Below are 72,089 nucleotides of genomic sequence, written 5' to 3' on the forward strand. Positions count from 1 at the left end.
AAGGCAAACTTGAATCACGTACCAAAGTATGCATGTTTGTTGGAAATTCTAAAGAGACTAGGGGTGGACTATTTTATAGTCACAAGGATAATAAAGTGTTTGTTTCTACAAATGCTACTTTCCTTGAAGAGAACTATATTAAAGACTACAAACCGAAAAGTAAAGTTGTTCTAGAGGAATTGCTATCAGATATAAGTCCTTCCAATGTTCCGTCCTCTTCCACTCGTGAAGAAGACGATCCCACTCCCTCAGTTGAACAAACTGAGAAATCTACTACTAAAGTTTACGTTCGTAAGACAACCATACCTCGTCGTAGTGGGAGAGTTTCAACAAAACCTGCTCGTTATGGCTTGGATGGTGAAATCAATATGGTCGTAGGTGACGGTATTGATGACGATCCATTAACCTATAAACAGGCAATGGCTAGTCCGCAACGGAAACGATGGTCGGCGGAATGGATTCGTAAATGGATTCCATGAAAAAGAACAAAGTCTGGGAATATGTGGACGCACCTGACGACTATCATCCGATAGGATGCAAGTGGGTTTACAAGAAGAAAAGAGGAGCTGGAGGCGAAGTCGAAACTTTCAAAGCTAGACTTGTAGCCAAGGGTTATACCCAAAGAGAAGGCGTGGACTATGAGGAAACTTTTAGTCCTGTTGCCATGCTCAAATCCATCCGAATTCTTCTCTCCATAGCTGCTGCTTTCGATTATGAAATCTGGCAAATGGATGTCAAGATCGCCTTCCTTAATGGGGTACTTGAAGAAACCATCTATATGGAGCAACCGAAGGTTATGTTCTTCCACGGGCAAGAAAAGAAAGTTTGCAAGTTAAACAGTCTATCTATGGACTTAAGCAAGCTTCTCGCTCATGGAACAAGAGGTTTGATGAAATCATCAAAACCTACGGCTTTCTTCAGAATGAAGATGAACCTTGTGTTTACCAACTCAAGGAAGACCAAATAGTAGTATTCCTGGTCCTTTATGTTGATGACATTTTGATCATTGGAAACAATGTCAAGAAAATGACTCACATTAAGGAATGACTCAACACTTAATTCGATATGAAAGATTTGGGTGAAGCAGCCTATGTTCTTGGTATTCAGATTATAAGAAACCGGAAGAACAGATCTCTTGCTCTCTCTCAAACGACCTACATAGACAAAGTCTTAGAGAGATTCTCCATGAGCAACACCAATGGGGCAAACATGCCTTCTAGATATGGTATTCGTCTATCTAAGGAACAAGCCACCGATCGATCCTCAAGAGATAGAGGACATGGCGAAAATTCCCTATGCCTCTGCAGTTGGAAGTCTAATGTATGCAATGTTATGCACTAGACCTGACATCTGTTATGCAGTTGGAATCGTGAGCAGTATCGATCTAATCCGGGACAAGAACATTGGAATGCGATTAAGTATATTCTGAAATACTTAAAGAGTACAAGGAATCTTGTGTTAGTCTACAAGGGTGGTGCTTTAAATCCCATAGGCTACACCGATTCGCATTTCCAGCAAGTCTTGAAGACAGAAATCAACATCCTGGATGGTGTTTACTCTTGGGGGTGGAGCGAGTGGTTTGGAGAAGTGCTAAACAAACCGCAATATCGGACTCAACTATGGAAGCCGAATACATAGCGAAGAAATAAGCCGCAAAAGAACTTGTCTGGCTAAGAAAGTTCTTCACCAGCATAGGAGTTGTTCCTGGAATGGAAAAGCCTCTGGTACTACTCTGTGATAACAATGGAGCAATAGCAAACAGCAAAGAACCTCGAAGCCACAAGAGAAGCAAACACATTGAAAGGAAGTATCACATTATCAGAGAATACGTGGCAAGAGGGGACGTACTAGTTGAGAAAGTTGACACAGAGGACAACCTAGCTGATCCATTTACCAAAGTCTTGGCCGTGACAGCCTTTGAAAAGCACCGTCAGAATTTAGGATTAATTGATATGTACTAATTAGTTTTATATTAGTGCAAGTGGGAGTTTGTTAGGTTTTATGCCCTAAATAAAACTCCATTTCAATGTAATCTATTTTATTCAACATCAATAAAGAAACAGAAGTATTTTTTCATTCATTTGTGTATGTTTTGGCTCACTTTATCAATTGCTTGTCTAATTGATTTATAAATTCATCTTAAACCCTTTTCACATACTTGATCATGTTTATTGTGTTGTCATCACATTGGAAAGTAAACATGACTATGTGAATAAAGTTTCCTAGATTTATCAGACACAGGGTTTTACTGATATGATAATCTACAACAAGAGTTTACTTGTATTTGGAGAAATACTATGTTCTTTCCAACATTGGTTAAAGTAAAGCTCAGGTTGGATGCATGGAGTATGCATCGGAAGGGACCGATATTGAACTTTGAATTAGATTTAATTAAAGTTACCGTAAAATCTATTCAAGTCAATATCGCCAAGTTGATCCTAGATCAAATGACCTTAATCCTGTTATGATTAGGCTCAATCTTGAAAGGCTATTCGTGTTCTTTGATTTGTTAGTTAAGCCTACTTTTAGGTCAGGGTGATACGTACATTTTGGGAACACGGTAGTGCAATTGAGTGGGAGCGCTAGCATAAACATGGAATCTATAGCTTCTATCTGGCAAATAGTAAGCAAAGGATGATTTCCTTCGAGCTTGGCCAAACGAAAATAAATGGTGGAGATCTCATTTCACATAAGCTGAAATATCATTTATACGGGGTCAAGTGTTTTAAGGATAAAATACATGGTAGGGTGTTACGGTAATTTAATCCCTTTACTATGTAGATCATTCATATAGAGGATCATTGATCAAATTAGGATTATAACAATGGATAACTAATGATGTGTCTATATGGTGGAACATATAGAGCATTCTATATACTGAGAGTGCAATTCTAAGTTCTATGCGTGGATTCAACGAAGAATTAATAAGTTAGTGAATTTTAATGCTAAATTCTTGATCTACTTATTGGAAGCTCAGTTATATAGACCCATGGTCCCCCCACTAGTTGAGATAATATTGTTTGTAAGACTCATGTAATTGGTTTTGATTAATCAATTATAATTCACAAATTAGACTATGTCTATTTGTGAAATTTTCACTAAGTAAGGGCAAAATTGTAAAGAAAGAGTTAACAGGGGCATATTTGTTAATTATGATACTTTGTATGGTGCAATTAATAAATATGATAAATGACAATATTATTTAATAATTATTTATAGTTATTAAATAGTTAGAATTGGCATTTAAATGATTGAATTAAGAAATTGGCATTTTTGAGAAAATCAGATACAAAAGTGGTAAAATTGCAAAATTGCAAAAATTAAGGCCCAGTCCACCTAGCCTAGGGCCGGCCACTTATGTTATCTTTTTTAAATGATTTTTTCATTATTTTAATGCCATATAATTCAAATCAAACCCTAGAGGAATGCTATAAATAGATAGTGAAGGCTTCAGGAAAATTACACTTTCTGAATCAGAAAAACCTGAGCCTCCACTCTCTTCTCTAGCCGCCACTCTCTCTCTCTTTTCTTCCTCAATATTTCGAACCTCTCTTAGTGATTAGAGTAGTGCCCACACACATCAAGCAATACCTCAATCATAGTGAGGAAGATTGTGAAGAAAGATCAACAGCAAAGGAGATTCAGCATCAAGGATTCAGAGAAGAAGATCCAGGTTCAGATCTTGATAATACTCTGCTACAGAAAGGAATCAAGGGTTAGAGATCTGAACGGAAGGAGTCATTATAATTCCGCTGCACCCAATGTAAGGTTTCTTAAACTTTATATGTGTTTAATTTATCGTTTTAGAAAGTTCATATTTAGGATGTTAATAAACATACTTGTGAGTAGATCTAAGATCCTGGTAAAATAATATCCAACAAACTTAAGGACGGATTTCACGGTTTCTGGGCCCACCCTTTGAATGAGGGCCCGGTCCCCTTCAACCCGCAAAAACACGTCAAGGAGTATCGCCACCGCTTCTTCTTCTCCTCCAGGTTCCAGGCTGTGGAACATCCGAAGCTTCTCACGGAGTGGGTCAGGATCCCTCCTTACGCGTGGACTGAACCTACTCAGCTCTTCCTTCAACGGGCCAAGACCTTCGCCACATATGACAAGAAGGCCCTTGACGTTGGGGGGTTGGTCACGACGGAGAATTGTCGGAAGGCCAAGCTGATCCTGGGGCATCAGTCGGTGGATGACTCCAACCTTTCCAAGGTCATCTACCCGAATGTAAGGGTTCCGGCTGCGGAGAAGGTACTCCGGGAGGACATCATCGCTACGGCGGAAGATAAGTACCAAAAGTACCTCTTCCAAAAGGCCCAGGAGTAGGCTTACGCTAAGGCCCAGGCGGCTGCCGGGAAGCCCCTTTGTATTGGGAGCCCGGTGGAGAGGAGGGCCCCCAGACCAAGGCCTACGGTCCAGGTGCCGAATACTGAGGCTCCCGATGCCAGCACTTCTGGTTCTGGTAAGTCCCTTTTAACGATATATTACGTCCCTCCTGTTCGTGAATATGCTAGCCTTAGGCCCATAGGGTTCAACGAACGTCTCCTTAGGTTTAGGATGCCCTCTACTCGGTGGGGGGATCATGCAAAGGAGTATTACTTCTCTAACTTAGGTGTTTACTTAGGCCGGTCTCGGATGGGTTCTGGACCTCCGGTGCCCGTTCCCTTGGATCCTTCGACCTATCTGTCTTCTAGCTGGTTCCATCCCTCAAACAGCTATCTCAGGGATGATGCAGCCAGTGTTACGATTCGGGACTTTGCTAGGGCCGAATTAGAGAGTCGGGGTAGGGCTAGCTTGATTGCTTTTTAAGTGTTCACTGTTTTCACAGACATTCTAACACTTTACTCTTTTATCTTGTTGTAGCAACTGACCCCATGGAGGCGATCTTGGCCACCCTTGCTGGAGCCCACAGTCCTGATGCTTCCCCTCCTCCTACTTCTTCCCAGATGGTCACCCCCGGGAAAGCTTCTTCAAGCGCCCCTCCGAACACTATTGACTTAGTGGACGAGGAGGAGGTACTTCTTGAGGAAGCTGAAGAAGGTAAAGAAGAGCAAGGGGCTCTTCCTGAGGAAGTTGAAGAAAGTGAAGAAGAGCAAGAGGTTGCTCTTGTGCGCAAGCGCAAAGGCAAGATGGTAGCTGAGGAGTCTTCTAAACGCCCGCGGAGGGTGGACACTCCGGCCCCGAGCCATGACTCCGGGATCCCCCCCGAGGCAGAGGAGTATACAGTGCCTCATGGCATTGTGCTGACTCCGGTCCCTGGAGATGAGGAGAGGCAAGAGCTTCGGAGAGCCAAGTATAATTATGCCCTTGACAAGTACACCCGGGGGCACGCTGAGGTGGAGGCCTTGAGGAGGGTTTTGCGAGAGGAGGTGCAAAACTCTCTTAACGAGGAGAACTTCCGGAATCCGTGGGATCTGAACATGGACCCCCTGACGGACTGGTTCAACCGTTTCCTCGGGCCCACCTTAGCCCCTTTTTCCTCCGAGATGACCAGTGAGTACGTCTCCCATCTGACTCGGTGCGCGCCTAAACGGTACGCTTCTTGTGCATCCTTGAACTCCGTCTACCAGGTTCAGGACATCAGCCATGCCTTGGCTGCGGTAAGTACTTTGTGATTTATTTCTTTCCTCATTATTTTACTTAAGGCCTTCACTCACTCTTACTTCCTTTTCCAGATTACTGCAGAGGCCACCAGCCTTTCCAAAACACTAATTAATCATAGACGAGGTGGTGAAGATCCTGTAGGACTTGTCTGCTGAAAGGCGGATGTTCCAGGAGGAGGCTGAGCGAAAGAAGGCTCTCTCTAAGGCAAAGTTCGAGGAGGAGGCTAAACAAAGGGAAGCCCAGGCGGAGGCGATGCTTCGAGAGGAGGTCCTTCAGAGGGATAGGCTGGAGGCGAGGCACCGGGAGGCGCTGAGGGCGGAGGGCGAGGCTACTGCCAAGGCGAAGCGCGAGCTTCGGGAGGCCAGGGAGGCCTTAGACGAGATGGCTGCCAAGGTGAGGTCCTTAGAGGAATTGCACCAGGCAGACTTGGAGTCCAGGGCTAACTTAGCCGTGGAGATGAAGGAGCTCAAGGACTTTAAAGACCAAGCCTTAAAGAAGGCTAAGAGAGACGAGCTCCTCTCCCCTGTTTCCTGCAGCCGTTGCATTAAGTGCTTTGATGACGGCGTCTACATGGCCTGGTTGACAAATGGCCAGAGTATCAAGCTTGACTTCTACCCAAAACCTGCGGAGATGATTGCCAAATTTCGAGAGAATAAGAAGAAGCTTGACGCCATGCTTGAGGCGCGCATTAGTCCTCGCCTTCCTCCTCGCATTGATTAGGCCGTTCGAATCCAGCTCACTTCACCAAGCTTTTTCTTATCTTTTTTTTTTATTTACAGCTATTTTTCTTTTATTTAAGACAATCTTTATCTTAATAGCTGCCTTATTTTCTAAGGGGAGATAATGATTAAGGCCTGTCCCCGTGCTCTTTGTATGTATATATTTTTTTGGACCTGCCCTTTGGGTCAGGATGTTTATATACATGATCTTTTTTTTTTTATCGATGCATATTCTTTCTTTCGGACCTACCCTTTGGGTCAGAATATTTATACATATGATCTTTTTTGATACATAGTTTTTTCTTTTTGGACCTGCCCTTTGGGTCAGGATATTTTACTTTCGGCTTGTTTTTCATCTATCCGTGTGGTATGCTTTAGTACCCCCCTGAGTGGCATGAAAACTTAGTTTTTAAGGCACTCGGTTTTATTTAAAGTACAGAGGTTGCATACACTTAGACGGTACAAATCCTTTAAACAAAGCCTAAGCTACATATTTGGACTATTGGTAATATTTTTGGAGGTGATCGGCGTTTTAGGCCCTTAGCACGATGGTTCCATCCATCCTTTTTAGCTTATAAGTTTCGGAGCCGATTTCGCCCTCAATTTCATATGGCCCTTCCCAATTTGGCCCAAGTACCCCCACTCCGGGTTCTTGGGTGGCTGGGAAGACTCTTCTTAAGACCATATCCCCAATAGTGAATTTTCTGTTTTTAACTTTGGAGTTAAAATATTTGGTCACCTTCTTTTGATAAGCTGTCATTCGTATTTGTGACTCGTCCCGGAGTTCTTCAACTTGATCCAACGCTTCCTGTAATAAAGCTTAGTTTGTAGCTGGATCGTAAGTCGTTCTCTTGTGGGACGGGAATAACGTTTCTACCGGGACCATTGCTTCACAACCGTATGCCATTGAGAAAGGCGAGTGGCCGGTCGTGGTTCTGGGGGTCGTCTAGTAGGCCCATAACACTCTTGGCAACTCTTCGGGCCAATTGTTTTTGCAGGCCAGCAGCTTTTTCTTTAGGGTACGTGACCTTTAGGATCTTGTTGACTGCTTCTGCTTGTCCATTTGTTTGCGGCCTTGCCACCGCGGAGAAGCTTTTTACGACTCCGTGGTGGTTGCAGAAGTTAGTGAACTCTTCGCAATCAAATTGCTTTCCATTGTCAGAGACTATTTTGTGAGGCAGGCCATATCAACACACTATGTTTTTAATAACAAAGTCTAGTGCTTTTTTAGCAGTTATAGTCTTCATGGGCTCAGCCTCCGTCCATTTGGTGAAGTAGTCTACTGCTACTATTGCATACTTTACTCCTCCCTTTCCTGTTGGCAGGGACCCAATAAGATCTATCCCCCAGACCGCGAAGGGCCAGGGGCTAGTCATCAGGGTAATCTCATTGGGAGGAGCTCTCGGTATGTTCGCGAACCTTTGGCACGAATCACATTTTTGGACGTAGTCTATGCAATCTTTTTTCATTGTTGGCCAGAAGTATCCTTGTCTCAATATTTTCTTTGAGAGACTTGGTCCTCCTGTATGATCTCCACAGAACCCTTCATGGACCTCTAGCATAATTTGCCTAGCTTCAGGGTCCGATACACACCTTAAATAAGGCAAGCTGAGTCCTCTTCGGTAGAGAATTTTATCCATCATTACATAACGATGAGCCTGATACTGAATCCTTCTGGAGCAACTCACCTTTTGTTATGTATTCTATGATGGGGACCATCCAGTTGGGTTCTTGCCCAACCGTTGCTATGGCCTCTTTTATTTTGATGCTTGGCTCTGCCAAGCGTTCCACGGGTACTACCCCCAGTCCTTCAATTTCACTCTCCGAAGCTAACTTAGCCAGGCAGTCCGCGTGAGCGTTCTTTTCCCTGGGGATTCTTTCTACTTTATAGTCCGTGAACTCGTGGAGCAGTTCCCGGACTATCGTTACATATGCGGCCATTCTTTCGCTGCGCGTTTGGTACTCTCCCGATATTTGGTTCACGACCAGTTGGGAGTCGCTGTAGACTTCTACTCTTTTGGCCCCCACAGCCTTTGCTAATCTCAGCCCTGCTATCAGGGCTTCATACTCGGCTTCGTTGTTTGAAGCTGAAAAGTCGAACCGTAAGGCTGCCTGGATTTGAAGTCCGCTTGGGGATATCATTGCAACCCCCGCTCCGGATCCATTTTTCGTTGGAGGCTCCGTCCACAAATACTTTCCATGTGGGGAACGATGGTACCGGCGCGTTCGCGGTTGCCTCGGCTTCATTACTTTCGGTGATGAGGTCCGCCAACGCTTGTCCGTTTATGGAGATACGGGGTATGTAGTGCAAGTTGAATTGACTTAACTCCATTGCCCATTTGAGGAGCCTTCCAGACGCCTCTGGTTTTTGCAAGACTTGCTGGAGTGGGTGATTGGTCAATACCTTGATCGGGTGCGCTTGGAAATAAGGCCTCAATTTTCTTGAGGCCATTAGGAGGCAGAAAACTACTTTTTCGATGACGGGGTACCGCGTCTTCGCCCCTATTATGCGCTTACTGACGTAGTACACGGGATGTTGAGTTTTCTCTTCTTCCCGGGCTAAGGTCGCGCTGACCGCGTGCTCGGAGACGGCCAAGTACAGAAACAGCTCCTCTCCGAGAACGGGTTTTGACAAGATTGGAGGCTTGGCCATGTGCTCTTTCAATTTTTTGAATGCCTCCTCGCACTCGTCAGACCATTCAAACTTTTGGCACTTCTTCAAAATGTTGAAGAAGGGAATGCACTTGTCTGTAGACCGTGAGATAAAATGGCTCAAGGTAGCAACCTTTCCGGTTAGGCTCTGCACGTCTTTGTGCTTCTTGGGGGATGACATGCTCAGGAGAGCTTGAATTTTCTCTGGGTTTGCCTCAATCCCTCTCTGGCTGACGATGAAGCCTAGGAACTTTCCTGATTTAACCCCAAAGGTGCACTTCTTTGGGTTGAGCTTCATTCCGTATCTCTGGACTACCTCGAAACATTCTTCTAAGTCGTCCGCATGGCTATTGCACGCTTTAGACTTGACTAACATGTCATCTACGTACACCTCCATGTTTCGTCCTAGGAGGCCTTTGAACATTCGGTTGACCATTCTTTGATAGGTTGCACCAGCGTTCTTCAACCCGAAAGGCATGACTAGGTAACAGTATACCCCCTTATCGGTCCTGAAGCTAGTGCACTCTTGATTTGCCCTGCGCATCTTTATTTGGTTGTAACCGGCGTACGCGTCCATGAAGGACAGTAGCTTGAATCCGGAAGTGGCGTCTACCATCTGGTCGATCCTGGGCAGAGGGAAACAGTCCTTTGGACAAGCCTTGTTTAGATCAGTGAAGTCTATACAAACTCTCCAAGTTCCGTTAGGCTTCGACACCAAGACCGGATTGGCTAGCCATTCTGGGTAGTAAACGTCGCGGATGATGCAGTTTGCTAAAAGCTTATCCACCTCTTTCTCTAAGGCCTCGACCTTCACTGAATCGAGGGGTCGTCACTTTTGTTGGACCGGCGGCATGTCCGGGTTGACGTTGAGGACATGGGTGATGACGTGGGGACTTATGCCAGTCATGTTCTCTTGGCACCATGCAAAAACGTCAATGTCGCCCTTCAGTGTCTTTATTATTTTTTTCCTTTTCCTCTGGGTCTAGGCTTTTTCCTAGCCGGAGTACCTTGGTGGAGTCAAGGTCACACACTGATACCTCCTCGACGTCCTCCATTGGTTCTACGATTTTTTCGGACCCCACGCGGTGATCCTACTCATCTTCTTCAGTCATTTCTGGCTCAATAGTTTCCCGGACCATCAACACCGGTAGGTGGGTGGCAACGTTGTAGCATTGCCTCGCCTCCCCTTGATTTCCTCTCACCGTCCCTATTCCAGCTTCCTGGGTTGGGAACTTCAAGCACAAGTGTCGTATTGACGTGACTGCGTCGAAGTCTACCAAGGCCGGTCGGCCGAGGATTGCATTGTACGCTGTCGGGCAGTCCACCACCACGAAAGTACAGTACTTGAACGTGCTCTGGGGGGTGTCCAGGCACAAGGTGACTGGAAGTCTCACCTTCCCCATTGGGATAAGTGTTGTTCCATTAAACTCTGTGAGTTGGGAACCACTTGGCGAGAGGTCTCGGTCCGTCAGGCCTATTGCAGTAAAGGCCTCTTTGAAAAGTAAATTCACGGAACTCTCGTTGTCGATCAGGACTCTGGCCACCGCTTTATTGGCGATGGGGGTCTCTATCACCAACGGGTCATGGTGGGGAAAACGCACCGTCTTAGCGTCTTCTTCCATGAATGTGATGGGTTGATCCATCAGCCGGGGCCTTTAAGCTGGGAGTTGAGTAACTTCCCAAACCTCATTATGTTTCACGGCCCCTGCATACCGCTTCAGCTCTTTGCGGGTAGTTCCTCCGATATGGGGTCCTCCCGAGATCATGGCCACTCTCCCGTTAGGTCTAGGTGGCAGACTAGGGATATGTTGGGCATCTCCGGGGGGAACAACTGGAGCCAATACTCCTGTCGCACCCCCTGGTGTTCCCTGTGGCAAAGCTCCAGTCGCCTGACCCGGGTTGAGATGAGGCAACCGATTCTTGATCCACTCGTAGAGGTGTCCCAGTCGGATTAAGTTTTCGATCTCGTCTTTGAGATTTTTGCATTCATTGGTGTTGTGCCCAATGTCGTTATGGTACTCGCATCTCTTGCTGGGGTCCCTCCGGGAACTATCCTTGTACAGAGGAGGTGGTCTCCGGTAGTGTGTATTTTGCCTAGTAGCAAAGTACACACGTTCTTGGGAGTCCGTCAACTCCGTGTACTAGGTATATTTGGGAGTGTACCCCCTCTTTTGTCGCTTTTCCTCCGTCTGGGTGCTGCCTTTGGAGGACCTCTTACTCCTTGAGCCCTGGGAAGGACCGGCCAGGCTAGCAGTTGGAGCGGAGTGCGAGGGGGTTTTGTCCATTTATCCCCGAGGAATTTCCAAAATGGGACGATGCGGGGGCCAAGGCCTGGCCCTGACTATATCCGGGAGTAGCAAAGAATTGTATGCCGCTCATCGACGGGGCTGCTGACGGGACAGTACCCGATGGCTGGGCTCCGGGCACATACCCTGATATCCCGGTGGGATAATATCCTCCATAGGCCACTATTTGGGCCTCTTCAAGATTGATGTATTTTTGGACTCTCTTCTGGAAATCCTGAAGGTTTGCAGCTCCTTCCTGTTGTAGCTCATTCCAGAATGGAGTCCCTGTACGGATGCCTGCCTGGAGAAGGGCAAGCTGTTGTCCGTCATCAACTTTCTTGGTCTTCGAGGCTTCCTCCCGGAACCTCTTTATATAGTTCTTTAAGGTCTCCGTAGGCAGCTGCTTGATGTTAGTGAAGGCGCTAACCTCAAGATTAACCTTTCTTGCAGCGACAAACTGTCTCCGGAAGTTGGTGTGTAACTTATTCCAGCAGCCCACGGATCCTGGCTCCAGTTTCTTGAACCACTCCTCCGCGGACCCGCTTAGAGTAAGCGAGAAGCACAGACATTTAGCGTCATTGCTGACTCTCATGACCGTCATGACCCGGTTGAACCGTGACAGATGGTCGCTTGGATCGGAGTTCCCGGTATAAGCTGCCATTTCGGGCATCTTAAAATTCTTGGGGAGCTCTGCTTCCAGGATGTGCTTGGCACACGGCTCCCGGTCCTCACAGTCTGAGTCGGAGTCGTCGCCTTTCTGTCTCCGAGAGACTCGGGCGATATCTTTTCGAAGTATGGCGAGTTCCGCCATGATTCCTTCGTTTAACGTTCCCGTGGAAACCGCGGGCCCGTATTTCTCTTGGTCAAGGTGATCCCGAAGGTCACCCTGATTCCCATTGATTTGATTCGTCAAATCAACGGGAGGACATTATTGTCCTCTTCTTCCTCTTCCTCCGAGCTCCTGGTGCACGGAAACGCTTTTTCGGTCCTCTCGATCCTGAGGGCCTAGACTCCCTTTTTGGAGTTTGCCCCTCTGCGGACCTTTCCCTTTCGAGAAATCTAAGCGGACCTTTCGCGGATCCTGCACCTTTTTTATTTTTCCTGGGGGTAGAAGTAGGGTTTTTCTTTTCGTTCCCTTCAGCGGGACACCTTATAGGGCTTGGTTCCCTAGATTTTTGCCTTTGGGTACTTGGCGATGATTCCTCTGGTTCCTTTCCAAGTCCAGCAGACATGGCTTTGGGATGCACGTGGATTCCAACTGCCTCCATGGCTTTTTGCATGGCCAGCATTACCTCTTGCATCTTTTGGTTTTGTGCTTTTTGGGCTGCGATCTCAACTTCATGATCAACAGCTTTTTGTCTTAAGAGCACCAATTCCGAGTAGCTACCGTCATCGTAGGCGTACTCATCGAGGTTTCCCTCGTAATCATCATCAGGAATTCCTTCTTCTTCCTCGGAACCCTCAGCTGCTCTTGGGGCTACGTCTTCCTCATTCGGGTCTTGAGCATCTTCAAGAGGGCGAGGTTGACGAGTGCTTCGAGTCTCCACCATTGTTGTAACGTATTGCGTGTTTACAAAAGCTTTCTTCAACTCTCAATGAAAGCACCAAAATGTTGACCGAGGTTTTCGGCAACCAATAAAATAATAAGAGTTTAAAGAGCTGTACGAAATTGAGAGAGGGATTTTTTTACGTGGTTCGGGCGTTAATGAGCCTTAGTCCACGAGTCTATATATTTATGAGTGTATTTAATACAGAGAATGTTCTTGGTGAGTATTTACTCTTCTTGCACTTATGCAACCCAAAAATCTCGACCCCCATTAATGAGCTTTGAGGGGGTATTTATAGTGTTTTTGTGGGGTGATCCCCAGAATGATAGTACATGTATTTCTGTAACTACCAGTAAAGTCATGTATTCCCAATGAATATACCATGGGTAATGCATGGTCAAATCCCTAGGTGCTGTAGGGATTTTACGTGGGTTGTCCTTATTGTCTTTTGACTGATGTGATTCTTCACAGAGTAGCCGTCATTAGACTTAAGTGGTCATAGCCTTGTAGGTGCAGATCAGGGGTTGTGTCGTCAGACTTTATTGCGTGTGGCAGTTCCAACACGCCTCCTCCTATGCGGCATTAAATGCGAGATGACTGCTCAGAGGAAGCCTGACATCTCCCGTAGATGCTTTGATGCCACCTTGGTCTCCGGGAGCATAGAAAACCTGATATGCCTTCTCTGGGTGGCATATCCAGGATAATGCCTTTCTTTACAAAGACTTAGCTATTAATTTGAGTTCTAAAACCTTTGTGTCCACGTGTCCTTCTCTGGTTGGTCCACGTACATTGGGCAAATTCAGGGGCAACATCTACAAAACAAACAAAAAAGCAATTAGTAAAGTATAAAAGCATGCAAATTAATGAAGCAATGTTATAAGAAAGGCGAATAGCAATTATCACCAAGTTAGTCGCACTCCCTAACTGGCCTTTTCTTTGAAGGCCCAGGAATAGTGCCCTTCGCTATGGCACTCATGGCTGGCCTCCGGGGTCCTAAAGCTCGCGAGTTTTCTCTTACTCCGATAGAGTGGATAATGACAAAGTTAAATCCAAAATCGTCTAACGCACGAGGAGAGGTCAAGATGATGATATCTTTTTTGGAGCTAGGCAGTTGAGCTAATGCAAGAGCCCTCTCGTACATGGTTGCGGTGAGTAAAGGCCTCACAAATCGGTCCACCTGTTGGAAACTTGTGTTTAGACCCAATGTTTTTCACCAAGAAGTAGAGAGTTTTGAAATCACCCTCCTTCGATACCCTATCTACGCCATGAAGGAATTTAACATCCATAATAGCCCAATCGCTGCTGTAATATCCTAGAAACTTAATTATGAATAATTAGGATTTATTATATATTGTAGATTAATTAGGTGGTAATGAACTAACCTAATTTAGCATAAATTATAAATTTTTCTATAAGTGGATAAATAAGCGTAAATTATTAATTACGGAGATTTATTTTGAATATGTGGGTAGAATGTGGGTTATTGATGAAATAACAATATTTTTAGACTTGGCAACCTTAGAGACCCAATCGGAGGTCAAAAATATTACAATGAGTTTAGTTAGAAATTTCAATGGGATTGAGATAAGTTGATTATAAAATTATTATAGTATTGAGATAAATTAATTATGTGGTGCTCGGACATTACATTATTATTATGTGGTATATTTATCAATTACAAGCGAGTACAAATTCGTTCGAGCAACATAGTGAAAACTCATAGTGGGAAAAATACCAGAGTGCGGTATTTAGACTTATTTGGTAAAAATTATTAGTACCCGAGTAGCTATTTGTGTGAATAAACTATGGTACACTTTAGTTGGGTTTCGCTTAATTAACCTAGTAGAATATGATAGAATTTGTCATTATATATTAGTCGAGATTTATTTACAATCCTTTATAGTAATTATTTTGAGAATTTCTTAATTAGTAGAAGTTGGTGATTATTTAATTGGCTTATTTATTTAAGTGATAATTTAATACCCGTTAGTTAAAAAGGATTTAAATATACATATATTCTTTAAATATACTGTTAGTTAGTTAGATTTGATTAATTGACTTTTTTTTATCTTAATATTAATTTCCTAACTCTAGGAGATGACACCTAGCTACGCCACTCATCTTAGTGATTCTTATCAATTATCCATCATCTTAATTTTACCCATTACCATAACAAAAGAAGTCCATATCTCTCATTTCTCTTTGCTCATATACGACCAAGTATGCCCATAACCACCATCAAGCTTATTTCCTTTACTATTATTAAATTAATAAATATTGGCCTCTGAAGATGAGTTCTATCTAGAGAAATTTCTTAAGAGAAGCTAGAGCAAAGTTCTCAAGGTAAGATCTCATCCTTTGGTGTTATGTTTAGTTTTGATTGATGGGAAAATCTAAGTTCGAAACTTTGGCCTTGAATAAGTTAGGTATATATATTGATAGTATTAATGATTCATGTTAAAATACAATAGATAAAGTGTAGAATTTTATTTTAGTTGGGTATTTTTTTGATAGTTATGGAATTCATATTTTCTAATATTCATATGTAAGCTTGTGGAGTTGATTTTATTATGGGATTTAGCTCACTAGCTACTGTTTTGGTTCAATACATATATAAATTGAAATTTTGTGTAGTTAGATAATATTATTGCAGGTTTTGGGGTATGAAAATACAAAGAAAATTGAGTTTTAAAACTTTGTACACGAACATGTAACTAATTGTGTAATTCTAGGTACCCATTTGCCAAGTGAAACTGGTACACCAGTTATGGATTTGTTTACCTGGTTGGGTCGGTTCCGTGTCACCTTAATTTTCATGACATAAGGGATATCGGACGCCAAATTTTATGTTTTTCAGGTCAGAAAGTACATACACATCTAGATGTAAAGGTAAGAAAAGTATACTGTACTGCATAGTACGTTTTATGTAATATAATTAGTATTGTTATGAATTGATTAATATTGAGATATAGTTAATATTGTTATATAATGAAAAGATTGATTGGTTGAGCATTAATAATGTGATGATATTATGCCTATGATATATGGGCTCACCTGATTAGGTGATGCAATTTTTCCTAGCGACGTACTGGGCGTAAGTACGGGAGTCAGTGATATATGATGAGTACCGAGTGTAGGTACGGGCTCACCTGATTAGGTGATGCGATTTTCGTGGCGACGTACTGGGCGTAAGTACGGGCGTCAGTTACATGATAAGTAACGGGCGCATGTACGAGCTCGTCTAATTAAACGATGCGATATATTGGTGCAAAATTGTGCCACGGGCTCACCTGATTAGGTGATGCAATTATATGATATATGGGTGCAGGTTTTTGGCATAGGCTCACCTGATTAGGCGATGCAGTTATGCGACATATGGGTGCCAGGCTATGGCACAAGCTTGCCTGATTAGGCGATACAATACAAGATCATCAGATTAAAACATCAACTTGCCTGATTAGGCAACATGATGTCATGAAGATGGTTGCTTTATGAGGTAACATATATATTATTTATATGATTAAATGAATATGAATTCTATTATTGGTATAATGGTTTTGTATTACCAAATATCTGTATACTAATGTTTATTCGTGGCAAATGCCAGTAGTGATTTAGATTTCATCTCATGAACAAAGTGTGATGATTTGATTCTTATTGTGTATAAATGGCAATATTCGAATAACAAACTATATGATTATTATTATTACTTTTCTTGTTGAGTCCTTGTGACTCATGGGTGCTATGTGGTGCAGGTAAAGACAAAGAAAAGCTAGACCAACCTTGGGGTGACAATCTTCTCCAGCAATGTACATATTGACCTCGTCGGCCTGCGACCGGGTTTCCAGGAGTTGTTTTGGGTTGTATTTATTGTGTATTTCGGTTTTATGTTTTTGAGGCATCATCGTATATAGTTCTTTTGTAAAACTTTTTATAACAGGGATCCGCGGAACATGCTTTTTAAGACGTTATAATGTCCGTTTTTAGTGTTTTATTTTAGTCAAGTTTTTAATATTATCACAGTTTTTAATAATTAATTAATCTATTAGTATTAAACTAGTTTATAAAAATCACACACGTGGCGTCTCTATAGATTAGGGCGTTACAGCTGCTTGATGTGGTTCGGCCTCAAATTAAAAAGATAATGTATCTCATGGCCCGTAGGCCATTTCCATCTTATCAACTTGTATAAAACAAAGATGGCTGTAAGAATCCGCATGCCCATAGGGGTGAACTGCCCTGGACTAATGCCAAAGTAATCAGCCACATCTTTGAAAAAATTGTGGAAGGGGAACGCCCCCCACAAGCGATATGGCGACAGGACCATGCACACAACCCCTCTCCAAGATTATGTGCTAGCTGGTCTTGCGAGGGGAGTCTGTTGGAAATATTTTAACAGGATCTAGATTTACTACCATGTATATTTCATTAACATCCTAATATGAATTCTAAAACAATGAAATAAACATATATAAAGTTTAGGAAACCTTACATTGGGTGCAGCGGAATATAATGACTCCTTCCGTTCAGATCTCTAGCCCTTGATTCCTTTCTGTAGCAGAGCATCACCAAGATTTGAACCTGGATCTCTTTCTCTCCTTCTTTGATGGTTGGATTCTACACAATCTTCCACACTATGATTGAGATACCACTTGATGTGTGTGGGCACTACTCTATCACTAGCATAATTCGAAATTGAAGAGAAGAAAAGAGAAGAAGAGTGGTGGCTATGGTTTTTCTCTGAAAGGAATAAGATGCATTGCATAGTTTCCTGAAGCCATCACTTTCTATTTATAAAATGCCATCTAGGTTTAGGTTAGATTTGTATGGCATTAAAATAATGACAAATATAAATGGTAAACCCTATACAAAGTGGCTGGCCATATTAGTGGATAATGGGCCTCACTTTGCAATTTTGCCATTTTGTCATTTCTCAATCCCATTTTCTCAAAAATACCAATTTTCCAATTCAACCATTTAAATGCCAATTCTAATTATTTAATAACTAAAAATTAATTATTAAATAATATTGTCATTTAATATATTTATTAATTTAGACATATAAAGTATCTTAATTAATAAATAATCCTAGAATCTCTTTTCTTTACAATTTTGCCCTTGCTTAGTGAAAATTCATAAAGTAGACATAGTCTAACTTTTAGAATTATAATTGATTAATTAAAATCAATTAACTGAGTCTTACAAGCAGTATGGTCTCAACTAGTATGGGGACCATGGGTCTATATCACTGAGCTTCCAATAAGTCGAACCGAATTCACCAAGTAAATTCCCTAACTTATTAATTCCTTATTGAATCCACACTTAGAACTTGGAATTGCACTCTTAGTCATATAGAACGCTCTATATGCTCCACGATATAGATACGCTATTAGTTATCCATTGTTATAATCCTAATTTGATCAATGACCCTCTAATAGATGATCTACATTGAATAGGAACTAAATTACCGTTACACCTTCAATGTATTTTATCCTTAAAACACTTAGCTCCGTATAAATGATATTTCAGGGAAGTGAAATCAGATCTCAACCATTTATCTCTGTTTAGCCAAGCTCGAAGGATATCATCGTTTCACTTTTAAATTCCTATAGAAGTTATAGACTCCATATTTATGTTAGCGCTCCCACTCAATTATACTATCATGTTCCCAAAATGTACGTATCACCCTGACCCAAAAGTAGGCTTAACTAACAAATCAAAGAACATGTATAATACTCTTGAGATCGAACCTAACCATATCAGGATTAAGATCATTTGATCTAGGATCAACATGTGATATTGAATTGAATAGATATTACGGTAAATTTTAACAAATCTAATCAAAGTTCAATATCAGTCCCTTTCGATGTATACTCCATACATCCGATACTGGTAAAATTTGCCAATGCCCTGGAAAGGACATAACACTTATCCAAGGTGTAAGAATACCTATCGCTGATTATCATGTCAGTCTAAATCCAGTGAACTGACAAATCAGGGAATAAACTTTCGAACATATGATTAAGACTATATTCTACTGTGTTGACAACACTATAATCATTAACAAATTCATATGTTATGGACTTAAATAGAATGCATACATTATATATATAATCATGAAATAAATCATGCGAACCATGCAACATAAAATGTTATTTCTGATCTTTATTAATAAGTAAATCTGTTTATATTGAAATGGGTTTATTTAGGGCACAAAACTCAACAGAGTATCAGTTGGTAGTCCTTGCCATTCACGGTTATTTTCTCCACATGCTTGAACTGTGCCTCACTAAGACTACTAGGGGAGGCAACAAAAGGAGACTAAGCAGTTTGGCAAGGGCGAGTACGGACTTCTTTAAGCACTTTTGGGGTAAATTACCTTACTTTGAGGGTGACTTGCTTAGATCCCTCAGTTGGTTCCTCCTTGGTGGCGACCTCGTGAAAAGTATTTTTAGCTTCATTCTCTACCCACTTCTCAAATGCCTCAATTATTTCTTCCATGGCCTCATCGTCGGATGACCCATTTTCAGGTCATTTGATACCCTCCTCTTGGTAATAACCTCCTTCGCATGAGGAACGCTGGAAGACCTACCTGATTGCTCTTTTTGGTGCGGGCCATGGCAGGTAACATGCTAAGCAACTGTGCGGTGGTTATAGCAATCTCAACAAAGGTAAGCTCCTGGAATGGGTATATAGGCACCCCTACTAGAATAGTGATCTCACCCGAAGGGAGTATATACATCCACTTGCGGGGCAAGTAAGATTGTATCCCTTTTCTTAGCTCCGAGATGTGCCTATTGTACGCTTCACCACCTATCGTCTCTCGATAAAGGTGTTGGGTTTTATGCCCTAAATAAAACTCATTTCAATATAATCAGATTTACTTATTAATATAGATCAGAAATAACATTTAATGTTGCATGGTTCACATGATTTATTTCATGATTATATGTACATAATGTATGAATTCTATTTAAGTCCAGAACATATCAATTTGTTAATGATTATAGTGTTGTCAACACAGTGGAATATAATCTTAATTATATGTTCGAAAGTTTATTCCCTGATTTGTCAGAACACTGGATTTAGACTGACATGGTATAATCAGCGATAGGTATTCTTACACCTTGGATAAGTGTTATGTCCTTTCCAGGATATTGGCAAAGTTTACCAGCATCGGATGTATGGAGTATACATCGGAAGGGACCGATATTGAACTTTGATTAGATATATTAGAATTTACCGTAATATCTATTCAATTCAATATCACCTGTTGATCCTAGATCAAATGATCTTAATCCTGATATGATTAGGTTCAATCTCAAGAGTGTTATTCGTGTTCTTTGATTTGTTAGTTAAGCCTACTTTTGGGTCAAGGTGATACGTACATTTTGGGAACACGGTAGTGCAATTGAGTGGGAGCGCTAACATAAATATGGAATCTATAGCTTCTATCTGGCGAATGGAAAGTAAAGGATGATTTCCTTCGAGCTTAACCAAACGAAAATAAATGGTGGAGATCTCATTTCACTTAGCTGAAATATCATTTATACAGGGTTAAGTATTTTAAGGATAAAATACATTGTAGGGTATTACGGTAATTTAATCCCTTTACAGTGTAAATCATCTATATAGAGGATCATTGATCACATTAGGGTTATAACAATGGATAACTAATGACGTGTCTATATCGTGGAACATATAGAGCGTTCTATATACTGAGCGTGCAATTCTAAGTTTATGCGTGGATTCAATGAAGAATTAATAAGTCAGTGAATTTAAGATATAAATTCTTGATCTACTTATTGGAAGCTCGGATATATAGACCCATGGTCCCCATACTAGTTGAGACCATACTGCTTGTAAGACTCACTTAATTGATTTTGATTAATCAATTATAATTCTAAAGTTAGACTATGTCTACTTTGTGAATTTTCACTAAGCAAGGGCGAAATTGTAAAGAAAAGAGATTCTAGGTTTATTTATTAATTAAGAGACTTTATATGTCTAATTAATAAATATATTAAATGACAATATTATTTAATAATTAATTTTTAGTTATTAAATAATTAGAATTGGCATTTAAATGGTTGAATTTGAAAATTGGCGTTTTTGAGAAAATGAGATGCAGAAATGATAATACAGCAAAATTGCATAAGTGAGGCCCATTATCCAAGCCCATGGCCGACCACACTTATAGGGTTTTATCATTTATTTTTTCATTATTTTAATGCCAAATAATTCTAACCTAAACCTAGGTGATTACCTATAAATAGATAGTGATGGCTCTCATTCACACTTAACTTTGTGAACTTTGTCAGATGAAAAACTGAGCCTCTATCTATTCTCTATAGCCGAAACCTTCCCTCTTCTTTTCTTCTTTTACTTTTCGAAATCCTTGAGTGAATGAGTGAGTACCCACACACATCAAGTGGTATCTCAATCATAGTGTGTAAGACTGTGGAAAACCATCCAACAAGAAGGAGAATCAGCATCAAAGGAAGGAGAGAAAGAGATCCAGGTTCAGATTGATAATGCTCTGCTACAGAAAGGAATCAAGGGCTAGATATCTGAATGGAAGGAGTCATTATATTCCGCTGCACCCAATGTAAGGTTTCCTAAACTTTATATGTGTTTATTTCATTGTTTTAGAATTCATATTAGGATGTTAATGAAACATACTTGTTAGTAAATCTAGATCGTGGTAAAATATATCCAACAAAAGGTAGTTAGGCGTCTCCGACCCACTACTAAATCTCTCGTCCCTATGCGAGTTATGCGGGGATGACTTGGGATAATCTTCTAATAATAGTTGAAGAAGATCATCATCTACTCGGTGTTCACCTCCCCAATAATCGCCATAATGCATCTGCAAAAAAAGAAAGAGCGGGGAGATGAGTACACCGAGTAATGCTAGTAGGCTATCCAACATGGACTCACTTACTAGTTTGCGAATAAAAAAAAGAGGAAGGGAAATATGCATAACATTCATAGTGCTTAACCAAAAAAAATTTTACAACGATGGAACAACCATTCATGTATCCAAATGGAAGAAACAACAATGACAATTACACACTTAAAATTTTTACTAAGTGTGGAAGAAAAAACAACACATGGAAACATCTATAGAAGATCCAAAAACTATGCAACAAACAATCATCTCCACCCCACGAAGTTGCTCTATGGTTGTCACGGAGCACAACACCCCAACCCCCCATGGGGTGATCTTGGGGTGATACACCCCGACCCCCATATGATGGACACGGGGGTGGTGATGTTGGAAATATTTTACCAGGATCTAGATTTACTACCAAGTATGTTTGATTAACATCCTAATATGAATTCTAAAACAATGAAATAAACACATAAGAGTTTAAGAAAACCTTACATTGAGTGCAGCGGAATATTATGACTCCTTCCATTCAAATCTCTAGCCCTTGATTCCTTTCTGTAGCAGAGCATTATCAAGATCTGAATCTGGATCTCTTTCTCTCCTTCCTTGATGCTGATTTCTCCTTCTTGTTGGTTGATTTTCCACAGTCTTACATACTATGATTGAGGTACCACTTGATGTGTGTGGGCACTACTCTATCACTCAAGGATTTCGAAAATTCAAAGAGAAGAAAAGAGAGAGGAAAGTGGCGCATGGCTTTTTCTCTGAAGGAAACAATGTGCAAAGTTATGAGTTTCCTGAAGCCAACACTTTCTATTTATAGAATGCCTTCTAGGTTTAGGTTATAATTGTATGGCATTAAAATAATGAAAAAATAAATGGTAAAAACCTATGCATAGTGGGCGGCCGAATAGGAAATTGGGCCTCACTTTGAACCTTTCCCATTTTGTTATTTTTCATTCCCATTTTCTCAAAAATGCCAATTTTCCAATTTAACCTTTTAAATGCCAATTCTAATTATTTAATAACTTAAAAATAATTATTAAATAATACTACCATTTAATATATTTATTAATTTAGACTTATAAAGTATCTTAATTAATAAATAATCCTAGAATCTCTTTTCTTTACAATTTCGCCCTTGCTTAGTGAAAATTCATAAAGTAAACATAGTCTAACTTGTAGAATTACAATTGATTAATTAAAATCAATTAACTGAGTCTTACAAGCAGTATGGTCTCAACTAGTATGGGGACCATGGGTCTATATAACCGAGCTTCCAATAAGTCGAACCGAATTCACCAAGTAAATTCCCTAACTTATTAATTCCTTATTGAATCCACTCTTAGAACTTGGAATTGCACTCTCAGTCATATAGAACGCTCTATATGTTCCACGATATAGATACGTCATTAGTTATCCATTGTTATAATCCTAATTTGATCAATGATCCTCTATATAGATGATTTACAATGTAAAGGGATTAAATTAACGTAACACCCTACAATGTATTTTATCCTTAAAACACTTAACCCTGTATAAATGATATTTCAGCTAAGTGAAATGAGTACTCCACTATTTATTTTCGTTTGGTTAAGCTCGAAGGAAATCATCCTTCACTTTCTATTCGCCAGATAGAACCTGTAGATTCTATATTTATGTTAGCGGTCCCACTCAATTGCACTACCGTGTTCCCAAAATGTACGTATCACCCTGACCCAAAAGTAGGCTTAACTAACAAATCAAAGAACACAAATAACACTCTTGAGATTGAACCTAATCATATTAGGATTAAGATCATTTGATCTAGGATCAACAGGTGATATTGAATTGAATAGATATTACGGTAAATTCTAATATATCTAATCAAAGGTCAATATCGGTCCCTTCCGATGTATACTCCATACATCCGATACTGGTAAACTTTGCCAATGTCCTGGAAAGGACATAACACTTTTCCAAGGTGTAAGACTACCTATTGCTGATCATACCATGTCAGTCTAAATCCAGTGTTCTGACAAATCAGAGAATAAACTTTCGAACATATTATTAAGATTATATTCCACTGTGCTGACAACACTATAATCATTAATAAATTCATATGTTCTGGACTTAAATAGAATTCATACATTATATATATAATTATGAAATAAATCATGTGAACCATGCAACATAAAATGTTATTTCTGATCTTTATTAATAAGTAAATCTGATTATATTGAAATGGGTTTTATTTAGAGCACAAAACCCAATAGGTCAAACCTCCAATCTCAGCCAATCCCATATCTTAAATAAATATATATCAAATCAAATCAACCTTGGGGTACCCCCACATTCCCCCATCTCAGGGTATTGTAGCCTCGAGGTGATTGTAAAAAAAGGGGAGTGGGTAGCTCGGGGTGTATGGTCTCGGGGTGTATGGTGTTAGTGTACACCTTACCATTAAGTAACCCCATCTGGGAGTGGGTTCCCAATCTCGGGGTAGCGAAGCTCAAAGCCCCATCTTGGGGTTCCAACCGCGATTCCCCTCTCGAGAGTAACACCCCGAGCTCGGGGGACATAGCCTCGGGGTGAGTTTGAGGGCATGTGACATCGGAGGCCTTCAAGCCTTGGGGAGGTATACCCCGACCACCAAGTGGTGGTCTCGGGGTGACCACCCCCAACTCTTGTCTATTCGCGGTTAAAATAATAAAAAAAAACTTTCTTCGGGGTATACCCTGACCCCTATGCTCGGGGTAATAGCCCCATACTCAGGGCATGGAGTAACACCCATACACGGGGTACGTACCCCGACCCCCAATGGGGGTATCTCAGGGTGTGGGGATGCATGGTAACCCAAAATCCACAACCCACACACAAAGCATAATCATCAAGTATTTTTTCCAAAACATGCAACATCCCCACAAACACATTTTTTCAATTCAATGAGAATGAAAATTTAAAAAATAGAGAAAACATTGGATTATTTAATGTTTTTGGTGTTCTTCAATATTCAAGAACACAAACAACCAAAATTTTCAAAATTGATCATTTTTTCACCAAATTACACCAAATCAAAGCCAAAAGCACATTACCCACCATCTATACTACAAAACCCAAGCATCGAACACTCATATTTCATAAAAAAAATCCCAATCACCCATATCATTTTCGGCCATAGCAAGAAAAGTCAAGAAAACGTTTCAAAAATATCACAAAAATATGATTTTCATGCAAAAAATTGCCATAGGAGTGTTGAAAACTTACCCACAATGAAGAGATGATACACCAAGCTTCAAAGAATCAATCAAGAGCTTCAAAATCTCCTCCAATGGTGAAGGATATGCCCAACCCGAAATGGTAGTCAAGAGCGAAAAAATTTGCAATTTTTCTAATGTTATGATTTTCAAAGGTTTTTACTCTTCATCTATATAAGGCTTTTTTTGCAAAAAAAAGGGACCAATTACCTCAAAATTGCTATTATAAACCCCCACTACCATTTGGGGCTAAAAGGCAATTTATTTATTTTTTTATGTAAGTTATTCCCTTGTAAATAATTTCTTTCTTCCTTGTAATTTATTTTTCTTGGAAAAATTATAATTGCGATATATTGTAAAATGTGAAAAGTGTAATGGTTGGGAAAAGTATTTTTTTGGGTTTTTGGAAGGTAATTTTAGTATAAGTAAAGTATTTTTGGCGCTGGAGCGCCAAGTCGTCAACAACTAAAGCGAGACCCAGATTGCATAGAAAAGTTCCTACCATATGGTCATACCACTAGAAACTTGGAGGCAAGTGTTTACCTAAATTTTAGCGACGATGACGTGTCAAGAGTAAAAACACGTGACACGAAACTACTGGGGCTAAATTAATGAAGAACATATAAAGTCATGACCCTTGGGGTAATTGTTAATCATGAAGAGTGTTCATAACCATTAGAATGGAAGTCAGTCGGTCACCCTTACCCCTAGCTTGAGTAAGGTGGGTGTTTCTAAGAAGGAAAAATGATGAACTAACACCTTCATAAAGTGGGGTGAACAATCACCACGGACCTATAGGCCAAGTTAGTCTAAGGGGTAGATGACACTACTCCCACCATAGACATAATGGCATTCTTAAAGGTATATATGGGGACATATCCACACGATAGTATGACTACTAACAACGTACAAGGGGTCTCAGGGGGTCACCCCGAGATGAAAATTATCACCCTCTTCAGGTTGGGTCTCGGGGGTGTCACCCCCAAGTATTGGCTTCTATCCCCAAAGGTGGTCAACGACCGTGTCACACCCTTAAGAGACCCTCATCGTTAGTGACTATTTCATACGTTCAAATCCCACGAAAAGCTCAAAGACAGTTTTCAACCCACACAAAAATAGCAGGATATTATCATAAAAATTAAACTTCAACTACCTCCAAAAATCAACGAGACGGTTGAGATAGCTCCGCGTTGGTTGCGTCTCTTGAAGCGAGAAGCACCGACTTTTTTCCCTATATAAGGGGTCACCCATGACTTGGAAAGGAGATCCGTGATTTTGAGCACTTAGAGAAAAAATACTTTTTATTCTTTGCATTTAAGAGTCTGTTCTTGACTTTTGCAACTCTGATTAAAAAACATAAGGGGAGTAGGTTATTACCGAAATCTGGGGTCGAACCTCTTTAGATTCTGGTGTCTTTCTTTACATTTATTGCGCATTCCGGTATCGTTAGTTACATTTATTTTTACGATTTTGGTAAATCTCATTTATTACAACTCCACGTCGGTTGGCTAAAAATCCAGTAAACAATTATTGATTTTTTTCATTCCTAATTTTAGGATTACTATTAACATTTTTTTTATGTGGTATTTTTTTTGGCTTGCTTAGTCAACTTTAAATTTTAATTTTTCTCTCTTCAATTAAATTCATTTTGTATATTAAAATAAATGGAGTGTTCCTTTTGTTTGTGATTATTTTATGTTGTATATTTGATTTTATTTTACTACTTTGTTGACAAGTTGGTGCCGTATTTTTTTGGCTAGTTTGTGCCGCATTGGCTAATTTGCGATATTTTGTTGACTTAACTGCTTACTCATGGATCCAATCTTAAAAAGTGTTGTTACAGATTTTTAGAGATAAGTTTGAATCTTAATTGTTTTTTTACTTTAATAAATTTTAAGGATTTTCTTTCTAATATTTTATATTACTGTTATCTTATCATTTATTTGGAGCTAATTGAATTTTTATGTATTTTTTTTTTTGGACAAATAGTTAATTTTTCAGTTGGGCTTTGATTAATTATGTTTGATTAAACTCTCAAATTTTATTTATTTATGGTGCATATGTTATATTGACTATCCTCTTTGAGGTGGTCTCAAGTTATATTTGTCTAAATTTTTAGGATAATTTAGTCTTATATAAGTTGCTTTGTTTTTAGAAATTCATATTCTAATTTTATATATCTTTAACTACTAGATGTCCTTCCGTCCCATTGTTCTCATCACAGTCAAATCACTCTCACAAAAAAAATATAGAAATGAAGTGATGATGACTAATAATTGTCTTTATTAATTACTTATAGAATTAAGAGAGAGGTTTACATCTTTGATCAAATAAATAAGAAACAAAAATGGAAGCTATAGTTACATACATCAACATAAATCATAATGCATAGTAAAATTGAATGTGGCTCATCTCCATATAAATCTAGCACACGAGGTAGCAATGTATGCTCCGTAGCAATGTATATGCTCCACTTTGAGAGATGGAACTAAAATCCCATTAAGTCTCTAGAGCTTCATAGCTAACATGTACTCTTTACACACACTCCATCACGTCCCTCCAAGTTCCCAACAACAACATCCATCCTTCACTTATTTATCTTACAAATATCATGGATAGATTTACCCCCATTATTCGATCAAGATCAGACCACTCTAAGTTCAGTGGCAAGCATAGTAGTACTATTTGGATTCTCTTCTCCATTTCTTCCTTCAAATTTCGTATACTTATACCATTTTGCACACAAAATGTAGACCACAAGATCAGCAGCGGTCAAAGCCGCCAAGAGAAAGTAAAACCTATCCAAATGACCCTTGTTGAGATTTCCAGGTATCCAGCCAGGCATTTTATCTCTAGTAGAGATTTTCATGACAATAGTGACCAATAAGCTACTCACATAGTTTCCAAGTGAAATAGATGTCATGCAAAGTGCACTTCCAAAGCTCTTCAACCTATCAGGAGCTTGACTATTAAAGAACTCTAGTTGCCCTACATACATAAAAACTTCTGAAGCTCCTACAAGAATATATTGAGGAACTTGCCAAAATATGCTTAGTGAACTAGGGCTTGATGATCCTCTAGTACCACCTACTGCATACTTCAACCTAAAACACTCCACAATTCCAGCTGAAACCATTGCCATTATGGCTATCACAAGTCCTATTCCCATTCTTTGGAGTTCGGTGAGTCCTTTAGGGTTTTTCATGAACCGAGAGGCAAGAGGATCAATGACTCGTCGGTACAGGAAAATGAAGGCGGCGACACTGAGGATGTCAAAGCTTGACATGCTCGCCGGAGGGATGTGGAAGTTGGAGAGTGTTGTTTTCATAGCCGCGCCTTGCTCAACAAAGAGTGAGGCCATTTGTGTGAAGACAACGGAATAGAGAATTGTGCATAGCCAAATGGGGAGTAGTCTCAGTATGCATTTAACTTCCTCTACTTGTGTCACAGTGCAAAGATGCCATGGATTGGTTTGAGGAGCATTGCTCTCAATTCGGTTGAGGTCTTTCTCTGTAATGATTGCTGCCCTATCCAAAAATCTGAAGGAAAACATAAATTATTAGTACTATGCATTAATTATTATTATTGTTACATGATCAATATATAAATTAGAATTGTAACATATTTATTATAGACTTACTTGAAACCATCGGTGTGTAAAATGTTTCGAGCACCATTTTGAGAGGAGTCCTTATTTGTAACTTCCTCAAATAGATTCTCTCCACTTGGCAACATCTTAACCTTCCATTTTCTAGCCGCAGCAATCAAAACTTGGCAAACCCTAGAAAGAGGGTTGCCCTTGGGAGTGTAATGCCTATATCTTGGGGTACCACAAAGAAACAAGACCAAGGCTAAAGTAGCAGACCCAGTAGAGGCCCAAAATCCCAATGCCCATAGTCCCTTATCCTCAAAATAACCCAAGATTGTGTTTGAAAAGAGGGAACCAAGGTTCAAAGCCAAGTAAAAGTAACTGAAGAAAGCAATCTTTGAGTGGCCTTCTTTAGGGTCTTCCTCATCAAATTGGTCAGCTCCAAAGGTGGCTATGTTGGGTTGGTACCCTCCGTTTCCTAAGGCTATCATATATATGGAAACGTAGAACAAAGCCATTCCAACTGTTGAATGGGGTCCACATAAAGTTTCTTCATTATTACCGCACCCTTTAGGCTTGAGTAAGAACAAGTACGATGATAGTGATAGTGAGGCCAAACCCTGCATTTGTGAAACCCAAAAATTCTCTCGTTATTTGTGTTTAACTTTCTTCCACAACTAATTATACAATATACGTATATATCCTACTTAATTTGAAGAAACATACATCTATTAATGTACACACACTGCATATGACACCAATATATATGGTGGGTGCACGCATGAAACTTAAACCAATTAATAAGATAGAAAACCAATAAGCCTTTTTTTCCCATCTGAGTAAAAGCCATTTACTTTTTATGGTATACTCATAGTCTTTTTTTTTCTTCTTATTTTATTCATGACTAATTAATATGCTATATATTATATATGGGTATTCCAAAATATAATATAATATGGTCACTTTCTCATAATAATAATAACTCGTGTGATCATTAGAGGATCTAGTCACACGTATATATATGAGGACAAAAAGATAGTCACATCTTTGATTAATTTAAAGGGGCCGGGACATTTATATATATATAAGCTAGTGGGGATATATTACATAGTATTTATATTTATAAATATAGTTTATGTATAAATAAAAAAACAGTAGAAAATATTCTTGACCACAGAGTAATATATATATATATATATATATATATTTATTGAGTTGAAATGTCAAAATGAAAGATACATACAATTAATAATTAAGATGAAGATGATGATTTACATAGGAGGTGGGACTTACAAGGACAAAGATGGCTTGGAAGATAGCACAAGTTTTGAACCTTCCCCAATAAGAGTCACTGAGAAAAGCACCAACTAGAGAGAAAAGATAGACCGTTCCCGTCCACTTGCTGACGTTATTTGCAGCCTCTGCGTTGTCTTGACCCAATACCCTTGTCAAGAATAGCACCAAGTTCACTCCTACCCCAAAGAATGCCAACGTTGCCAATCCTTGATTTACTGTATATATATACGTATTATATATCATTAGTACTACTACTACTTAATTAATTATAATTTATTAGTAATTAAATATATAAGATCGATGATAAGGACACCACATTTTTATTGTTGTGTGGACACTTATTTGACATATAGTCACTTAAGTGTGCCATTAAGACACATACATATATACACACAAAATGTGTAACTAACTGGCAACCAAGCATGCATTGAATCTAGTCTAACTTATTTGATAAAAACTGTTGAAATACAAGTCAAAAAGTTGGTCTTGTCTAATGAAAGCAAATTGATCATATATAAGCCGAAAACGATCGATCTTAAAAGGGTGCTATGGTAACAAAAAGTGAGTGCATGCATCACATATTTAATTATATGATGAGCTCATATATAATATTAACCACCCACTTGTGTTATTAATGTGCTATTTTTATAAAATATTTATATTTATATATATATATATAGAGAGAGAGAGAGAGAGAGAGATAAGAGATTATATATGTGTGATGATCAGATGTAATAGAATATTAATTAATAATATACATATATATTTGGGGAAAAGAAACAGAAAATGATGAATATCAAAGATCTCTCTAGCTAGAAATTAAAGAATGTGTTATAATATATGTCCTCTATCTCTTTTTGGTATCTTACCAACTAAATATATATGATAAAAAATAATGTGAAAATGGGACGTACGTACGTAGTGTAACCAATGTAAATATACATATAATTAATAATAATAATAATAATAGTTAGGATGTTGTACCAAGAATGAGAACACCAGCGATCCAAGAACCACTTCGGCCTCTGATTGCAGGGCGGCCATGCCTATCAACACTTCCATCAAGTGTTTGCTCTTCCTTCTTCTGTTTCTTCACTTCTTCAATATCATCATATCTCTGCAAATAGTTGATTAATATTATTACATCATTTTTTTTATTTACTATATATATCAATTAATTATCCTCTGCTTTCTTTTTCTTTTTTGGTAGTAGTGTCGTATACGTATAAGCTTATTATTATGTAATATATATATACGTATATATATATTATGATTATATAGCATGATATATATGTGTATATCGTTATATACTATTAATTAGCTGCAAACACTCAAAATTCCATCACATATATTGTGAGCTAGCTATCTTTAAACCTATGATCATAAATATATGGATATATAGAGTACATTCATATAAGTGTCCTACATATATATATATATATATATATATATATATAAACACTTGTATAAACTCACTACAATATAGCGTATATATTATTAAAATTTACCAAAAAAAAAAAATATAGATCACAAAAGCATAATAATAATTAATTACCTGATCTTTGAAAATGTTAAGGCAAGCCATTCTCCTACGTTGAAATCAAGAACGAGATTAATGAAAGAAAGAAATATATGATATATATGATCAGATTTCAGAGAGAGAGAGAGAGAAGAGAGAGAAGCTTTTCACTAATAGTGTTGAAGAAAATAGAGAAAAGGGTTGTAGTATATATAGAGAATTGAGGGATTAATTGGACGGCTAGGATTGCGTACGTGGAAAAGTTTATATTTATATATATAAATTAAAAAGCTAAGATGAAGAAAAAATGATGAGCACCCAATAGATCTAACTAATAAGAAAAGTTTCACGAGAATAATGAGGCACTAGAAGCAATTACATCATTACAAGTTAACACAATAATATTTAATAAATAATTAATTAATGAACAATTGGCAGAAGTAAAAAAAAATGAAAGCATGACATAGTTGGATTACAGTCAGAATATGTAGGACTCAATTTGGTGCAGCTGGGATCTATGAATCTGCATGTATATCCATCCAACTAAATATAATTTAAAAGAACATATAATTAAAAGAAAAAACATAGCACAGTAGAACTAGTTGATGAGCTGGTTATATATGTTTGATATTGACAGGGTTTAAACGTGTTATTATTCCTTTATGTTCTTTTTCTTTTGTATTAATATGATGTTTAAATTATAATAATAATAATTATTATTATTTAGAGAAGTGGGACTAAGCAGCTGTGTGTATATTTCATATGGGGTCCAATAAATATTGAAAATTAAAAAAAAGAATCCGACATAAATATTCTTATTTATTTATTTGGACCAATTCGAATGTATATAAATACAAATATGTTTATATATTTATATATACATGTATATATGTGGTGCTGATTGGTAAGAAAGGAGGAGGAAGGAGAGGTCCCCAAATTTGGTGGCTTATTTTGACTCATCATCATCATATCATATCATATATATGTGCTTTGCCACAGCAGCCGCTTTAGGCCTAATTACAGGATTATTATGTATTTCCAAAGCTATATATTATTTCTTACAAATTTAAATAATATATATTTATATAAGTTATTGTGCTAGCTAGATATCACTACTATGAATATATAATATATAATATTAATTTTCTCTGCATGACCATATATTTGGGTAATTACTGGATGAGTAAATTGGATTTTTGCTTCCAAACTGTTACTACCATTTTATTATGCTTTTTAAACTTTTCACGGTGTTTTAAATGCCTCAACTATTATTGTTATATTATTGTGCATATAGTTTTTATCCAATGTGACTAACGAAATGTATAATTCTTTTTTGGCACTTTAAACAATAACATAGTAGGGACACATTATTACCATGTGTATTATTTATTTATTTATTTTTGAAAGAAATTCAAAATTTATTATGAAAAATCTAAAAAAAACTTAAAAATCGAGGACAAACATCCGTCCAAACACAATCTCCTAAACTAGTAACAGAGGTTGCTAGTGTATAGGCACACTATTCGCTGATCGCGAAATGGCACTACAAGAACCACCACCAACAGCAGCTAATTATAAAAAATAGAGTGACAACTAAAATTAATGTAAAGCTTATTAATCCAACGAATTTCTAAAGTGGAATCACTATTAATAATGGAGATATTAAAACCAAATTGATGCGCAAGAATCAAGTCCAGGCAAATGGCAAGCAGCTCCGCCACATTAGCAGAAAAATCACCTAACACACATGATGACCATGCCAACCAAACCACACCCTCTGCATCCCGTATCACTCCCCCAATCCAACAAAGCCTCTCCTCGAAATTACCGAAGCATTTGTCACTAGAGCAATGAATCCAAGAGGAGGTGGCATCCATCGCGTATCTCGGTTTACCCCTGGATTTGCAGCACCCAAGCCCAAATGAAGGCCTCATCGATCATACTCCTTAAACTCTGCCAGATAGTTATTGGCTAGGTCTGGAATAATATCCACTCTTGACTGCTTATTGCCAAATAATATTGAGTTCCTATCATACCACAACCACCAATGGGTTGTCATCATCACTTCAAAAGCCTCACGAGATAGCTTGTCAAAGAGTAATAGGAGAATTTCCTGCATTGGCCCATATGCACATTGACGGAGCACCGAACACACCCCAACCAATGCCACACTTGAGTCAAACCAAAACAGAAAAATAGAGCATGTGCAGGAGTTTCAGCTTCTTCTCCACACCGAGAATAGCAAAGAGGTACCCGAACTTTTTGGGAGGTAAATTATGTTGCTACAGATAAAGCTAAATGGAACATACGCCAAACAAATACTTTCACCTTTGGTGGCAGATTGAGATCCCATACTCCATTCTACCAAACCATGTGTATTATTTAAATAAAAAATAATTAATAAAATTTAAAAATATTTTAAATACTAAAAAATAAATTTTTTATTAAGATATATCATTTATTATAAATCATTTTTTTAGTGAATCAGATGACTATGTATTCATTCCACAACTTGTTATATACAAATTGTTGACGGTAAAAATTCGTCAACGAAATAACAAAGATTTAAAATAATGTTTAGAGATCTTGATTGAAAAATGCTTAAAAAAATCTCACAACCTTTTATCTTTAGAAGTATTAATGTTTATTCACCAGCTGGAGTCCTTTTACAATGAATTCAAGGTCTCTATTTATAGTGAGCCCTTGACACTTTACAACCTTACTAAATCCCTCATCCATAGGATGTGGAATCACTATCACACCTGACATGACGTTGTCTCTTAGGTGATCTGATATACCTGACATCCAAAGTTACACTAAAAATGCCTATTTCATTTTGTACCTCGGATGAAATGAACTTTGTCCCCATTATCTATACTCCTTGTGCCATCATTTTCTTGTCTGATACTTTCTTGCTTAGACTGTTGGTGTCAGAAGACTGGCACGGGGAGCGGGCACGAGGATGTGCAGGTGCGAGGGTATGTGGGTGTAGCGCGGGGTGCACGGGCGCGAGGCGTGGGTGCGGGGCGGGCGGCGCAGGGCACGCGGCGCGCGGGTTCAAGGGTGCAGGCACGCGGGAGCGAGGCGAGGGGTGTGCGGGCGCGAGGTGCGGGGAAGCGAGATGTGGGCGCGGGCGCGCGGTCGCGAGGCACGGGACGCTCAGCACGGCGTGGGGCTCCCTTTGGCGAACTTTTCGAGCATAACACTAATGACTACAAATATTACACTTAGTAATCTTTAGGGGTCAACACAAACTAACAACACTCTGACCCACTAAATTTCAGGGCCAGCCCTAGTGGATGAACCAATGTCTGATCTATTTATAGAGTTTTTGAGAACCAAGCATGAAAAACACATCCCACAAGTTTAGTGGTTGTTACTAGCCATGTAAGAGTGAGTTAAGGAGCAAAAATTCATTGGCAAAGAAGTAAAAACCGTTTCCTATTGATTGCATAACATTTTGCAATGTTTATTCCAAAAAGGCTCTAGGCAACATATCGCTTGGAGCTATACCAAAAAATCCTTTGAGATATGTCGCTACACGTCAAAAAACTCCCTAAAACTATTTTAGGCGACATGTCGCTCAGTGAGTAGCAACATATCGCCGGAGAGAGTTTTTAGAATCAATTTTGAAGTTTCAAAAACTTCTTCGAGTCAACCTTGATTTCAAACATTCCAAAAATATTCAACTAATATAAATCTATTTTTAACACTTAGAAACTTCCAATTTGAATGCATAAATCCCAAGTGTAATTATACTCTTAACTACACATTTCTAATCAAGATTCATACGTATTCATAAGTTAGAAATCTAAATATTTAGATTTATAACTTATTATAACTTATATATATCATATATTATTCACTTAATAATATATAGTATAACCAAATTTAATCTCAATAATATATTATATAAATAATATAACAATGCTATTATTTCATTTTGTATAATAATTAGAGTGGAGACCAAATAATTTGAGTACGACCGACATAATCAGATTGTGTGCGGGAGCAGTGACGAATTAACGTGAATGAGATTTTATAGAAGTACTATATAATATTAATTAATTAACTTATAATTATTAACGACAAAAAAGCGATACCATAGGCATAGCTAATATTAGTGAAACCATTACCTATTAAATTGTGGTAACTGGTAAAATGTACTCCCTTATTACACACATTAATTAATTTTTATCTATAGCATCACTATATAAATCGATGCTATAATAAAATAAATACAAACCACTTATCTTTGTCGTTTAGGTTTTTTTTCATACAAATTTTTTTACTTTTTTATATACTATTATTTGATAATTTTTTAAATTTTTTATTGGCACTTTAACATGTTCAAAGTCATATTAATGTAATATATAATAATTAGTTAGTAATTTTTTTTATCTTTTGTGTTTTATTTTTTTTAATTTTTTGTACTATTATTGTCATGTAGCACTTAAGGTCCTCGGTACCATACTAATTTACATACACAATATTAAATTAAAATTTTTAGGAGCTGATATTAAAATACACCAACGACGATATGTGTTCTTTTGTGGTGCTTTTACACCTAAATGTGTACTTTAATATTTTTGGTATTAATATGTACATATATTTATAAATAACTGAAATAACCGTGAGTCGAGCTTCTCTCTAATGACGATTGTACATGTCTTGACGATCTTCGGTATACAAACCTGACAGCTCTGATACCAAAAATGTAACGCCCTGATACTTAGACGCGCTACAGTAGTGATTTTCCAGTTACTGTGCCACCTTTGCTAAAAGGGTTTTTTTTGAAAATCGTGACAAATTAAAACTTTTGATTTAATTGCTAAACTTTATAAACTTTCATACATTTATTTACAAAAGCCGCGATCCTATATTTAAACTTTTACAGCATTATCAAAATATATTTATAATATGGTCGCACAGAGACTACAAAATAGAATCTCAAATGTCCCAAGACCGAATGCTCCAGGTTGCGATGCCATGACATGTACGATCACTACCCAAGCTTGGAGCTCACTCATGTTCAGCCTTCGCCTTTCCTTTACCTACACATGGAAGTAGCAACTGTGAGTCAACAGACTCGGCAAGAAAAGCATATAACAAATAATATAATACCGACTTGCATCTAGGCGCCCATACACCTATCCACAAGGCTTAACAAATAAGTAAGAACGTTATTTACTAGGGTATAGCCACTGTACCACATACACTACATACCATTACTGTACGAGTGTTGGTATGGTTTGTTTCGTATCTCGAGTACCACTAAGTGTTGTACCACACACACCCCGTATCTTTCCGTACTAGTGTTGGTAACACTGTAATGTACTCTTTAAACATTGTACACTATACCAATGTACTCTGTACCGTTACCGTACGTACTAGTGTTAGTAGTGTATCAATCATAACAAGCATGCATATATATCACACATACATACATTCACAGATATATAATATGTTCTATGCTATTCTTATCTTATTTCCAAATTCAAAAATAACACGAATTAACGAATCGAACGATATGGGAAACCTGCCCTAAATCTGGTTAACCGATTTTACACGAATCGAAGAGAGAGGGAAATAGGTGTAGGAAAAATTGGGGTTTTCCTTCTTTTTCTTTTAATTTTTAATTTCACAAATTAATGGATAAACCTAGGCTGAGTTGAATACAAAAAGCCAGCTGTCAAGGCTCCCAACAGCCACCACATCTCACTAATAAAATGACCAAAATGCCCTTGATGCTTAAACTTAAGCTAATTCGAGCCTAGGGGTAAAATGGGCAAAAATCATAACCCCGCTCAAACTCGGTATTCTATTCATCTCAAATATATTCCACTAAGAAAAAGGTTCTAGACTTACCCATGTGACTTATACGGCCATCAACCGTATTTTCTGTCGTCGCCGAGCAAAAATCATAAAAATTACATAATGCATATTTAACTTAAATAATACTCTTAGAATTTAATAAAATCTCCAGAATTGAGAATTATAACTCTAATGCTCATTTTTAATAATGAGACCCATAATATAATAAATCCATGCATAATTATAGAAATATCAATAATTGATGCTAATTATCTTTACTAATCCATAATCTAAAATGTCGTCATTACAGAAACCCTCATTGTGCGTCACTATAAGCTTTTAGAGACACAACCTTATTAAACTGTAAAAGTAACACCTACCCATGTGGCACGTTACTATATCTATTTATTTTTTCTTAATTTTTTTTATAACAGCCACACTCAAAGTGTGTCACTACATCTTATTTTTTAAAACAATATATATTAATTTTTTTTAATTTAGGTTATATTGTAGAATTTATTTAATTTATTATATTTGGATAATAATAATAATATTAACTATGAATTATGAGTTAATATATATTTTAATTTGGCTATAAATTTGATAGCAAATTAACATAACAAAAATACGATACAATAAGAAAAAATATCACAAAATATATAAAGAATCTAAAAATCAAGGAAAAATTTGTGTAAAAGTTAATCAAAAATCTATACAGCCAAAAAATAAATCTTCAACAGTGAAAAAAATGAGTGTAAACATACATTTCAATCAAAACTAAAATCGAAGTCTTTGAATAAAATAAATACAAAATATTTGAACAACCATTCGACGCCAATCCAAAACTTACGCCATTTGAAGCTCACAATATCGTCCAAGATGTGGTGGTGTGGAGCTTGCGTAACAGAGATGTGAGAGGCAGAGGGAAAGGTGGAGTTGTGGCCCTTTTCTGTCGAAAAGAGAGATGAAAGGTCAAGATGTGATGGTGTGGAGCTCGCATAATAGAGATGAGAGAGGTAGAGGGAGTGGCGGACTGGCGAAGCTAACTTGTGGCTCTTTTCCATCAAGGAGGGAGAGAGAGAGAGAGAGAGAGAGAGAGAGAGAGAGAGAGAGAGAGAGAGAGACGAAAGAGAAATGCAAGATATAGGAGAGAGAGAAAGGGCACGAGAGGGAGGGGGAGAGAGAGAGGGGATCTGGCATTTTTCACTGGGGTATGGGTTTCTCGGTAACCGGAGGTAAACAAGCATGGATTTCTTGAGGTCTAGGTTTCTCGGTGGCTCTTGGGCATGGCTGGCGCACAAAGAAGAGTGAGAGAGATATGGGACCAATTTTTGTGTTGAAGAAGACTAGGGTTTATAACTATTCATTAGATACCCTAAATATTTTTTTAATTTTACATATTTAATTATAATTATATATAAAAAAAAAAGTCAGCTAGTAATAGTAACATGCTATGCCATTAATGTCGTGTCTTTTTTTTTCATTTTTATTATTATTTTATTGAATCTTTATTGACGTGCTTTGTGTGACTATGAACACTTTTAGAGTTGCTCATTACGCGTCACTACATACACATAATTTTTTGGGGATTTTTTATTTTTACACTTTAAAATAGTTTTTTTTTTTGCATCTTACGGAATTCCACATAAAAATTCCTATAGAAACTAACGGAGAAACCTAAAATCGCAATCGAAATCTGTTTAGAAACCCACATAAAAACTACCGGAGCAACCCAAACTGTAAATTTGAAAAAAAAAAATTAAAAAATAGTATATGGAGTAATTCCCCTAATATTTTTAATATAGATAAATAAAGAAATTTTTAGTGACTCTTCAAACTTTAAGTGACACACATTATGGAACGTAAATGTAAAAGTTTTACTGTCCAAGAATGTGGGTCACTAAAATTTGCTTAAAGCATTTAGTGACCGACACTTTTTGTGCGGGTTACTAAAGAGTGTCACTAAATGTATAAATTGTAGTAGTGCGTTATACATCCTTACAAGATTATACATTCTCCATATGAATAAAAAAAATTAGATATTAAAAGCTATACTCTTATAATTAATGTATCATTTTTTTTATATAAATGTATTTTATATATGATATATTATCCATTAATGACTTACTTTTAGGGCATAAATCCTAACAAACTCATCTAATGCAAACTAGATCGAAATCTAAAATATCTTCCAGCAACATTACTTAAACTAAATGTTTGTCTTAGGGAACCAACCTTAGTCAAGTATGCTATGAATGATCCTAAGTTGAACAATGCAATGATAGATGAGTATCAAGCTTTGAAAAGAAACAATACTTGGGTGTTGGTCCCTTATCATCTTGGTATGAATGTGGTGCAAAACAAATAGATGTTCAGGGTCAAATTCAATGTTGATGGTACAGTTCAAAGACTCAAAGCTAGGCTAGTTGCCAAGGGGTTTTAACAGATAGTTGGTGTTGACTATTTTGATACCTTTAGTCATGTAATATAAGCTAGTACCATAAAAATTTTGTTCACTCTATCTGTTACTTATGGTTGGGACATCTAACAAGTTGACATCAGCAATGCTTTTTTGAATGTGGACTTACAATAAATTTTTATATGCAATAACCTCAAGGATTTGAAGATCCAAATTGCCCTACTTATGTGCGTAAACTTCCAAAATCCTTATATAGATTAAGGCAGGCCCCTTAAGCATCGTATGACAAGCTCAAAACAACATTACTTTCTTGAGGTTTTACAAATTCTGTTTCGGATAACAATTTATTTTTTATTTAAAAAAAAAAGACTAATCTTTTTCTCTTTGTATTGGTGTATGTTGATGAAATACTTATTACTGGCTCTAGTCTAAAGGATGTTTCTCATATTATCGCAGCTTTCCAAGACAAATTTGCTGTTAAAACTTTGGGGTCAGTAAGCTATTTTCTTTGATTTAAGGCCTCCAAAGTTGGTGATAAACTTTACTTAACTCAATCCCAATATGTTGTGGACATCCTAAAGATATCCAACATGGAAACTTCTAAATCCTATTCAACTCCAATGTGTCAGGGATACAAACTGCATATCCAAGATAATGAAGCATTTCAGGACCCCACATTATATAGAAGCATTATTGTCAGTTTACAATACCTTCCTTTGACAAGACTTAATCTTGTATTTTTAGTAAATAAGCTAAGTCAATTTATGCAACAACCTACTATTGCACATAGGAATGCTTGCAAGAGGGTCTTACAGTATATCAAAGGCACCACTCAACTTGGTCTTATTTTTAAGCCTGCCATAAACCTCACTTTGGAAGTCTTTCCAGATACAGATTGGGTTTGTAATCTAAATGACAGAAAGTCTACTACAAGGTTTTGTGTTACTTTGGTGGGAATTTTATCTCTTGGGGCTCTAAGAACAGAAGTCAGTTGCTCGATCTAGTAGTGAATTTGAATATTGGTCTCCCTCTACCATTGTAATTGAGGTAGTTTAGATTATAATTTTTTCTTGTTGAACTTGAGATTCAAACTGTTGCCAAGTCTATCATCTAGTGTGATATTCAAGGAGTTCAACAGCTTGCCTCTAATACAGTGTTTCATTACAGGACCAAACACAATGAAGTTGATGTTCATTGTAAAGACCGCTTAGTTTAATTTGGAAATTAGCTGTTAATCACGTTTAATTATGAAAATTATTTATAGCTATTTAAATAATTATTATACTGTTATTATTGAATTCAGAGATGCATTTCTATGTCATGTAGTAGTTTTAATAATTTTGCATTCCGGTGCTCGGTATTTTGGAACTCGGTGTTTGGCTCAGTAAAATCACAACTTAGTATGTTAGTAGTTTGGGACGGTTTATTAGACATTGCGAATGTCGGGAATGGCCGGGAATTTAGAATTTCCAAAAATACCCCCTTTAGTGTTAGTTATGTGATTTTAGTGTGAAGGGGCAAAATGGTCATTTTGCCCCATTGTTAGTTTGTCTTTTTGTGACTTAATAATTGAAAAATAAATGTTATTTGATTTTAATTGTTGGCTGAAGGGAATAAATGATCCTTGTTTTTTTTTTTCATTTTTTTACAAAGTTGGAAAATAATTAGAAAATTTGAAAAGAAAAGCAAAACTTTTTCTCTCAACTCTCTCTCTCTATTTCGGCCCTCTTGGAGCAGCAAGAAGCTGGCCATTTTCTTGGGATTTTTCTTGTGATTTCATCTCTCTTTAAGGTTCAATTCAAGCTAGGTTAGCTCCCCTTCTTTTCTTCTTAAAGATTGTTGAAATTTGATGAAAAATGAGTAAATGCATGGATGATTTTGATGATGTTGCTGCTGTTAATTGTTGTTGTTGTTTCCATGTTTTAAATGTTGATTTAAGTATGTTTAATTAGGTTCAATTGCATGCTAGTTATTCTCGTTCTAGTTGGATAGGTTTCTTGTTAAAAAGTTTGGTTTTCAAAAGAGAAATTGTGTGAATTTGTGGCTGTAGTGTTTGCATGAATTAGGGTTAGTTTTCTGCAGTGTTATTATGCTTGAATATGAGTTTGAATCATGGTTTGGATGCATGTTAGATGTTATTAACCAAGTTTGAGTTTGGAACTCAAAGCTTGGGCTTTAATGGTGATTTTCATTTCTGTACTTTTTGGGCTGTGTTGATGCTTTAGAAATGTTCTAGGGGTTATATAGAACAGGTCTAGAAGGTTTGAGGTTAATTAAATTCGTTTTGGTTGAGATATGAATTTTTGAATTTCTGCCTGCGAGGAACTGGAATTCCGGTTGTGCATCCGGAATTCCGGATGGGTTTCGAAAATTCCCAGAACCGGAATTCCGGTTGGGCAACCGGTCTACCAGTTGGGGAAATTTCAGAAACCCTAGTTTTTCTCGATTTTATGTTATTTGGGGTATTTCCATGCTTTTTATCGATAGGGAAACTTTTAGTTCCTAGTTTAAGTCCCCGGGAAGTGATTTAGCGTATCACTTATAGTGTTGTGATTTTTATGGTTTAGGAGCCTGTAATCCGCCGCGTAGATAGTTCCAGTCAGGTTGACCAAGCACACCCGAATTCGGAATCCGTGTAAGATTAGTATAACAAGATGCATATGTAGATTACATGTTTAGCGTGCATGTAGGAAGCCTGTTAGATGACATTAGAGAGGTATGTTGGCTTCGAACCATCCAACCGTGTCACGCTCTGCAGACAGCCGGAGTATGACCAAGAATGAGTATGACCGGCTCGACCGATTAGGCCGATACTTAGGTTGGTGGTTCCGTACTATTTGACGTATCACGTCGGACAGCCGGAGTATGACCAAGAAATGGAGTATGACCGGCTCGACCGATCAGCCGATACCGTAACACGTCTAGACAGCCGGAGTATGACCAGCAGCCGGAGTATGACCGGTTCGACCGATCAGGCTGTTACTTGTCAATAGTACCGTCCCTATGAACGTTCAGAACTCAGTACCGTGTTGGACACGGCAGTTAGGGGGACTCAGTATCGTGTTGGACACGGCAGTTAGGGTTATGATCAGGGGTATGGGTGTCTGATCATGACCGGGGTTTATGTATGAATATTATTATGCTTTTCTTACTGAGTCTGTCGACTCACAGTGCTATGTTTATGTGTAGGTAAGGGCAAGGCTAGGGCTGATGGACCGTGAGTGAGCCGGTGAAGATTGTACATGTCGGGGCGGTTAGGCCTGGAGTGTACGATCCTCGGGACAGCAAGGCTATTTTTGTAATTAGTCGCTAGGCGACAAGTATTTTATATAGACTGTAAACTTTTGTAAATGATTTTGTAATCGGGATCCCGAGTCTTTTGTATAAATATTTTATAAGTTTAATTAAAAAGCAAAATTTTAATTAATCACGTTTTCCATAAACCTCGTTGATTAGCAATGAGCTGCACAGCATGTTTAAAAATCACGTAATACGCCTATGTTAGTTAGGGTGTTACATTCATTATGTTTGAGAACTAGTCACCCAAGGCAAAGTTACATTTTGCTACATACCTACTGAAGAGCAACCAGCTGATCTTCTAATTAAGCCATTGGCTCTACTAAAGTTCATTTTTTTGGGTAGCAATCTATCTCTAGATTCTTCCAGTGCAGCTTGAGGGAGGATGTTGAGCATACTTGTTTAGACAGTTAGTTAGAGTTTGGTAAGTTTGTTATTTAGCTCTTCCGTATTTGTTAGATTACTAGAAAAATGGTGTAACATCATTAATTTTTTACAATAAAAAAAAATACAAAAGTAATGAGAAACAAAAAGAAATTAAAATTAAGGACGTGTGTCTTTAATTATTTTGAAATAATCGTAGATCTTTAATTTTAATTATTTCGAAATAACCGAAGACAAAAGTCTTCAATACCCTAACCCCATATTAGATACACGTGGATGCCTATGTGAAAACATGGATCTATAAACTCTAATATCATATCTGAAACTCTCATTTCTTCTTTCTTCTCCAGCTATCTCTCAAAGAAGAAACGATATCACCGACGCCGCTCCTAAATCTTTACTTTCTCCATACACCATTGTTCTTCCTTATTCTTCTTTTAAATCTTCTACTTTTCTCACCCAAAAACACATATACACTATAAAAAATAATTTATTTTAGGATTTGAGGGTAAATATGGGAGTTTAGGATAAAGCTTATATAGGGTTTCTGAAGAACGATAATCGACTAATGATAGTGATTTTGAGGGTTTTGATGTTGTCTTTTATCTTGCATTGCATTTTTTTGTGCGTTTTTGATTTTTTAAAGCGTGTGTGATATAGGGTTTGGATACCCACGATGATGGTCAAAACATCCATGGTAGTAATTGGAAAATTAATGGCAGTGCTCGAAAATTTGGTAGTGGTGATTGAAAAATTAAGTAAATATTTCTAACCTTTAATTTTAATCTAAAAATAATAGTTTTTAAGGATATTATTGTTGAAAACCTATTAATATTATATATAAGTGTAAGATTAAGTGGATTTAAAGTTAGAAAAATAATTTTTGATTTTACGGTTTCGTGAGTTTTTGGGGCTCGATGGTGGCGTTAAACGTACATGTGACTTCGATTTAGGGTAAATTTTTTTTTTTTTTTTAAAAGAATAAAGACTTGTATCTTTAGTTATTTCATGATTTCAAGACCTACGCCTTTGCCTTATTAGTTTTTGGTTTTGAGTTTTTTTTTTTTAACCGAAGACATAACCACACTAAAATTCGAAGATAAAGGCCTATTTTTTAGTTGTGCCAACACCTCATAATGTTATTAATGAATTTTAATATTTAATATCAAATCTCGTAATTTTAATTAATAAATTTAATAAATAATATTGAAAATCAATAAATCACTATTTATGTGATCTGAGACATCTTAACTAATAATGTTCTACTTCTGATTTTGATATTTGATCTAACACTCGTGTACACACAAAATAATGTATATCCCTCCTAGTTTGTGTGAGACTTACGTGGATACAACTGATTGAACTTGAACTACTAATTATTATTAGTTTGCTCCATTGTTCATAGAATCTTTCCCTATAAATAAATATATATATTAAACCAGAGGCCAAATCATTTTAAATGAAAATGAAAGATGCCTTCACATGACTCTGTCTAATATTAACTAACTATATATGTCGGTTAATTATGTAAAAATTAAAGACCATATATAGTGCTAAACTCGTGGTCTGCTGCTACATCTGATGACCACTAGTATATAAATATATTTACTCAAACTAATGTGCATGCTTGGATTCAACAATTAATAATACTGATTTCATTATAGATTGCAATTCTCATTTTTGTTCAAAATTCTATACATAAATATTATGCACCGTTGTTAGGGCATGCGTTACACATTCTTAATAACATGTTCTTTAGTATTATTAATTATTAGAATATTTGTATTGGACACTAGTAGTGTGTAACATATTTTATAGGTACCGTTCTATGATTGATTAGTGATATTCTTTAAAAATTCTTTTCTTAAGTTATATGAGATTCGATACGTAATTACGCCAATAGCGGTACACTACAAAAAACTGATACTTTTAGTGACAATTTTTTAGTCACAACATAATTTTTGTGTGACTAAATGTGACTTTTAATCACAACAAAATGTTACTTGTGACTAAAACATAGTATTTAGTTACAAGTTGTCACTAATTTAGGTTTAGTTACAACAAGTATTGTAACTAAAAATATATTTAATCACAACAAATTGTAATTTTTGTGACTAATACCTTTAGCTACGGACGTGTTAGTCACAACATAGAAATTATAATTTACAATTAATCACAAATTTGTGACTAAAATTAAAAAAATTTGTAATGGTATGACATCGAGAAAGATATTAAGCACCAGAGAGTCACTATTTATCTCCTTACATTAGCCATAGCCCTCCAAACATATATGTATATGCAATATAAAATTATATTGTAATTAAACTTTTTAATAATTATTATATGGTGGGCTATCTTTAGAAAAGTCAAACTAAAATATAATGTGTATTTTGTCTAGTACTAACAAACATATAATTATTTTTTTTTTAAAAGAAAAAAAAAGAAATTATAAGTTTCGTCTTTCTTTTAAAGTATTTATTTATATTTCATAATAATTTAATTTAGTTTATTTGCTAACTAGACCATTATCACTTCAGAGTATTTTTCAAAAAATTGGTTTAAGAAAAAGTGAAACCCAAAAAAATTAATAAATTAACCATTAAAATATATAATTAAGTATTATTTTTTTCTTCTTCTTTTCTCATTGATAATACTAGCCACTCTTTTTACAAATAAAATGGTTGGATTAAATTTTATTTTATTTATTCTTATAAATATATTTTTATTATTATAATAAAAAATAGGGTAAATATCATTTTGGACCCTCTGTTTTACAAAAGTTACCAATTAGACCCTGTGTTTTGTTAAATAACAAAATAGACCTTCTATTTTCTAAAATAGTACAAATAGGACCCTGAATTGATTTTTTGTCAAAATAAAGTTTAATTATAATCCGATCTAAAAGTGCTATGACAAAATTGTTTACATTTTTTGTATCTGTTCGTATTAAGCATTGTCTTCAAGTTGGTTGTATTAAAAAAAAAGTTGTCAAAAATTAAGCTCAGGGTCCTATTTTTACTATTTTAGAAAATACTGGGTCTATTTTGTCATTTAACAAAACACAGGGTCCAATCTGTAACTTTTGCAAAATACAGGATCCAAAATGGTATTTACCCTAAAAAATAACATATATAATTAACTAGTGCTAGTAATTTTACAGAAATAAATTGAAGATCAATCAACATAAGATGTATGCTATAGAAAATGATATATGTATGTTAAATATATAATTCAAATTTCAATCTTAATTTTTTTGTGTTATAAAGATATATTAATATATATAAATAATTGATAGAACTTTGACTGTTATATATTTTTTTTTATAGTTATGCATTAATAGAGTTTGTTAATAATTTGATTAATATATATACGTATTCTTTTTATTTGTAGATGTGAAAATCAACTACAATTAATATTTTCTTTAAGCGAAAGAATATTAATAGTTCAACATTTGATATCTTATCAAATCCATGTGTGAATGTTGATCATAAAAATTTAGAAAATTACCTAACAAAATCTTTAAGACTTGACATTAAAGAAGAATTTATTATCAATTCATTAGAACGTGATTCAGGATTACAACCACCAATATGGGAGTATCCACCTGAAAAACGTGATGAAGTTCGTAGAACTTATATCTATATGAGATCATTTACGTTCTTTTCAGTCATCTTGGTTTAAATTATTTCTATCTTGGTTGAGTATTCTCCTAAAGTATGTGTGTATTTTGTCTACCATATTTTTTTATTTCACGCTAAATATGCACACCTTAGATTGGATGCATTTGCTATTAATGGATTTCAATCATAGAAAAGGTGAGAGGAAATTTTGTGTATTTTTAGCACATATTGGAAACGATATCAATTCACCTCATAAAAAGGCTGAGAAAGCAGTTGCAGATCTCATGAATCAATCAACACGTATTGCAAGAAGGTTTGCGAACTTCACATCACAAGAAAATGCTGAAAATAGATTTCATCTGAAAACTTCAATTAAGAGAATTAGGTGGCTTGCATTTCTACTTGTATATAAAGTGGTAACTCTTTTTCTTACACTTCCAGTTTATAAATCTACTACAAAGTGGTCTTTTTCAGCTATGAATATAGTGAAGACTACACTTCGCAATAAGATGGAAGATGAATTTTTAAGTAATTGTTTGCTAGTGTATATTCAAAAAGAAATTGCTAAAAATTTAGCATAAATTCAATTATAGATGATTTTCGTGATATGCAAGAGACGTGCTATATTTTAATTTTAATAATATATTTTAAACTATTTGTTGCTTAATATATAATATAGTTAGGCCCCCTAAATTTTTATCCCCTGACGGTATATATTACTTTTTGTTTTATTTTTGTTTGAAAGGGACTAATTTGTTATAACGTATATGATATTCTTTTTTTTAAAATGAGAAAGTAGTCTAATATACATTGGAGCACTCACAATAATTTTTTTAAAATAAAAAGGTTTTAAAAAATTTGAAAAAGCGTACTAAAAATATGTTATAGTTTTAAACTCTTTTAGTTTAAAGTTTATTTAGAACTTATTATTTATGCTTATATTTATAGAATACTATTTATTGCTCTAAATTTATTTTATTAATTATTTTGAGTTTTAATAATTATTTTTATATGAAGATATGTATATATATTGATATTATACATTTGAAATAAATAAAATATATTAAAATTAAAAAAAATAAGTTTTAGTAATGTATTTTAAGAAAATTAATGTATGGTGTAATATAAAAATGTGCTCTAAAATAAAAAAAAAATGGTAATATATTATAGAGATAAAATAAAAAAAATTATTAGAAGTACACTAAGTTAACAAATTTATAATATTAATTAATTAAGGTGTCTTTCTTCACAATATTAATTAACAAAATATATATATAATTGGTGATGCTATCTATATTGACAAGATAAATTAAGCACTAATTAAATAAACCCAAATTTTGTGTTTGAAATCGTAAGTCTTTGATTTAAGTTTTAAAAATAAGCCACGTGATCCTAATATATTGTATTATTTTAAGATAGTTATATTTTACGTATGGTATTGGAGTATTAATTAAAATAATATACTCAAAAAAAAATATCTTATCATATATACACACATTATGTCTATTTAATTTTAGTCACAGATAATTTAATTATATATTGATATTACATTTTATACAACACTATGTATAAAAAAATATATATGTATAATTTTTTTTTTTTTGAAATCATATATGTATAATTTGAGTGTATCACAATCGATCATTCCTTTAAATATATATTATTTATTGCAACTATCAACTATGGCTCTAGAAAATACTTCAACATAAATATATGTATTAAATATATTATATACCAAAAGTAGATGCTAGATTTGTATACTTATTAATCATGTAATAAATATTGTTTTTGGTGTATTACAATAATTAATCATGGAATTATGTGCGTATACAAGTGTATAACCGGGGGCTAATTAAGAACAAGTAAATAACGTTCACGTCAAGCAATTAATTAGTATAATAATCAGGGTATATACGCAAATATATAAGCAACATATATAATCAATCATATCAGATAAGTACCATACCCTATTCTTGTGTATTTTTTAGAGTTACGTGGCGAGCCACGTAAATATTAGTTTTATATAATTTCTAATGGTTTTTGTTTAAGAATTCAGTAACTAAGCAACGGCAACAATAATGGTAGATAGATCTATTTAAATTTTTCATATTTGTAAAGATTATAAATCTAAACTTTTAATTTTCTTGATTTGAGATTTTGAATTGTTTTGATTTATTTGTTTATGAATTTATTGAAATACTTGAATATTTATTTGTTCTGATTTAGAATTGTTCTGATTTATTCATACTTGAATATTTATATTGATGATTGTTAATGAAATTAGTTTGTAGCTTTATGTTTCTAGAAAAAAAAAAGTATTATTTTATATATAGATTTTAAATTTAAATTTATATAAACATATTTATTTTTAAAAAGAGTAATTTATCAAAAAAAATCGCATAAATACAAAAATACACAAAAAAAAAACCTCTAATTTCAGATTGTTGGTGATTAGTCGTAATAATTCAAACTTTTGGAAACAAATTAGCTCAATCTTTTTGTGCCAATGTAATTGGAAAATCTTTTGACCCAATTCTAGGAGAGAGAGACCTTTTCTTTGGTTCCTGCACTCCCAACAACATAACAACCCAAGAGTTTTGCAAACTGGCCAACAAGCTGACCCACTCCACCAGATGCAGCTGACACATACACATACTCCCTTAGGACTACAAAGCTCGTACAGACCAACGTAGGCAGTCATTGCTAACTCAGTATTTGTGTCATATGTACAAGGAACCCACAGATACAAAACTCAGTATTTGTGTATAATTCGAGTCCAAATTAAATTAACAATAAAAATCAAAACTTGAGCATTTTAATACTATGTAAATCCAACAAAAACAAAAGGGTCTGATCTCACCGTAATCTTTGATAAATTTCTTGTGGCGATCGTAGGCGTTGAGTCCGCTAATGTTAACATACAAACACAAAATTTTGATTTAATGATTAAAAATATGAATGAGGTAAGTAATAATGGTGAACATTCCTTTTCGTAGAGAAAGAAGTGGAACAGTAATTTAAATATTCAGCTTATTCAAAAAAACAAATTAACAATAATTTAAATAAATCCTAATTCAAATTCATATTTAAACATGTTAAAAGAAAATTCATATTTAAACAAAAAAAAATATAACAGAAATATCTAAGTGGAACAGTTCAGTAGATAAATATTATTTAATTATATAAAGATAGGCACTTTTAATATATAAAGATATTTGACAAATATAGTATATACAATACACATAAATAAATAATTATATAGATATATATTGGCTAACTGAAGACAAAGGACGAAACGACAATGCTTGTAAAAAGATACAATAACAAAAACAAACGACAAGTCATATGGACAAAGCAAATGACATACACATTTACTTAAAACTTTTTTATTGTTTTCTTTTCTTATATGTTGAAGTTATTATCTAGTATTAATATTTATTTATATATACATATATGTAACTCAGTTTTTTTTATATAATTATGTCATATTCGATTAAATTGTATAGTGGAGATATGCCAATTTTATAATTAGATATTTGCCCTATATAACAACGCCCATATTTTAATAATTGATTAACTAATATAATATTCTTGAAATATCGCCTAGGTCTCTTTCTAGGTTTTCTTTAGTCTGTCGCCGCTGCTTGTTTTGTGCTTCTTCTCTGACTATGACTCACTGGCCTTTCTTTAGGCATGGTTTGGCCATGGTCGAGGGGGATATTGTTGATGGTGCACCAGAGGGGAGACGTTCTATGGCGGATCAACACCTATTGTCATGGTTTTTTTTGTTAGAGATTTTATTACAATGGAAGATAAATTAAGATATTACAACTCTATTATAATATAATACAAAGGACTAACAAAGAGATTAAATAAATGTTACAACACATAATATACAATATATATATTATATATATTATATATATAAGAAAGGTAGAAGAGATAAAAAGGTTATCTAATATTATATAACACATATATATTATATGAAGAAATATATATATACTCACTCACAAACTTGAGTGTAGATTAGTGGGGATCACTATGACTTGATAAAGGTATTACACCTTTGTCCAAAAGCTTATTTTCCCCTATCTCTAAGTACTAAGGGAACTCTCTAAGAAATAGCTTTGGGAATTATCAAGCCTTAGGGTTTTCTAGCAAAGTGCTTTCTTGATAGAAAACTTCTCCTCAATATGAGCATCTTAGACCTCTTTATGTAGTGTTTAGGATATCACCATTTGAAATTCAAATTCATAAGTCATAACCTCCATGGATGTTATAGACTCAATAAAGAGATATAACTCATGCACATCATAACTCCTATAAAGATGTAACTCATGCACACTATAACTCCTATACCATTTAGAATTTCAAATAAAGATGTGTAACACCTTCTACACTCTTAATGTTGGTGATAATGGTGGAAGTTACTCATAGTAACAAGTAACTCCTCCAAATATTACATAATGATGACACATAATATATAATGTCATATGTTACATATTATTTTGATACATGTACATATTTAATCTATACATTATATTATTTATAAATAATATAATATTTTTGGGTTCTTGGTTCGTGTTCACTGGAATCAGTATCGATGGGATCTGGTTCAGGGAGGGTGTTGCACAGGGGATCTAGTTCTGGCTCATGGGTCTTCATTGTCGACGGGCTCTCGAGTGTGGACTGGGCTATTCTCTTATTCTCTGTCTTCTTTGGGTGTGGGTCCCTTCTCTGTTGGGGTGGTCCAATGATGGAGTCTCTGGACTGGTGCCAGGGAGGTGGTTGGTTTGGGTAGATCGGTGGTGGCTTGGTTCAGGTTCGTTACTAGGAGGATCCCTTTTTGGCTTCTTCTCTTTAGGATATGGTGGTGTGTCGGTGGTGCGACACTAGGGGTTGGTATTGATTTAATGTTCATGGATCCCATATAGTGATGTGATGTTATTTGGTTTTCATAAAATTTGTCTCCTTTGTTATTTTTTAAAAAAATTACAGTAGTTACTTATTTTTTTCATTATTGTTTTTAATAATGTTGGGTTTGCTGTTTAGAATTCTTTATCACTCATAAAATATGCAATAACATTTAATTCCATAGATAAACATATTACATATTATTTTTAAGTGTAAAATATATATATCTAAAGAATACCTTTGTTGATTCAAAGAAAAGAATGTACATAGTGGAAGAGTACCTTAATCCATAGATACTGATGATCTTAATCTATATCATAGAGATGATCTTTGTCGTGATTTTGGGAAGATGAGAACAGAGTGGCTCTTGTTTCTTGGGGACCACTACCAATATATAACCTCATAGCTAGGTTATAATTTAAAGTATTTCTAATTTAGCCCCTAAATAAATTAAAAATATCTGTTAAGGTATCTATACATTTAGCCCATGACACTTTAATACCGAATGACTCACAATTACTAAAATGATCATTTTATTTTGGTTAAACTTCTAATAGCAATACACTAATATACATATGAGTCCATATTGAGAATTTTAATCCAATAATCTCCCACTTGGGTTACATATATTTTTTGATAGTGTGTAACCTTATAAGCGCTTAACTTTTGCTATTATAATTATAGGTATTTCAAAACAATCTCGTTCATTGATTATACTAACATAGGATCAAAGCGGCTTTCGCAACATTTAGCGTGGCTAAACCCATCAATGGTCATGTATATCAATACAAATAAATGGCATAGATCAATCATAGATGTGTAGCATTAAATTTACATGCGAATATGATCTTATCATGCCTTTTTCTAACTGGTCCTCCTTAATTGAGATCAATTATTTATTCTTTATAACTTTATACTTAAACCTCAATAGAAATAATACATTTAAAGTACTCAAAACTTAAGTCCATACTTATCTACAAAATCAAACCATAAATATGTGTTAGCTTGATAGAACATTTCAAATTCAAACTCCCACTAAACCATCACAATCTTAAATAATACAACATCCATATATGAGCAACAAGCTCTTAAAAAGACTTAAGTGGTATATCCTTAATAATTCGGATCTAAAAACATAGAATTTGTCCTTATATGTTCTATAGATACCTTATTACTCTGAACTTCATTTTCATAACAATTAGCTTAAAGTCAATGTGCCTTAGACCTTGTAAAGCTCATGTTGTTACTAAAAAAGCAACCTGATTGATTTATTGTCACAACTTATATCTTTAATAGTTTTTAATACTATTCCTAATTTTGTTGTCATATGTGACAAAAAATCTCACAATTAAAATTTTTATAAGATCAGAATCAAAAATCCTAATGATCTCCAAAAATTTTCTATTTTCTTATTTCTAATAAGTGAACATATAGTATTTTGTTCTCCATTAATTTCTTATAACCCATTTAGCTGCATACCAAAAGTTCTTTATAGGATTACTTAAATATCTGTCCAACATTCTTGATATGTATGTTAAATACATTCACATACATGCTTGAGCTTATATTAGATTCTAAATGAAGAATCTTTTTATATTTCTTAAATTCTAAGGTTGCTTTCAAGGTAATAACTTAGACGCTTATTTTCTTTAGCTACAAGCCTATCACCCAGTATAGTATCTTTCATGCCAAACATTTTGAATACTTTATTGATATATCTCTTTTGTTATAATTTAAGAATATCCTAAGAACAATCGCACCATACCTTGAATCCTTAATACAAAATGAGTACATCATTAGTGGTAAGCAAGTTTTCACTAATATATAATATTAGGATCATATGTTTACTTTCACTGAACCTGTGCTATATACACAATCATTAAAAGCTTCTATCTCAAAACCAAATGAGAATACTTAATGAAAATTATGTAATCATTGATGAGAAGCTTACTTGAGTTTATACATGAATTTTCTTAATTTGTAAACCATATTCTTTGGATCTTTGGATACAAAATTTTCTGATTGCACCATATAACTTTTGTCATCAATATTACCATTTATAAATGACACTTTAATAATTCATTTGACAAAACTTAAAATCATAATAAGCAATTAGTACCATGTTTGTCCTGAAATAGTCTTTCAATTAAACTAAAAGAAAGTCTATTAAAAATGAATATCTCCTTTATGAGCAATTCCCTACATACAAGACATACCTTATATTTCTCTACATTGTAATTTACATTCTCTTGATCATAAATATTAATTTATAATCAATTGTTTTTACACCTTATAGCAATAGGAAAAATACAAAATTTTATTGTCTCACATTAATTTGTATTCTTTATTTATGATACAATCCACTTGTGAGAGCTAGAACCTTTATGGCAAGATAAAAGTTGATTGGATTGTTATCCCATTTTTTGCACTATGGCGTGACAGCATATACTGGTGACACGTGGCTCCTATTTCCTACATTTGGCTGAAGAGATATTCCAAACAGAGCTCAGCATACACCAGCACGGATAAAGTCTGCCTGACCGAGCAGGGTAAGGGTAGATGGTCCGAGCAGCATATCAACACTTAGTAATTCCAGGACTTACATCGCGAAGCAAGAAAACAATCCCTACAATCCAGGGATCGTATCAAAGGGATATGACAAGCTCTCTGAATCTCTCAATTTATGTATTCTAAATATGTAATGTATGTTCTTACCAATTATAGATATTGTAAGCAAAAGGGAAACTTTTCTTTATGCATTTAGCCCTATAAATAGTGATCCATCCTCACTGGAATAGGGGTGAAAAGAATTAATTCTGAGAGATCTAAGAGAAAACACTCAAAGATTTCATTGTGAGAGCTTCAAGAGAGAAAACACCGTATTCTTTGTTCTTGAGTTAATACAATTCAAGGGGAGTAGGCTATTACCAAACTAATGGGACCAAACTTCTTTAAAATCTTGTGTTCTTTACTGTTTAATTGGTTCTTACCTTATCTTAATTACATTTTCTATCGCTTATTATTTGGCTCATTGTCATTGGCTAAAAGCGAGGTTAATATTTTGGTACTTTCATTGAGAGCAATAATCCAAGTTTGCTCTTTGCTTTAAGTTTAATCAGACACACAAAATGGTGGTGCAAACTCGCAGAGACATGGTTGATCAGGTTGATCCACTAGTCGCAGATCCTACACTGCAGACTCCAGGGAATGCAAGGGTCCTACCAGTCACCAATCTTGAGCAACCAAACACGCAACCACCTACTGTGGGTCAAGGTGTGACATCTCCTCTAGTTGGGATCACACCCGGTGTGCAAGAGACTGGAAACACCAGTTCGACCGCCAACCTGGGTACTCCCAGTACTGGAATCCCTTTAGCAACCAATGTTTAGACGACCATAGGAGATGACACTGAGATTCAAAACCTTCGCAATGCTCTTGGACTCATGCAAGGTCATACCAATACCTTGCATCATGATCAGGAAGAGCTCTGTGCTGCAGTGAACCTTGCATTTGAAGAGCCGTCAGTTCGCTGAATCGAGGGATAGAGAGATGGAAACATTGAAGGCTCAACAGGAAGCCATCAACGACCAAACAAGACAGGCCACCTACCTGATATGAAGAGCCTACCAAGTTGCTAACCAGCAACCAGCCGCAGTGTGAGCCTATCCACCAGTGACTTGCCTTCCTATCTAGGCTTTGTTGGGTTTTATGCCCTAAATAAAACTCATTTCAATATAATCAGATTTACTTATTAATATAGATCAGAAATAACATTTAATGTTGCATGGTTCACATGATTTATTTCATGATTATATGTACATAATGTATAAATTCATCTGAAACCCTTTTCACATACTTGATCCTGTTTATTGTGCCGTCAACACATTGGAAAGTAAACATGACTATGTGAATAAAGTTTCCTAGATTTATCAGACATAGGGTTTTACTGATATGATAATCTACAACAAGAGTTTACTTGCATTTGGAGAAATGCTATGTTCTTTCCAGAGCATTGGTTAAAGTAAAGCTCAGGTTGGATGCATGGAGTATGCATCGGAAGGGACCGATATTGAACTTTGACTTAGATTTAATTAAACTTACCGTAAAATCTATTCAAGTCAATATCGCCTAGTTGATCCTAGATCAAATGATCTTAATCCTGTTATGATTAGGCTCAATCTTGAAAGGCTATTCGTGTTCTTTGATTTGTTAGTTAAGCCTACTTTTAGGTCAGGGTGATACGTACATTTTGGGAACACGGTAGTGCAATTGAGTGGGAGCGCTAGCATAAACATGGAATCTATAGCTTCTATCTGGCGAATAGTAAGCAAAGGATGATCTCCTTCGAGCTTGACCAAACGAAAATAAATGGTGGAGATCTCATTTCACATAAGCTGAAATATCATTTATACGGGGTCAAGTGTTTTAAGGATAAAATACATAGTAGGGTGTTACGGTAATCTAATCCCTTTACTGTGTAGATCATTCATATAGAGGATCATTGATCAAATTAGGATTATAACAATGGATAACTAATGATGTGTCTATATGGTGGAACATATAGAGCATTCTATATACTGAGAGTGCAATTCTAAGTTCTATGCGTGGATTCAACGAAGAATTAATAAGTTAGTGAATTTTAGTGCTAAATTCTTGATCTACTTATTGGAAGCTCGGCTATATAGACCCATGGTCCCCCCACTAGTTGAGATAATATTGCTTGTAAGACTCATGTAATTGGTTTTGATTAATCAATTATAATTCTCAAATTAGACTATGTCTATTTGTGAATTTTTCACTAAGTAAGGGCGAAATTGTAAAGAAAGAGTTTTAGGGGCATATTTGTTAATTATGATACTTTGTATGGTTCAATTAATAAATATGATAAATGACAATATTATTTAATAATTATTTATAGTTATTAAATAGTTAGAATTGGCATTTAAATGGTTGAATTAGAAAATTGGCGTTTTTGAGAAAATCAGATGCAGAAAAGATAAAACTGCAAAATTGCAAAAAGTGAGGCCCAAATCCACTTGTATAGGGCCAGCCACTTTTGTAGGAAATTTAAACTGATTTTTTCATTATTTTAATGCCAAATAATTCAAACCTAACCCTAGTGGAATGCTATAAATAGATAGTGAAGGCTTCAGGAAAATTACACTTAAATTTTCTATTTTTCCTTTAGAGAAAAAAACCTGAGCCTTCTCTCTCCCTATCTTTGGCTGACCCTTCTCTTTCTCCTTCCCTCTTCAATTTCGAAATTCTTAGTGGATGAGTAGTGCCCACACACAGCAAGTGATACCTCAATCATAGTGAGGAAGATCGTGAAGAAAGACTTTCTTAGTGAGGAAGATCGTGAAGAAAGACTTTCAGCAAGAAGGAGGTTTCAGCATCAAAGATTCAGAGAAAGAGATCCAGGTTCAGATATTGATAATGCTCTGCTACAGAAAGGAATCAAGGGCTAGATATCTGAACGGAAGGAGTCATTATATTCCGCTGCACCCAATGTAAGGTTTCCTAAACTTTATATGTGTTTATTTCATCGTTTTAGAAAGTTCATATTTAGGGTGTTAAACAACATACTTGTGAGTAGATCTAAGATCCTGGTAAAATAATTTCCAACAGGCTTGTCATATAGCTTTTACCAACTTATGAAACCATTAGCTCGCTCGAGGAACTCTTTCATATTGTTTATTGAGATCCTCCTGATACTTTTCCAAAATTTACTCAACGGTGAGATACCTCCCAATATGGTCGTGTAACGACCTTCTTCTGTTAGGCCTTTCACCTTAGTGACCTCGGCCATGAACCTTTGAATGTAGTCTTTCAAAGGTTCACCTTGTCTTTATTTTATCTTCACAAGGTCTTCAAGCTGTGAGGGTATTTTCCTCGAGGATAAGAATTGGGTAAAGCATTCTTGAGAGAATTCATTCCAAGAATTAAATCTTCTTGGGGCTAGCTTAAAATTGTTGGGCTGTTTCGTACAAGGTTGTTGGGAATACCTGGCATCGTACATTTCTAGTTACTTTTTAGAGATCTATTTGTATCTCAAAGTACTTTATGCGTGTCAGGAGATCTTCCTTCCTGGTGTACATCATCCAAACTAGAATCTTGAACTTAGGTAGGGGCAGTGCATTAATGTATTCTGAAAAATGGTGATCCCCTTGACCTGTCGTGTTCTAGATCTGACAGCTTTGGTCCAGAAAGGCCCTTGATCATGTCTTTGATTTAATCCAATTGTGTTTGCACAGATGGTGATCCCCTTGACCTACCATGTTCCAGTGGGTTGTTGCCCGAACAACCTTTCTTAGTTGGAAAAATGTCCTTGGTCGGCCAGCCTTGGCCGGCCAGCCAAGTTTCCCTTGGCCGGTTAGCTCTACATGATTAGTCACCCTTCCTTGGTCGGCCAAACCAGCCGTACTTCTTAGCCGACCAAGCTAATCTATGGGTTGACAGGAGGTAGGTCGTACTAATTACTTGGGTTCAGTGGGTCCACCTGTCTGAAATTATTGTTTAGAGGTGGAACAAAGTCACTTCGGTTCTCGTTCCTTAACTTATTGTTGTCATGTGCATTTTTGCTTATCCTAGGACCCAACCTATCAAAGACAGGCCTTAGAATGACTTGTTCCTAAATATTCTAATGGAGAGCATTATTGTGTTAGCCGGCCAGGGTTTGGCCAATTGGTAATGTCTCTTCTCTAGAGTTGTTTTGTCGTTCTCTAAGGCCTTTTGGTTCCAAGAATCGACTATTCTTATCATACGACTTGTCTGGCAAGATTTAATCGTCTACAGGCAAAGGAAGGTCGATCCTCATGCTCGAGGGACCTAATTAGACTGTTTTCTAATGTCTACCTGCCTGTAGACCCTACCTGACCTATCGATGAGCCTTCCTTGCAAAGGATCTCTTATCATATCCTGGCCTCTTTCGATAACTCTCTCATTGAACCACCTTATCAGGTTACTGGACTCCCTATTACAGTAGTTCAGCTCCACCTAATGGGCCCAGAGGATGGCCTTCTAGTTATCCATCCACCATAAAAATTAAAATATATGCTGGACAAAAGCATCGAAACTAACAGCGTGTGGTTTTTCTTGTCATGTTTGAGTGACCTGGCCTTTAGCTCCTCTGAGCCTATCCAGCTCAATATCATCTCCGAGATCCAAGTGAGGCTCACCAATAGATGGTTCACCAATTCCTGGGCCTATTTCTCTTGCGTATGTAGTACCGTGGAGCAATCCTAGTTGTGTTCTAAGGAGGTTGTTTCATGTTGATGGGGCCTTCTGTTCAAGGCGTTGCTAGTGGATCAGTTCTGGGTGGCAAGGGCTAATTATTAAGATTCACAAGGTTAATAGGATCAACCGAATTAGCAGTATTGGTAGACTTTGTAAGGTTTGTTGGACTTGCTGGAGTGGCAGGATTGGCATGATTAGCCGGATTGATGGTATTAGTCAGATCAGTAAGACCTTCTGTGGTGGGAGGAACTCAAACATTGAGATCAACGCATCATATAATCTTGAGGAAGACCCGAGGAGGTGGAGGTTGTGGTTCTTCTGGTTAGAACCATGGTGATTGATCAGGATGACAAACAATTCTCTCAATGAAAGTACCAAAATGTTGACCTTGGACTTGCCAACTGACAGCGAAGCCTTATTTATTACTGATAATCACCACGTGTAAGTTGTAATAGCAAATAGTAAAAGTGACACGACGATTTATAGAGGTTCAGTCCCCTTGTTTGGCGGGTAATGATCTACTCCCCTTTTTGTTATATTGATTTTGGAGATAATACCATGCAAATTACAAGCTTAGACCTTATAATTTCTAGCTATGGCTCTCTTGAATATTACAATGGTGAGAACTGAGTGTTATAGATCCAGAACAAGTGAGATTTAACGAGAGGAATAGATTAATGTTGGAAATAATTTTACCAGGATCTTAGATCTACTCACAAGTATGTTGATTAACAATCTAAATATGAACTTCTAAAACGATAATAAATAAACACATATAAAGTATGAGAAACCTTACAGTGGGTGGAGCGGAATAATATGTCTCCTTCCACTCAGATTTCTAACCCTTGATTCCTTTCTGTTGCAGAGTATGATCAAGATCTGAGCCCAAATGTCCTTCAGTTGGATGTGATCCTTCACAGTCTTCCAATCTATGATTGAGGTACTATTTGCTGTGTGTGGGCACTACTCTCTCACTAAGTATTTCGAAATTGTATCTCTCTCTCTAGTGTGTTGATCGTGTGTCACAAGAGGAAGAGGAGAGGGCGGCTATATATAGAGAAAAGGGAAGCTCAAGTTTCTGAAAGAGACAGTTTCCTGAATTACAGAGTAATTGATTAATTGCCTTATTTAGTGTGAGCCACCACTTTCCACTTATAGATAACTGCTAGGTTTATGTTAGTAATTATTTGACATTAAAAAATTGAAAATAATAATTGGGAAACACACTCAAGTGGTCGGCCATAGGTGTGATGGGCCTCACTTGGATTTTGCAGTTTCCACAATTTTATTTCTATTTTTCCAAAAATGCCAATTTTCCAATTCTAACCATTTAAATGCCAAAACTAATTATTTAACAACTAAAATAGATTATTAAATAATATTGTCATTTAATATAATTATTAATTAGACATATAGAGTCTCTTAATTAATAAATAAACCTAGAATCTCTTTTCTTTACAATTTCACCCCTGCTTAGTGAAAATTCACAAATTAGACATAGTCTAACTTTTTAGAATTATAATTGATTAAACATAAATCAATTATTGAGTCTTACAAACAGTATGGTCTCAACTAGAATGGGGACCATGGATCTATATTGCTGAGCTTCCAATAAGTTGAACCAAATTTACCAAGTAAATTCCCTAACTTATCAATTCCTTGTTGAATCCACTCTTAGAACTTGGAATTGCACTCTCAGACTTATATAGAGCATTCTATATGTTCCACGATATAGATATGCTATCTCATTTAACCATTGTTATAATCTTAATGTGATCAAAGATCCTCTATATAGATGATTTACATCGAGATGGGATAAATTTACCGTTTTCACCCCTCAATGTATTTGGCCCCTTAAAACACTTAGCTACCTGTAAATGATATTTTAGTGATCTAAGATATAGTCACTGAAACAAGAGCTCATCCATTTACTTCTATTTAGCTAAGCTCGAAGGGAATCATCACTTGACTTCTATACACCAGTAGAAGCTATAGATTCCATATTTATGTTCAGCGCTCCCACTCAATCATACTATCATGTTTCCAAAATATACGTATGACCCTGACCCAAAAGTAGGCTTAACTAATAAATCAAAGAACATGAATAGCATTCCTAAGATTGAGCCTAAGCATATCAGGATTTAGATTCTTTTAATCTAAGATCAACTACTGATATTGACTTGGAAAGATACAATGGTAAGTTTATAATATCTTGACCAAGTTCAATATCGGTCCAGTCCAATGCATACTCCATACATTCGAAACTAGTATACTTTACCAATGTCCTGGAAAGAACATAACACTTACTCTAAGTGTAAGTATACTTCATCGCTGATTATCACATTAGTGTAAATCCAAAACACTGATGAATAGGGACTTAGTCTTTTGAATCATATAATCACAATCACATTCCACTGTGTTGACAATACTGTAATTGTGAATAAATATATGTTCTGGACTTAACTGATTTTGTGCATATATTAATTAAATATATTAAACCATAAGCATGTAAAATACATGTTAACATAATCACTTCAAAACTCTTAAATTGATAACTAATCAGATTGTAATGAGTTTTATTTAGGGTACAAAACCCAACAATTAAGTGTCCAATGAGGGAGATGTGGCGTGAGTGAGAGAGTGAGAGAGCAATAGAGCTTGGAGGACTTAGAATTTAGGTCCCTTTTCTACTTACCTAAGGTCCTTTATATAATTTAGGGCTTACAAAATATCATTATATAAATAGGATAATATTCCTCTAAAATAGAAAAAATAACTTATTTATCTGGTATATTAAATCATAAAAAAGATAACTAATATTCCTAAAGAATATGTAAATAATTTAAGGGAGAATTCCTATCTTTTTGGATGGTTGGAGTTGTCTAGTAGCTGAAATCAAGTTGTAACCTGTCTGCCTTATTCTTAGAGCCTGGCGGCCGACACATAGGTTCCATTGGCCAGCCAGGGTATGGTCCGTCCAGAACCTCTTGCCTGGGCATTTCCTTAAATTTTGGTCTTGCCCAATTATTTGGAACTCTTGTTAATTGACGTGTTATGCAGGGTAACTTTGCTCACCTATCGGTAGGTTGTATTCCACATTGTCTCACTTTTACCTATGTGAATATGCTACGTTAAATGGACAAAAAAATGAAATAACAATATATATATATATATATATATATAAATTACATGCTATTTTTTTTTTCTAAATAAACCATTTTTTTTGGGTCAAGATGCAAAATAGTCCTAAATCTAACAATTAAGTTAATAAATGTCTCTTTTTTAAACAAATTAACAAAATGTCCTTTTAGTTAAAAATTTGATGATAAAATTACAATTATAACCTTGAATAATTAAGTGTTTGGTATAGTTATTTTGTACAATAGTATATCGTTTTTATGTGCAATAATATATTAAAAAAATTGAAAGGTAGTATATACATATATATATATTTTGAAATAACTGAAAGGTAGTATATTAGTTTAAGATTGTAGTATATTATTTTAATGTGCTATGGTATATAATGAACGAAAGACGGAAATTAAAAAATATGGAACATTAGTTTAAGTTTGAGGTATAGTTATATTTCACTAGGAAATATTGTCTTTATGTTCATTAGTATATCATGAAGGAAAGAAAAAGAAAAAAAAACATGTGGAATATTAAATTAAGTTTTTAGTATATATATATTTTCTACTATATTGGTGGTATATTAATTTTTCATTATAGTATTTATGCTTATGATTGCAGAATATAGTTTTTATATGCTATTATATATCGTGGAAAAAAAATCATTTAATAGTATATTAGTTTAAGTTTATGATATATTTATATTGGTCTAAGTTATATCGTTTGTCTATGATATGTATATCGTGAAGGATATAAAGAAAAAAAAACTATTAAATATTAATTTAAGTATGAGGTATAATTATATTTGACTGACGTATATTGATTTTATGTTCATTGGTATTTCATGAAGGAAAGAACAAGAAAAAAAAACTTGTGGAATATTAAATTAAATTTTTTGTATAATTTTTTTTCACTATGATGGTGGTATATTAATTTTTGACTATGGTATATCTGCTTATGATTGTGGTATATAGTTTTTGTATGCTACTGTATATTGTGGAAAACAATTCATTTAATAGTATATTAGTTTAAGTTTGTGATATATATATATTGATTTAAGGTATATTGTTTGTATATCATATGATATATTAATAAAAAATTAATTATATAGTTAAATAACATATTAGACAACAACAACAGCAGCAAAATCTAAAAGAATAAAATATATAATACCTTTTATATAATGAAAAAATAGTTGACAAAAATTCAGTAGAGAGATTTTGATTTATTATTTTTCATAATTTCTATTAAAGGAATAAAACATATAATATTTTTTATATAATGAAGGGTATTTTAAGTATTAAAAAGTAAAATAGACATTTGCTTTATTATTTTAAAAAAGAGACATTAACTATCTATAGAGTTAGAAATAGAACCATTTACTTACATTTCTCTTTTTTTTTTCTTCCAGAAGTTATGAATCTGGCCCATCAAAAAGATCTTAAATTTTAGCTAAATCAACACTTTCTTATATTGAGTATTTTCACTAGTCACTGTAGATAACTAAATAAATATATTAGTAGTTCTAGTCTTTTCCATAGGTAATAATAAAATAATAATTAACTTAACATATGTAGAAGATTTCAAATAAACAAATATAGCACCTTAACATATATATATATAGAATAGATATATATAAACTTTTCAGAGGTAACAACTAAATTGACATTACCGTGGCAATTATTTGTAAATTGGACTACAGCAAATTGTCACTATTAAACAAAAATAGTGACCTAAACTTGAGCAGTCTAATGACATTTATTATTAAAAAAAAATTAATAATAAAACAAATATGACATCATATTAGAAAACTACACTAATACAAGTTGGAATTTTCAAAGTGAGGTTTGTGTGTGTATATATACTAAAGAAACTGAAAATCAAGTTGATGATGGCAAAGACCTTGGTTCAATATTAAGGAGACAATTAATAAAGTAAGTCAATGTCATGCTTGAATATAAAGTATGTGACAAAGTTGAATATTTAAAAGCATTTCTAGTCATTCTCTTCCATCTATCAAAAACTTCCAAATAAGTAGGTTAGACTTCGAGTCCAAATTCCCTTTCAAAACTTAAAAAATATTAAAATAATAATAATAATAATAATAAAGTTAAAAATAAAAATAAAATGAAAATGTGAAAAGCAACTCCTCCTATTTGAATAATATGATGATCTTTATACAAATTTTCAAAAAACCCACCATCTTATCGCTTATCACATAATAAATTATTACTGATCAACCACTTGCTACATATATAATATTATATATAATTTCATGTATAAGCAGACCTGAATATCTTAAACTGTTGTCAAAATAATAATATATTCTTATTTATTTATTTATTTTCATTATGTTAAATATAATTTTGTTACTGTTGTTTGTATATGCAAGTTGCATGGTCTTTTCTTTTTCAAATAATTTGATGATGGCAGATATTGGTTAGCTGTCTACAACTCAATTATATAGGATAAGTATTTTTTGACTGGAGGGTTCTTTTTATATTATAGGAATTAATTTCTATATATATACATATCTAATATATATCTGCAGCCAAAATATTTGAAATTTATTTATTTATTTATAATTTTAAGAACTCAATTCCATGTATCAAGTACTTTGATCAAATGATGATATATAACATATTTTGATGGAGGCTTTTTGAATTTTGATGAGCAACATTGTCTAGTTATATAATTTAAGAAACTTACTTCATATATCCATGTTATTTTTCTAAATTTTTTAACTAATTAATAATTGGGATAATTTAAAAAAAAAACGCACGCAAAAGTAACAAAAAAAAAATTATAAAAATAGAGTTTGTACGGAGTTTTTAATATTTTTACGGTTTTTAAATTTTATTTACCTAAAATTTGATTTTTTTTGTGTATTTTTATGTTGTACACTTGTTATTTTGTTGTTGAGTTTTTGTTATTTGTATATTATTTTTTATGTTGTTTTGTTATTGTTTTATGTTATTTTCTTGTTACTTTTATATAATTTTTTTGTTATTTTTTTATATTTCTATAAAATACCGTAAAAATATAGAAATTAATTAAATGTAAAAATGTAAAAATTTTACAAAAATTAATATTTTATGTAATTATCCATTAATAATTCACAGATATGCATGGACTCTTTTTAGGATTTTTGATGGTGTTGCTCTCTTGAATTTGACACAATGGACAAAATATTTTGTTGAAAAATAACTAATTAATTTGGTTCCTAAATTTGAAAATGATGACCATTAATACTAATCCATATCATTAAATTTAGAAAAATTTACATCTAGTACTATTTTTTTTTTTTATGGTTTCTTGATAAAAATATTTATTTCTGATTTTTTATTACTTACTCAGGTATATATGTGTAGTTCATATAACTTGGTTATAAGATGTTGATATAATTTTTTTTTCTTCATAAAGATCGTATTTTTTTAGTCAAAAATTATATTTTCTTAAGTTAAAAAAAATAAGAAAATCAGACGCTATCTGAATTTTAACGTTGCCATCTTAAATTATATGTAGAATTTTTCAGAAAATATGTTAAACGTATTTTGTAACTATATTATCTGCCCTGATAATTTATTCATTGCCGATCAATAAAGCAATTTTTGTGTTTGTCTCAGTTATTTTTAGTGGCAATTTTTTAGTCACAAATATAAATTTTTTGTGATTAAATGTGATTTTTAGTCACAAGAAAATACTATTTGTAACACCCTAACTATTCTAGGCGTATTACGTGATTTTTAAACGTACTGTGCAGCTCGTTGCTAATCAACGAGGTTTATGGAAAAACGTGATTAATTAAAATTTTGCTTTTTCATTAAACTTATAAACCATTTTGCAAAAAGTCTCGGGATCCCGATTTATAAAAATATTTACAAACGTTTTTACTGTTCAACTTTTACATCAAAATAAAGTCGTCTAACGACAGTTACAAAATCTCACTGTCCCGAGGATCGTACGCTCCAGGCCTAACCGCCCCGACATGTACAATCTCATATGCTCGGTCACGGTCCATCAGCTACAGCCTTGCCTTTACCTACACATGAACATAAACTGTGAGTCGACAGACTCAGTAAGAAAAGCATAATAATATCATACATAAAACTGACTGCCGTGTCCAACACGATACTGAGTCCCGCTACTGCCATGTCCAACATGGTACTGAGCACTACTGCCATGTCCAACATGGTGCGGGTTTTGAACGTTCGGGGGACGGTACTATTGACAAGTATCCTCCCGATCGGTCGAGCCGGTCATACTCCGCCCGTCGGTCATACTCCAGCCTGTACCGACGGGATAGGTCAATAGCACTGAACCACCAACCAAGTGTCAGCCTGATCGGTCGAACCGGTCATACTCCGACTGCTGGTCATACTCCAGCCTGTACCGACGTGACAGGGTTGGATGGTTCGAAGCCTAAATACATATCTAATGTAATCTAACAGGCTTCCTACATGCACGCTAAACATGTAATCTACATATGCATACTGTTATACTAATCTTACCTGGATTCCGATTTCAGGTGTGCCGGTCAACCTGACTGGAACTGAAGCTGAACGGCGGATTACTGGCTCCTAAACCATAAAAATCACAACGCTATAAGTGACACGCTAAATCACTTCCCGGGGACTAAAACTTGAAACTAAAAGTTTCCCTATCGATAAAAAGCATGGCAATACCCCTAAAAACCCAAAAACGAGGAAAACTAGGGTTCTGAAAAATCCCCAACCGGCAGACCGGTTGCCCAACCGGAATTCCGGTTCTGGGAAATTCTGAACCCCCATCCGGAATTCCGGATGCTCAACCGGAATTCCGGTTCCTCGCAGGCAGCCAACTAAAAATCACATAACTCGACCAATTCAACCCCAATTGGTCCCAAACTTTCCAGACCTGTTCTAAACACCCTAAAGAACAAATCCAAGGCAACAAACCTACCCAGAAACCACAGATACAAAATTTGCCATTGGAGCTCAAGCTTTGAGTTCCAAACTCAAGCTTGAGCAAACCACCTAAACAAGCATGCAAACCAACTCAATTCTACTTAAACTAGCATAATATCACTTCTGCAAACTCATAGAAACAACAGCAACATCACAGAACATAATCACAACATTTTCCTTCCAAAATTCATACTTTTTCACATAAAAATTAAAAGCTTGAACAACCTAACTACTCATGCTTCAAACAACTCAATCATCATCAAATAATCATGCTTTGAACCTTAGAAAAATAACAAAATCACAGCAGCAACAAATACTAAAAATCATCATGCATTTCACTCAAAAATCATCATTTTTTTCATAGTTTCAAGGAGAAATCAAGAGAGCTAACCTAGCTTGGGAAAATGCTTAACCTTGGATGAGAATCCACTTGAAAAATTGAGCAAAATCCAGCTCCAAACACACACATGCACAGCCGAATTTGAGAGAGAGCAAAGAGAGTTTCTTTTTGAAAATTTTCTATTTTTTTTCTAAGTGTTGAAAAATGAAATAAAAGGAGTAATGCCACTTAACCTAAAACCATTTCAGCCAACAATTATTATTTAAAAATAAACATTAATCCATTTATTGAATCACATAAGACAAAACACTAATGGGGCAAAAAGACCATTTTGCCCCTTCACCATAAAATCACTAAAATCATACTAAAGGGGTATTTTTGGGACATTCTAAATTCCCGGCCATTCCCGACATTCCCAATGTCTAAAACCCGTCCCCAAAATACTAACATACTAAGTTGTGATTTCTACTGAGCCAAACGCCGCGTTCCAAAATACCGGACACCGGAAATGCGAAACATAAAAACTGCTGATGACATAATTATGCATATCTGAATTCCATAAATATCAAAGATAAATTATTTAAATAGCTATAAATAATTTCATGATTAACATAAATAACTGCTAATTTCCAAATTAACTAAGCGGGCTTTACAACTATCCCCCCCTTAAAAGGATTTCGTCCCCGAAATCTAACCTGAATAACTCTGGAAATTGAGCTCGCATATCTGATTCTAGCTCCCAGGTGGCTTCTTCCACCTTACTGTTTCTCCAGAGAACCTTGACCAATGCTATGGTCTTATTCCGAAGGACTTTATCCTTTCTATCCAGGATCTGCACTGGCTGTTCCTCATAAGACATATCTGACTGAAGCTGAAGGCCCTCATAACTGAGTAAATGAGAGGGGTCTGAAACGTATTTTCTCAACATTGAGACATGAAATACGTTGTGCACTGCTGATAACGCTGGAGGCAATGCTAACCGATATGCCACTTGACCTATCTTCTCGAGAATCTCGAAAGGTCCTGTAAATCTAGGGCATAACTTGCCTCTTTTCCCGAAACGTTTAATCCCCTTCATCGGAGATACTCGCAAAAACACATGGTCCCCTACTCGGAACTCAACATCCCTACGTTTCGGATCTGCGTAACTCTTCTGTCTGCTCTGTGAGGCAAGCATTCTAGCTTTTATCTTTTCTATTGCCTCATTGGTCCGCTGAACTGACTCTGGACCTAGGTATTTCCTCTCCCCTGTCTCATCCCAGTGGATAGGGGATCTACATTTCCTACCGTACAACAGTTCATAGGGTGCCATCCCTATCGTACTCTGGTAACTGTTGTTGTACGAGAACTCTATTAACGGTAGGTATTTACTCCATGAACCCTCAAAGTCCATAACACAGGCTCTCAGCATATCCTCCAATATCTGAATTGTCCTTTCGGACTGACCATCCGTCTGAGGATGAAATGCTGTACTGAATTTTAGCTTCGTACCCATTGCCCGTTGCAAACTTTGCCAAAATTTGGAGGTGAATTTCGGATCCCTGTCCGAAACTATAGACTTCGGTACCCCGTGAAGTCTCACTATCTCCCTGACATATAACTCTGCCAACTGATCCACTGTAAACGTTGTTCTAACCGGCAGAAAATGAGCAGATTTCGTAAATCGATCCACCACTACCCAGATGGAGTCATACATACCCGTGGTCCTAGGTAACCCGACCACAAAATCCATCGTAATATCCTCCCATTTCCATTCTGGTAGGGTTAGAGGCTGCAACAACCCTGCTGGTCTCTGATGTTCGGCCTTGATCTGCTGACACGTAAGGCATCTCGAAACGAATTCTACCAAATTCTTCTTCATACCGCTCCACCAGAAGTACGGTTTCAAATCTTGGTACATCTTGGTGGTGCCGGGATGTAGAGAATATGGAGTAGAATGAGCCTCCTCAAAGATCTCGTTTCTCAAGTCCACACTGTTCGGGACACAAACCCTGGCTTTATACAAAAGCATTCCACTGTCTGACACTCAAAAGTCTTTGGCCTGACCAGCCAATACCTCATCTCGGATCTTCACTAACTCCGGATCTGTCACCTGAGCAACCTTTATTCTTTCCAACAGATCAGATTGCAGCGTTAAGTTGTGAAGCTGACCTACCACAAACTCAATGCCGGATCTAACCATATCCTCTGCTAGCTGAGGTGAGATCTGAACCATGCTAGCTACTTGCCCGGGACCCTTTCTGCTCAGGGCATCGGCCACTACATTAGCTTTCCCGGGATGGTAAAGGATCTCACAATCATAATCCTTCACTAGTTCCAACCAACACCTCTGTCTCATGTTCAAATCTTTCTGAGTAAAGAAATACTTGAGACTTTTATGGTCGGTATAGATCTCGCACTTCTCACCATACAAGTAATGCCGCCAAATCTTCAGTGCAAAAACCACTGCGGCCAATTCTAAATCATGAGTCGGGTATCGCTGTTCATAGTCCTTTAACTGACGGGAGGCATAAGCGATAACCCGATCGGCTTGCATCAATACGCACCCCAAACCCTGTTTGGATGCGTCACAATAGACCACGAACTTCTCCTTGTCCGAAGGCAAAGCTAGTACCGGAGCAGTAATCAACCTCTGTTTCAGCTCCTGAAAACTAGCTTCGCATTTATCTGACCAGATAAATCGCTGATTCTTCTTTGTAAGCTCGGTTAGGGGCATTGAAATTTTGGAGAACCCCTCCACGAACCTACGGTAGTACCCAGCTAACCCCAAGAAGCTTCTGATCTCTGTCACTGTCTTCGGTCTCGGCCAATCCCTGACGGATTCGATCTTCCCGGGATCCACCTTGATCCCGTCTTCACCCACAATGTGCCCTAGGAAGGACACCTGAGACAACCAGAACTCACATTTCTTGAACTTGGCGTAGAGCTTATGTTCTCGAAGTCGTTGCAGTACCATTTGAAGATGTAACTCATGCTCCTCTTCTGACTGAGAGTACACGAGGATGTCGTCGATAAACACAATCACACAGATATCGAGGAAATCCTTGAATACTCTATTCATCAGGTCCATGAATCTTGCGGGAGCATTGGTTAGTCCGAATGACATAACCAGGAACTCGTAGTGTCCATACCTAGTGCGGAAAGCCGTCTTTGGAATGTCCTCCTCTCGGATCCTCAACTGATGATAACCCGAACGGAGATCAATCTTAGAAAAGACCGTCTTCCCTTGAAGCTGATCGAACAAGTCATCGATCCTAGGTAATGGATATTTATTCTTCACCGTCAGCTTGTTCAACTCTCTGTAGTCGATGCACATCCTCATAGATCCATCCTTCTTCTTCACGAACAAAACCGGGGCTCCCCAAGGTGACACACTGGGCCGAATGAACCCTAGGTCAAGCAACCCTTGGAGCTGAATCTTCAATTCCTTAAGTTCAGCTGGAGCCATCCTATACGGGGCTTTAGAAACCGGATCCACCCCTGGTGCCAAGTCAATCACGAAGTCAATCTCCCGATGAGGTGGTAACCCTGGAAGTTCTTCGGGAAAAACGTCCAAAAATTCCCGAACCACACTGATGTCCTCTGGCCGAATGGTGTCTGGCCGAGTGGTGTCCACCACCACGGCCAGAAACCCTAAGCACCCACCGTGCAATAATTCTCTCGCTGACATAGCCGAGATCACCGGGATCCGAGATCCCTGAACCGAACCCACAAACACGAACGGTTCTTCACTTTCCGGTTGGAAGACCACCATCTTCCTCTTACAGTCAATGCTCGCCGAATATTTAGATAGGAAATCCATTCCTAAAATAATATCAAATTCGACTAAACTCATCTCTATCAGATCAGCGCTTAACTCTCTACCATCTATCCTGATCGGCATAGACCTAATCCACCTATTGGAGATAACCAATTCTCCGCCAGGTAACAGGGTTCCAAACCCTGATTCATATCTATCAAAGGGTCTACCCAACTTACTAAAGACTCTGGCCGCCACATAAGAACGTGTAGCCCCAGAATCAAACAGCACTGAATAAAGCGAGTCGTTAATAAAAATCTGACCTGTAACAACTGATGGGCTGGCATCTGCATCAGCCTGCGTGATCGCGAATACCCTGGCTGGAGTGGGTATCGCTGGAGCTCTCGGTGCCTCTGGCCGGAGCTGGGGACATTCCCTCTTGAAGTGCCCGGGCATGCCACAATGAAAGCATCCCTGCCCCTTGCACTCTCCCCGATGATGCCTCTTGCAGATAGGGCACTCGGGGTAGGAGAATCGGGTCTCAGTACCACCAGGACGACTCCCTCTGTTCTGGTTCCCCCGGAACCTCTTGTTCTGACTCGAACCGCCGGAAGCAGTGGGTGCCCTCTTCCTCTGATCAATGGCCGAACCACTACTCCCCCTGCTGAAGCCTGATGCAGGAGGGGTAGGAGCTCCGCCACTAATCGGAGTACTAGCTGACTCTGACATGCACCCCACTGCGCCCTCAGCTCGCAGTGCCTTCTCCACCATCTGAGCATAGGTGGTGCTGTCGTCCGTGGTAATCATCAGGTCATGCCTGATCTTGGGATTCAACCCGTCCAGATACTTCTCCTTCCTGCTGAAGTCGGTCGGCACAATCCCCGAGGCTAACCTCGCCAACCGGTCAA

General features: G+C 36.1%; 1 protein-coding gene and 1 long non-coding RNA gene across 3 annotated transcripts; one reads left to right on the top strand and one right to left on the bottom strand.

Moving 5' to 3' along the window:
* The first annotated feature begins 14,895 nt into the window (after window positions 1-14,895).
* Window positions 14,896-16,827, top strand: LOC115702583 (uncharacterized). 2 transcript variants are annotated; one of them, XR_004008928.2, is made up of 4 exons: window positions 14,896-15,153; window positions 15,543-15,699; window positions 15,892-16,306; window positions 16,566-16,827. It is a non-coding gene; the product is annotated as an uncharacterized LOC115702583 (long non-coding RNA). The 2 variants fall into 2 exon arrangements; XR_009685075.1 differs by having other exon boundaries at window positions 14,899-15,153; window positions 15,873-16,306.
* A 10,375-nt stretch (window positions 16,828-27,202) lies between these two features.
* LOC115710913 (protein NRT1/ PTR FAMILY 7.3) lies at window positions 27,203-31,795 on the bottom strand. Its single transcript, XM_030639267.2, has 5 exons — window positions 31,380-31,795; window positions 30,809-30,941; window positions 29,822-30,039; window positions 28,580-29,148; window positions 27,203-28,478 (listed from the first exon to the last, which is right to left on the bottom strand). Exons 1-5 carry the CDS (start codon window positions 31,407-31,409, stop codon window positions 27,584-27,586), a joined length of 1,845 nt encoding a protein of 614 aa, XP_030495127.1. The 5' UTR covers window positions 31,410-31,795; the 3' UTR covers window positions 27,203-27,583.
* Between the last annotated feature and the right edge of the window lie 40,294 nt (window positions 31,796-72,089).

Source organism: Cannabis sativa, chromosome X (genome assembly GCF_029168945.1).
Source record: "Cannabis sativa cultivar Pink pepper isolate KNU-18-1 chromosome X, ASM2916894v1, whole genome shotgun sequence".
Lineage (NCBI taxonomy): Eukaryota > Viridiplantae > Streptophyta > Magnoliopsida > Rosales > Cannabaceae > Cannabis > Cannabis sativa.

Bases quoted from the DNA above. Each gene is read 5' to 3' on its own strand.
- LOC115710913 (XM_030639267.2), bottom strand. From the start codon at position 31,409: ATGGCTTGCCTTAACATTTTCAAAGATCAG. The intron at 30,040-30,808 runs GTACAACATCCT...ATATATATACAG, and splicing joins CGCTGGTGTTCTCATTCTTG to TAAATCAAGGATTGGCAACG. The intron at 29,149-29,821 runs GTAAGTCCCACC...TCACAAATGCAG, and splicing joins TCCAAGCCATCTTTGTCCTT to GGTTTGGCCTCACTATCACT.